At 36.1% G+C, this 72,089-nt stretch overlaps 3 protein-coding genes, 1 long non-coding RNA gene and 3 other non-coding genes across 7 annotated transcripts in view; 2 read left to right on the plus strand and 5 right to left on the minus strand.

The window, feature by feature from the left end:
• The window catches only part of mamdc2a (MAM domain containing 2a), a 23,174-nt gene extending 19,721 nt beyond the window's left edge, over positions 1-3,453 (plus strand). The window contains exons 11-14 of the mRNA XM_065284646.1: positions 2,152-2,307; positions 2,399-2,652; positions 2,741-2,825; positions 2,992-3,453. Coding sequence (XP_065140718.1) covers positions 2,152-2,307; positions 2,399-2,652; positions 2,741-2,825; positions 2,992-3,053 — 557 coding nt within the window. The 3' untranslated portion in view covers positions 3,054-3,453. The remainder of the gene's footprint in view (positions 1-2,151; positions 2,308-2,398; positions 2,653-2,740; positions 2,826-2,991) is intronic.
• Positions 3,454-5,722: 2,269 nt separating this feature from the next.
• On the plus strand, positions 5,723-12,704 carry LOC135774173 (myogenesis-regulating glycosidase). Its single transcript, XM_065284091.1, has 3 exons — positions 5,723-5,881; positions 9,236-9,645; positions 9,722-12,704. Exons 2-3 carry the CDS (start codon positions 9,365-9,367, stop codon positions 11,490-11,492), a joined length of 2,052 nt encoding a protein of 683 aa, XP_065140163.1. The 5' UTR covers positions 5,723-5,881; positions 9,236-9,364; the 3' UTR covers positions 11,493-12,704.
• trnaf-gaa (transfer RNA phenylalanine (anticodon GAA)) lies at positions 6,545-6,617 on the minus strand. The gene has a single exon. It is a non-coding gene; the product is annotated as a tRNA-Phe (tRNA).
• A 116-nt stretch (positions 12,705-12,820) lies between the features above and the next one.
• On the minus strand, positions 12,821-12,893 carry trnaf-gaa (transfer RNA phenylalanine (anticodon GAA)). The gene has a single exon. It is a non-coding gene; the product is annotated as a tRNA-Phe (tRNA).
• A 1,054-nt stretch (positions 12,894-13,947) lies between these two features.
• Positions 13,948-14,019, minus strand: trnaq-cug (transfer RNA glutamine (anticodon CUG)). Its single transcript has one exon. It is a non-coding gene; the product is annotated as a tRNA-Gln (tRNA).
• Positions 14,020-48,493: 34,474 nt separating this feature from the next.
• On the minus strand, positions 48,494-55,295 carry tbx2a (T-box transcription factor 2a). The gene is made up of 7 exons (XM_065284093.2): positions 54,446-55,295; positions 53,609-53,876; positions 53,028-53,174; positions 52,471-52,547; positions 52,202-52,368; positions 50,143-50,747; positions 48,494-49,685 (listed from the first exon to the last, which is right to left on the minus strand). Exons 1-7 carry the CDS (start codon positions 54,802-54,804, stop codon positions 49,248-49,250), a joined length of 2,061 nt encoding a protein of 686 aa, XP_065140165.1. The 5' UTR covers positions 54,805-55,295; the 3' UTR covers positions 48,494-49,247.
• A 4,707-nt stretch (positions 55,296-60,002) lies between these two features.
• Positions 60,003-61,460, minus strand: LOC135774518 (uncharacterized). Its single transcript, XR_010543717.1, has 4 exons — positions 61,439-61,460; positions 60,987-61,035; positions 60,557-60,600; positions 60,003-60,134 (listed from the first exon to the last, which is right to left on the minus strand). It is a non-coding gene; the product is annotated as an uncharacterized lncRNA (long non-coding RNA).
• Positions 61,461-72,089: the final 10,629 nt, after the last annotated feature.

The raw sequence follows: 72,089 nt of genomic DNA on the forward strand, positions 1-72,089 counted from the left end.
TTTTTTGCTCACCCCATTGGCAGATTTTTTCAGATGATTTTCTTACTTAGTATTTTTGTCTTGTTTTAAGTAAAAATATCTATACATTTTAATATCAAGATGCATTTTCTTGGTGAGCAAAATGACCTAAAAAATAAGTCTAGTTTTTAGACAAATTTAAGTGAATTTGTGCATAAATCAAGCAAAAATAAAAATCTGATAATGCACTGCGAAAATGATTTTCATGAAAAAAAAAAAGTATTTTTGTCTTGTTATCAGTAAAAATATCTAAATATTCTTAAATTGAGATGCTTCTTCTAGATGAGCAAAACGACCCAAGAAAATAAGTCTAGTTTTTAGACCAAAATATCAAATTTAAGTGATTTTGTGCATAAAACAAGCAAAAAAATCTGCCAATGGGGTAAGCAATTTTTTTTTCTTAAACACTAAATACAAGAAAAATGCAAGAAACATTTTAGGAAAATTCTGTCTTTAATGGAGAGTAACTAATAATAATTTGTTTATAGAGTAAAAGCTTTAAGAGTAAGCTTTGATTGAATAAGTATTTTCATGTACTTATGCACTTTCAGGGCGTTTTCACATTAGCACTTTTGGTGCGCACCCGGGTTCGATTGACATCAGAGTTCGGTACATTTGGATGATGTGAACGCTGTCTTCCGAACTCGGGTGCGCACCCGCGAAACGTACTCGAGTCCGCTTAAAAAGGGTGGTCTGGGGTTCGTTTCATGTGAACTCCAGATCGGTTCGCTGCTAATGTGAGCGCAATCGTACCAAATCGCGGAAGTGAACAGCTGTTAATTACGTATTATATGGAATATCCCACCAAAAAAGACGTGTGTGTTTGTGTGCGTGCACTTACCTTGACAACAAAATGCATAGAATCCTTGCTTGAGTTTTGTTCTTATTTTTTTAAACCTTTGGTTTTGTTTTCAAAGAAATAATACAGAAACGCACTTTCGTCTGTCTGCCCCAAACATACTAAAGTCGTTTCGATGACAACGGGCTGTCCGCCGATGTCAATTTTTGCGGAGGCTTTCAGAAATCATCGCTGCGTCCCAAATCGCCTACTTCCATACTATATAGTAGGCAAAGAGTACGAGAAGTAGTGCTTTTCGCCTACTATATAGTATGGAAGTATGCGGTTTGGGACCCAGCCCATCTCTTGTCCTCTTCTCGTTTACAGCGGTTACCAAGCAACATGAGAACGCGCCGGCTGCAGCTTGATGATGCAAGCGTACTGCGGTTCGGATGCAAAAATAATATGTGAACACAGTCCATGGGGGGCATGGGGAGGGGGGAGCAATCGAACTCGGGTTCGGACCAGGCAATCGCACCAAATGTGAAACCGTCCTTAAACCACAACTCTTCGTCTAGGTCCGGTCCAGCACGACCTAACGTTAATGCGTAGTGACGTAGGGAGGTCACGTGTTACATATATAAAACGCACATTTGCGGAGCATTGTAAACAATAAACTGACACAAAGACATTCATTAGTATCAGTTGACATACAACAACGTAGGAACGGTCCTCTTTCAACACACTTGTAAACACTGGGGCGTAGTTTCGCGTTCGTCCTCTGTGACCTCTTGAAGTCATGACGTATTGCGTGGGGTCACGCTGACGCATCACGACCGGATCTAGACGAGTTGTTGTGCTTTAAAAGTGCATATTTTTTATTTTTATTGTCAAAAATGACAATCGTTTCGCTAGATAAGACCCTTATGCCTTGTTTGGGATCGTTTATAGTCCTTTGAAACTGTTGGTGTCTATTAAAGTCCATTAAAATGAGAAAAATCCTGCAATGTTTTCCTCAAAAAACATAATTTCTTCTCGACTGAACAAAGAAAGACATCAACATTTTTGGATGACATGGTGGTGAGTAAATTATCTGGATTTTTCTTTTAAGAAAATGGACTATTCCTTTAAAACAATGTGGCTTAGAAAATGGGCAAGGCCCCGTCCACAGCATTGAAGAACATCTGCCTTTACAAACATAGAAATTATATGGGCTGTGCCGGTTTCGGTGGACAGAAATAGTTTCAGACATGAAACAGTGTATGGCCGAGTAACTTAACTATCCCAAAACAGGTTACCCTTCAATTATTGTTATATTTTTTTATATTTCAGTATATATTTTTTGCTCTGTGTAGGACCACTGAAGCCACCTCCTGGTCATTGCAACTTTGAAACGGGGGACTGTGGCTTCACCCAGAAAACCAAAATAAAGAAGGGACGTTGGTTACGAATTAGGGGACAGACACCTACGTCCTATACAGGTCCCAAGGGGGACCATACCTTAGGGGTAGGTGAGTCAACTCTATGTCTCGGTGTAAAAAATATTATAATTTAACTCAAAGCTGCTTTATAGACCACTAAGTCTTGTCCCCTGATTTCAAGGCAACTTCATGTACATCGAAGCGTCTCACATGATAGCCGGTCAGTCGGCTCGACTGATGTCAACTGAGCTCAGGGGTTCATTCGGACCTCAGTGTCTGACCTTTTTCTATCACATGTACGGCTCGGGCACAGGGACCCTAAAAGTGCTGCTCCATGAGGGTTACAAGGAGCGAACGCTGTGGTTGAGACGAGGAGAGCAAAGCGTGTCCTGGATGAAGGCCACAGTAGATTATGAATGTTACAGGAGACATTGGGTTAGACATATACAGTACACAACACATGCATGATCACTATGGACATCACTTTGTTTCGGCAAAGCTTTAATGCCTAATTTGGTTGCAGGTCATATTTGAAGCTATCCGAGGACCGTCATTAAGAAGTGACATCGCTATTGATGATATTGTCTTTAAAAATGGACCTTGCAAAGGTGAGCGAACAAAACTTTTAGGTAAACAACGAAACGGTGTTGCTACAATCCAATACACGGTGCACTTTCTTGCATTGAATAAATGGGTATATAAATGCCTTCTTATGTACACTGTAGTCTCGACTGATCACATCTACATAATTTATGTGCCTTTCTTTTTCTTTAGATTTTGGAGACAACATTCAATACTCAGGATTCTCTGAAAACTTTAATGAGATTGAGTACTGAGTATGAAATTTGTTTTTATTTTTGTGACGTTTATGACTGCAGGGGAGAACATTTGTTTCCTAGATTTAAGTTTTTACGGTGGATGGTACAATGTCTTTGGGTGATATTTTTGGGTTTTGTTGGAAATAGCTTGTTTTTGTGTATTTTTTGTGTGTGTGTTGTTGACATTACCCAGCATGCTGCTAGGTATTCATTTTTGACAATCTATTTGCTGATGCAAATGTTTTTCTTAGCTCATTATTTACAGGTTATTAGTTGTATACATTCTCACTCATTGTGTAACATTGTGTAATAACAATTTTTGTTTTAATTAAAAAGTCTGTGTAATTTTTTTCTTTAATTGCATATTCTGTATTAGAAAAAGCCCATCAGGACTTTCAGAAATACAACAGCAGCTATACATTCAGCAATATATATATATATATATATATATATTTATACCATGGTCTGTTTAAATACTCGATTCTGATTGGCTGGAAGGTGTGCATTAAAACCGTTTAACGCACAGGTAGTTCCAGTCAGTTTGATTAAAGTTAGAAATTAATCCACTACTATAAACATTGGTAACCATAGTAACACAGTTACACTTGCAGAGAGAGCGAGAGAGAGATTTCCAACTGTTTGATTTTTGTTTTCATTTAATTTAATCCATTTCAATAAATGTAATGTGTCCTTATATAGTAATCGTGGTTAGAGACGTCGGTTTTATTTCACACTTTACATAATTCATTTAAATAAATGATTAGTTCAAATAAAGATTGCCTTGTCACTGTCAGTGTTGGCTGTCATTCATAAATTATTTAATGAGTTTAAATAAATATGATAATTCATTTAAATAAATGCAATACAATGGCACTACTTTATTTAAAGCGGACGGAGTGCGAGCCTTAACTTAAGAAGATGACCGTCATTTTTTACCTGTCGGTTAAAATTACACTGTAAACATTAATTACAGCTTTAACTTGGCAAATAACCAAGGTATAAGCGGGATAATCCACGGCTAGCCATGCATTAAAGGGTTTTATTACACGGCTCTCTGGAATGCTTGATTCTGATTGGTCAGTTGAGACATTTGCAGGTTCGTTCTTTTCGAATAATAACCGCTCCAAAATAATAACGCATAGCCGGTACTACTTTTACGAGTAAGATCGCTCCGCGCCAATAAAGATTACTGTTTGTTTGGCGCCATCTTGTGACAAACACTGGACAACCACGACAAGACACAGAGAGCTTACTGAGACTGAACTTGACAAAATAGAGCATGACAGCTACGAAGCCAACACACAAAAGAATGGGCATTAAAACTTCTCAAAGACTGGCTAAAAGAGAAAAAAATGGAGACAGACAAGTATGAAGCAGAGGATCTTAATAAGGTATTACGATCATTTTATGCATCTGTGCAAAGTTTCGCGGAAGGATAAAAATGTTAATTTAAAACAAATATGCCAATAAAATGTTTCAAATTCATATTCATGTCCAGTTTTTTTTCTTATGTGACAAGTAGCCGTGTAATAAGCGGGATAATGTAGAGGCAGCCGGTAGTTATCGGGAAATAAGCCCCTTCAGTGTGATACAAGACCCTCCGCTTCGCGTCGGGTCCTGATCACACTGTCGGGGCTTATTTCCCGATAACTACCGGCTGCCTCTACATTATCCCTTACTTAATGCACCTCCGCTACGCGTCGGGTGGTTCTTCGCCTCTACGTCGTGCATTAAAACCCTTTAATGCATGGCTGGCCGTGGATTATCCCTTACATATATATATACACGCGCACGCACGCACGCACGCACGCACGCACGCACACACACACACACACACACACACACACACACACACACACACACACACACACACACACACACACACACACATATATATATATACATACATATATAATGCTTTAAAATATGCAAAAAATATATTTTTGAAAAAAAAAATGTAAACATATTTCAAAATATATTTCAGTACATATATTTTTGTATATTTGGTAGCTTCTGTTGTATTTCTGAAAATCCTGATTTTACACCGCATTGGAAGAAAAACTTTGCATGCTACAAACCTGTAAACATATAAGGCTTGAAAAGATTAAAATTAAATATATTTTCAACTGCAATAATATATTATATACATACTTATACATTTGATAAAAACATTTATATTTTGGTCAGTAATTTTTTTGCACATTTTAAAATATATTTCATTTAGCTTTACTTGATACAAAATGTATTTCATATATATGTAAAACATATTTGTATTATTTTTGCTGTGGGTTTCCTCTTTGTTATTAGCCTTCTTTATTTATTTAAGCGAAATTATAAAATATTAGTCTTTACGTGTATATATTAATATTATACATTGTTATTGGTGTTTCTGGCCCATTTGCACATAAGACAAGCGTACATTTAGTAAACAAAAGAAAGCAATTGTTGTATTAACTGATGTATTACTGCCATCTGGTGGATTGTGTGTGTAATGAGACACGCATCAAAATAATTATTTTTGTTGCACTAAAAATAACATCAAAATAAATAAAATTATAGTTTTTAGACGTAGTTACAGTTTACTTTGTCATCTAAGATAATAATTTGCTGTGTTAAAATAGCACTACATTACCCAAGATTCCTTCAAACAGGTCGAACGGGACTCTCTTGCTCTTCAGCAACGCAGTTGTCATACATGAGTACCAGAAGTCGTCTGTGTCTGTAAACATTTAATTTATGAAAAGTTTATTAATTTAACATAGTAACGTTAAGCCATTTCAGATCTTCGTGAACGCTATACGATACGCGACAACGTGAGATGCAAGAAATGGGCTCGCTGCGGTTATGTAAGTATTAAATGGGTTTAGTTTTTTAATATTCACTTTCACAACTCAAAACGTCAAGAAACGCTGGTTACTAACTTTTTCTTGAAAATATTGTAGAATACTTATATGTTCAGTATAGTCAACTATAGTAAATTGTTGTATACCGTAAATTATACATTAGCAATTATTACAATTTGTTAATGTATAATTACTGGTCAAACATGTGTAATATTCGTTTTTTGGAACAGATTATTTTACACAAGTTAACATTGAAATTGTAAGAAAGTTACTTGATTAAATTAATTACAACAAATGTTTTTGTATTTGAGTAAAACATTAGCCTGGATTTTGCGACAATGTTCATAAAATCGATATGTGCCTGACATCAGCCAGTATTGGATCAGACCACATGCCCAGCGATCTGTTCAATAACCCGCTTGTATGTCTTGGTCTAGTGAAATAAACATCCCAGCAGGTGCAATGTTTATAATATATACAGACTCTGTGTACATTTTAAACATCGCATGTACTCAGATTTTTTGTTATAATATGTAGACTAAGTAAGGTAAAGTGGAGGACTTGATGGTGTCTTATTTCTTTGGTGTTAAGTGTCCAAAAATGCCCACTTAGGAACTTGATTTTAGTTTGTAATCAATTGAGTCCCGTGAGTAAAGAACAAGAAAATGCCGAAACCCGGGATCGAACCAGGGACCTTTAGATCTTCAGTCTAACGCTCTCCCAACTGAGCTATTTCGGCCACGTGATCGTTTGCAGTATCATATGTGTAAGACCATCCAAAACAGGAGCAACAGGTTGAGTAAATAATTCTGGCGTGTAAATAGTACACTAAAGTTAGCGGCATCGATGTTTACATTATCCACGTGCGATAGAGACAGAGCGCCGCGCGTCATAACCTGAAAACCACGCCCACCGGGGGGGAAAACAATCCAACCGTCTCCATTGACTTTGTATTGCGAGAGGCTGCCTCCTTGTCATTTCTGGCTTATAACAAAAAACAGAATAATGCCTAAAAGCTGCTGTGTGACAATATGTACAGCTAACAAGCCAAAGAACCCAGAAATAAGTTTTTATAAGCTGTCGAGCCGTAAAACCCTGTCTTTAAGGAGAATAAAGTGGATCGCCGACTACGTTTCCCCCTATTGGATGCAGTTCTACTAATAGTATTACTATGAAAAGTTGCCTGTTTCCATTTGTGTGTCTTTAAACGCTCGTTTTTGGGGTCGACAGCTTATAAAAACATATTTACAGATTAAAATTAAAAACAGAATAATACATAAAAGCTGCTGTGTGACAAGGTGTACAGCTAAAAAGCCAAAAAACCCAGAAATAAGTTTTTTTTAAGCTGTCGACCTCATAAAACGAGCGTTTAAAGAAACAAAAGTGGAAACAGGCAACTTTTCATAGTACTTCTATTAGTAGAACTGCGTCCACTAGGGGGAAACGTAGTCGGCGATCCACTTTATTCTCCTTAAAAGCTGGGTTTTACGGCTCGACAGCTTATAAAAACTTATTTCTGGGTTCTTTGGCTTGTTAGCTGTACATATTGTCACACAGCAGCTTTTAGGCATTATTCTGTTTTTTGTTATAAGCCAGAAATGACAAGGAGGCAGCCTCTCGCAATACAAAGTCAATGGAGACGGTTGGATTGTTTTCCCCCCGGTGGGCGTGGTTTTCAAATTTGCATATCGGCGCTCTGTCTCTATGCTTTTGAGGCATCTGACAGACCGGGCCATCACACTGCATGCTCGTACACTCCCCACGGTACGCGAGCTGCGTGTAACAGTGACTTCTAGCGGCTGAACTTTGTACCGCAGACTAAATTCAAAATATTGGATACTGTTGTGTCCGAACCCGCTCACTCGTTTACTATTCCTTATGTAGAGAATGACAATTGAGTCCTAACAGTATAAACGTAAATTTGAGTTGTTTACTGTCATATCCTTCAGCTGATTCCAGTTATGCGTTTGTCTCCAGTTGTATCATGGGAAATAGTGAGTTTGCGAGTCTACGGCTGCGTCCGAAAACTCTACTACATTGCTGCTTTCTGAGGCAGGAATGCATCAAGGCATGTCTGAATTAAATGTTAGGTTTACTTCCTGTCTCCTGAGATACATATGCTTGGGCATACAACAAGAATGTGATTGGTCGAGCCTCGTCGAGTTCGAAAAAATAAAATGGCGGCCAAGGACGCGACTGGAGCACAAATTTAGTGTAAATAAAGGTAGATTTTCACTTTTAACACCTTTTAATTGCATTTCTAGCAAGAAATTTGTATTCTAGTTTTCAAATATGTGATTAGTTATTACAAAGGCGCTCTCTGTTTATATTTCAAACACACTGCCTATGAAGTATGTCTGAAAGTCTTTCTCTGAGCTGCCTTCATGCCTCTGAAGTCATTTCCTCATGCAGCCTACATCGAATGTAACCTCAAAGTCAGAGTGCATTGTGGGTAAAAAGTATTGAACGAATGTAGAGAATGAAGATGGTTCTTTCCGAAAGCTTAGGCAGCTGACTTGTTGCCTCACTGCCTCATGAGACAATGACTTCGGAGGCATAAACGCAGCTCTGAGAAACGCATTCAGACAGACTTCATAGGTAGCATGGAATTCTGTTTGAAATATAAACAGAAAGCGCCTTTGAGGTTTCTAGAAATGCAATTAAAAGGTGTATAAAATGAAAATTAAACTTTATTTACACTAAATTTGTGCTTCAGCCGTCATTTTATTTTCGACCAGACTCGACCAATCACATTCTCCGTGCACACCCATGCAAAGAATTCTGGGACAGGACAATGAAGGTATCTCAGGAGACAAGAAGTAAACCAAACATTGGATTCGGACTTGCCTTGATGCCTTCCTGCCTTTTAGAGCTTTCGGAACGCAGCCGTTGTTCACGGACATCACTACAAAATAGCGAACGCCAAATATAGTGCACTTTATAGGAGATAGGGAGCGGGTTTGGACACAGCTTTCCCTTTCGGGTTACCAGACCCATACAGGAGGGCAGCTGATGAAAGCATACGTTTATCTGCTCATTTTTACGTTTGCAATGGTTTTTTGTTACAAATTACAAACCCACTCGTGTGGATGTTTTTTAAACTCGGTCTCATTTTCGGATGTTGCATCCATCGTAGGTCACATTTAAGCAACCATGATGACTGCCAACTTTTTGCATCTGAGCTTTTTCATTTATAGATTTCATGGTGGTTAGCATAAAAATATTTAAAACACAGATAATCATCAAGTCTGAAAAATCATACAGAAAAAAGGTTTTCTGTTTTTGTTCATGATGAGAATGCTCAATGCATTGTGAGCAAATGTGTCTAAAAAGTAACCGCAAGATTTTGTCTTCTAGATGGATTAATCTGCAAAATCAAGTTGGTCCTGGCCAGCGAATGCCACAGCCAGGTGCTTGACACCTAATACAGCACTTTTTTCATAATTTTGTTTTAAAAAATACTTTTTCTGCATAAGAAGTGTTACAATGTACCAAATCGTCCCAGCAACTGTTGGAGATATTGGCATTAGTGCCATGAGCCATTATTCCACACCAAAGCGGAAGAGAGTGACCAGTCATAGCCATCCAGTAATTGCAGCGAGTGCGCTCGGATTCATCCTAGTTCTTGCTGCTATTGTATCATGGTGCTACTACTATGCTTCTCTTCAGAAAGCCAACCTCCTGACAACCGAACAACTAGACCTTAACAAACATGGTTATGTTATTCGGAATCAGGTTGGGGTTGTCATCTTCAAAATGGCATTCAGGTAGACTATTCACCTGTCTAATTTTAAGGCTTGCGTGAAGATTGCGATAAATTACAGTGCTTTTGTTTTATCTTAGGTCTGGAACCCTTGACTTGGACTCCTGTTCGAAAGAAGGTCAAATAATCAGCTGTGACAAATCCAATGCGGGGAATATAAATTTCTTCATAGAAACCCTAAAACCTAAAGACACAGTTACATGTTATCGCGTACGTTGGGACGAGCTGAAGGAGCGTGTGGTGGAGCATGTCATGTCCTGTGGTGATTCTCACTGGTACGGTGGTGCAGAGACACGGTTGCAACATTGGCCGATAACTTTGAAAGGACAACAAGCACCTGAGCCTTTTGTTACAGGTGATATCTATTCAAATCATCAAGTTTTCGGTGGCATCTTGGAGCGCTACTGGCTTTCTTCCAGTGCAACAGCCATAAAAATTAACAACTCTGTTCCTTTTCATCTTGGTTGGGATGAAACAAACCGAACTTTGCGGTTCCAGGCTCGATATGACAAGAGCCCCTATAGGTCAGACACTGGTCAATCCCATTATGTTACGCTAAGTTATCGAGTATGTGTTGGGCTTGACGTCACCTCGATACACAAGTACATGGTACGTCGATATTTCAACAAGCCTAATAAAGTTCCCTCGGAAGCTGTTTTCAGATATCCAGTCTGGTCTACTCGGTCTTTATCACAAGTCGATCAGGAAAGATTTTTAAAATATGCATCCGATATCCAAAAACATGGCTTCAACTGCAGTCACCTTGAACTGTATGATTGCTACACCGGTGACTATGGAGAGTTCGAGTTTGATAACGTAAAGTTCCCTAACACCTCGGCTATGTTTCAAAAACTACGCAAGGAGGGTTTCCACGTTACCCTATGGACTCATCCGTTTGTCAACTATAATTCTGTCAATTTTCGTGTTGGAGTAGAACGAGGTCTTTTTGTAAGAAATACTGGTGGCCAGCTTCCTGCTTTGGTGCGTTGGTGGAATGGTATCGCTGGTATTTTGGATTTCACGAACCCAGAAACTCGTGACTGGTACGCCTCAAATCTGCGTGGCCTCAAGAACAAGTATGGAGTGACATCTTTTAAGTTTGATGCTGGAGAAACAAGCTACTTACCTCGAGATTTCAGCACCTTCGTTCCACTGCACGATCCCAGTACTTTTACCCGACGTTACACTGAGATGGCGATACCCTTTAGTGACCGGGCAGAGCTGCGGTCAGGCTATCAGTCGCAAAACATCTCCTGCTTTTTTAGAATTATGGATCGTAGCTCTCTATGGGGATATGACCTAGGCATCAAATCCATAATCCCGACTGTACTCACTATAAGCATTCTCGGCTACCAGTTTATTCTTCCCGACATAATAGGTGGAAACCGCACCGATAGACCCGGCGGACTTCCAGATCGAGAACTTTACATCCGTTGGCTCGAACTCTCAGCTTTCATGCCAGCAATGCAGTTCTCACTGCCACCGTGGCTCTATGACGATGAAGTTGTGAATATTGCCAAGAAGTTCACAGCCCTCCACGAGTCTCTCGTAGCCCCTAGAGTTCTCGAACTTGCTAGTGAAGTTCTGTACACTGGTGATCCTATCATACGTCCTCTTTGGTGGATAGCTACAGATGATGAGGCGGCTTACAAAATCGACTCTCAGTTCCTAATAGGAGATGACCTTCTGGTAGCTCCTGTACTTGAACCAGGCAAGCAGGAAAGAGATATATACCTGCCTGCCGGTAGATGGAGAAGTTACAAGGGAGAGTATTTTGACAAAGGCCCCATACACCTTACTGACTACCCAGTGGATTTGGATGAGGTTGCTTACTTTGTGTGGTCCGGATAATCATAATTAGTGTAAATTTGTAGTGTAATGGTTCTTCTATGCATAAATGTAAAATACCAAGACTGAACATTTAAACTATGATATGTTGATATAGAAATATTGTACATTTTTACATTACGTTATTATTAATTATTTTGACTATATGACTATAGTTTATTCTGTATTTATAACTTTGTTTTAATTGACCCTTTGCTAAGCCCCGCCCTCCTTAGTTACTACGCCTGTCAAGCTTTAAAGTATGTCAGTCAGCCTCCATCTTTACCTTTAATTATCTTATGTTATGCATTATGAACAAAGAACCGTCATTATTTCCAAGCAATGATTAACATATGTGTTTTTGTTAATCCTGTCGACATTTTATTGTGAAAGAGGCCTTTCACACTGCTTCCGGCATTTTCCCCTTGGGTTGTAGGTTTTGGGAACAGAAAAAATTTCACCACTACAAACTTTTAGGATACTGGATATTGGATCTACACAATTCATATGCACAATGCTTAGATATGTTTCTCTCGCTTGAAAGCTTGACAGACCTCCCTGCGCCTAGTTACGGTTGCTAAACCATGATTGGTCTGTGGCGGTTTTTGTGCATGGCTTAATGAAAGGTCAATTGTGACCTGTTAGGAGGCATGCAAAACAAAGCTTTAATGCTCCCGGCCGGCGTATGTTCTCAATTGTTTCAAATGTAAACACGTGTTTTTCAAAAAAGTTAGCAGCTAGCAGTTTTTTTCTGTGCTGAAAGCCGGCGGTTGGCTTTGGAGTTGAGAAAAATTCAACTGTGGGTGAAAAGCTCAGCTCGTCAATGTCAGTTCTCACACGGCCGTCCAATCACAGTGGAGGAGGGATGGGACAAATATCACAAAAACCAACCTGCGCATTGTACACCAACTAATAAACAAAGCAGAAGTATCACAGCAAGCACCTAGCTAAAGAAAGTTGTCCGTTGGCTGAAAAAACCTTTCAGTCGGCGTCCGCCGGAAGTTTCAGCAGCCTAAAAAGCTTTGGTGTGTCCCGCCCCTAAAAATACCAACAGTGATATAAAGTAGTTGACCATTAGTCAGCTAAATAGAGCAAAATATCACAACATCTTGTGCTGTTACCTGCAATTGAATACCAGTTTTCCTGTTGTTGTATGTTTCTTTTTTTATTTATTAAAAGTTGTCTGTCTATTTATGTATTATTGACCTTCTGCTAGTAAAAAACGTATTTTGTGCATTTGTTTATTTTATTTAGAACAAAACTGCTCTGTGAAACAAGCTGATGGTATGGGGTATTACAAACATCATATGACCACAAAAGACTACCCTTTTGCCTGGAGTACCGCCTGTGTTTGCCGAAACCCGGGATCGAACCAGGGACCTTTAGATCTTCAGTCTAACGCTCTCCCAACTGAGCTATTTCGGCCACGTGAGGAATCATTTAAATTTGTGAAACAATGATAAGGCAAACAATGTGTGAGAAAAGGAGTTTGTCTGCATTGACAGAAAATATAAGAAGTCTACCAAATAAGCAATTTAGCGAACCGGCGCCACGTGCAGTAGTAGGGAGAATTAAATAAACAGCTGATATATTGAGACTCTCAGAAGTCTGACATGGGCTTATATGTCTTACTTTTCGGATTCAGATTAGACATTTTACGTAACTGTAAAGCCATTGCGGGATCCGCCGGCGGCAGCAATCGCTGCTCTTTGAGAAGTGAACGAAACTTTCACGTCAGAGTCTTAATAACGCCAGAAAAGTCGCTAGATTTGTGGCTAGTCGCTTTTTTTGAAAAATAAAAAGTTGCTAAAGATGTCTGAAAATCGCCAAGTTGGCAAAACCCAAACCATAGACAGGCAGGTATATTAAAGAAATAACTAAACCGCGCAATGTCTGCTAAATCGTACGTCAACCGCGCCGCCATATTAGGTGTGGCAACTTCTCCATTACTATCATAGCAACTGGAGGGAAAATGCACTTTAGGTGTGTTCAAACCGCTTTACCTACACCTCTAAACAACTCTCCCTGAATTACCTTCCACAAGTAAGACCGAACAATTGTTTCTGGATGTGTTTTTTGCTCATAAGGAGGCACGGGGGTGTGGGGTAGCTGTAAGAGAAGAGTTTTACACAAACGAGTGCTCTGTGTTATGTTGCAGTAAACACAAAGTTATTAAGTGTTGTTATTTTTTGTTTATATCCGCAAAAGTTGGGATAAAGATAGAAAGTTCTTCTGCAATCATTTTAAACAGTTTGCCACATCTAATATGGCGACTCCGCTGTACTGCAGGAGCATGTGCTAAAGTTTCCCCTGAGGAACTAGCTCACTCAACCATTTGAGGAAAGATCATCATGGAGGACCCCTTCCTCAAAACCCCCATCTTGAAGGTCCAAGTCATCAACTTCCTCCACAAGCCTGTTTACCTCATAACAAACTTTTGTTGGATAGGGATTTGCTTGGAAACCCCAAAAAGGTTGTCAGGTCCCACCGAGATTTGAACTCGGATCGCTGGATTCAGAGTCCAGAGTGCTAACCATTACACCATGGAACCCCACTAAATGGATGCATATACTGAACTGGGTCACTCAGCTTGTGACTGCATTTATACCAGCTATTATGGCAACCCCCTAACTGCACAAATTATGCCAGTCTTCCTTTCTGCTAAAAACAATAGAAACCATCACAGAAATCCCATTGGATTAATTGGAATTTTATTGGTTGTAATGGAAACTATAATGGTCTATGTGGGTCTCTATGGTATGTGTTGGGTTCTTATTGGTGGAGGCATTAAATCCTACTGGAATAGGTCCCGAACACACCACAAAAAGCTTTTGATGGTAAAAGCAAATGATTCCTATTGGTATTTAAATGGAAACCAGAAGAATTTTTCTGATGGTTTCTATTGTTTATTTCAGCAGGGTGGATTCTATAATAAATATTAACTAAATATTAACTCTTAACTAAGAGTTCAAAGATGACGGTGCACAATATGCTTGCATGACAGGTTCATGTTGACATTTTATGTGCTACACTACAACGAGTGAACAAGGAGACGCAGACTGTATGGTGTCAAAATGATTTCTGTAGTTAAACCATGGTAATCACAGAATAACCATAGTTAAATTATGGTTAATGTAGTAAAACCATGTGTTTGCTTATAGTAATCAATACATAAAAAAAACATAGGGTGTAATCTGGTATAGGATACAAGCTTCACAGAAATTTGGTTTACAGTCACAAATAATTTGATTTATTTATTCGTGTCCATAGCATGAAATTCAGCTTTTTTGTGCCCTGAGCACAAATGTCTATTTCGTGTCGTACAGCACGAATTTATAAAAATAATTTTTCGTGTCCGTGGCACGACTTTCTTTTCCGTGTCATTTTATTTATTGTTTTCAAAAATTGTTCCTCTATTTTTAAATCATTGTTGGTTGGGGTTAGATTTGGGATTTGGGTTAGGATGTACTTTTATGTATTGGTTTTTACGTATTTTTGTTCTGGTTTTAAAACTATTCTCGCCTGGAGTTGGGGTTTGGTTTAGGATGTCTAAAATGTAAGTGATTCTAACCCCAACCCCAAGCAACAATGATAAGAAAATAGGAAAAAAACATGAGAAAATAATACATAAAATAACACATTTTTCATGATTATAACACGACTTGCTGTGAGATCAGTCTGGAACCTATCTGTACAATTAAGCAGAATTTTTTTACATCATCCAGAGACAGCCATTATTCAAAATTATTTATTGTTTTATATTATTACTGCTGGTCATTGTTATTTACTGCTGGTTTTATGGTTTATGTATTGCCATTGATGCAATAATAGTGGCCTTTTAGCTGTGCAATATGACGCATGATTAATCTGTCTACATGCTTGTTTCTTCTGTTTTTTTGTGAGACATGTAATTTATTTATTTATCGTTTTATTGTGTGAAAATGCAGCATGCACTAAGCCAATGAAAAAATTTCCCAATGGGGACAATAACTAGATCGTGTTGTATCATATTGACACACTTTAGTACTTCATGTTTACCAGGAGAGGCCAGCAGAGACCACTGTGAATAAACACAGCTTGTCCTAAAGTAATGATAATATTTGATCCTTTATATCTTATAGATTAACGTTATCAGATAACAACAGGTGATAAAAAGTTGTGTTAGGTCTGATAAAAGAACTAAACCCTAAACAAAAAAGTGTTTTATTTTGTTAAAATATTCCTGATATTATTTAAAGCAGAACATTAATTGAGAACGTAGTTGACTAAACAGAGTGAATAAAATGTCTCATGCCACGGACACCATCCGGTATCAGGACTTTACCAATAAAAAGAGAATCCGTGTTGATGTCCTCACCCATCACACAGTTGAACGTATTGCATATTAGTAGCACAAAGGGTTACTTTAGTTACACGTTCCTGTAGACTGGCAGACTGTAACAATGGCTGCGGAGAGGCCCGGTCCCCACATCTCTGCGATAAGACAGGGGAGAGTGGGCATGATCTGGTTTCACTCCATCCTGCTGGTGCTGATTGACATCTTTTGATGCAAGGCTCCAGTTTAATTAAAGCATTTACTCAACTTCACAGAGATCTGCAAAGGGGCCTGCTGATAAATAATGACCAGAGTTCATCTGCTGGTGTCTGCCACTTGATGGGAATTGACCGGTGCTTTGTGGAATGACGGTGGATTAATATGTTTTAGTGGTATTTACTTTAGACGAGAAAAAATATTTCACGATGCACTTTATAAAACGGTTAAATGGCTAAATGTGTATGTGCAACAGGTGGGTGCTTTGAAAAAGATTTGTATGCATCCCATGTGTTATTGCATCATTTTGATGACTGAACTATTAAATTGAAATGTAATAAAATAAGTGTGACCAAACATCTACCGGCTGTTGTATATGCATGCACGGGCCCTTGAGGCGCAGTGAGCTCTGCCAACATTGTTACGGGCAGTGTGAGATTTCACACGGTCGAAACATGGCACTGACTCTCTGATGTCAGGGTGGCACTGTTAGACCAGCGAGGAGAGCGGGGTGAGATCAGCTTTATATCCACTGGGGCTGATATCAGGGTGTCAGACTACCTGTGTGGGCTCGCCGGAGTGTGATAAAGTCACTGACAATCCACCCGCTTGCTGGTGCGACCCCTAAACTTCATAGCAGAGCAGAAGCTGAATGCTCCGGGTACGGTGTAGCTTTGAAGTGATGCACTCTTACGGTCTGCTGTTTAGCTGACAAATTCGAATGCATTCCAGGGCTGACTGCTGTCCGACAACAATGTGTGCCCATACTCGGAGTAGCGGAGAAAGGGGGGTTGAGGGCAGCTTCAGGTAACAGATACTTTTCTGTCACCTGTTCTTTACACTACCACTGACAACAAGGACTCCCATTCACAACCCACCCCGCTATTCTTCCTTCATACTATGAATAAGTAATCATTCCATCCAAGAGGCAGGGAACTTGGACCGGACCATTTCATGTTGCAGCCGTGGGTAAAGCGATCCCCCCATCATGGGCAACTGGAGCCGCAGAGGGCCTCTTCTTTAGCTGGCCTGTAATCCAACCCGTGGCTCTCGCTCTTTCTGTTTACGCGGTGCATCAGGCCGGCTCTTTATTCCAGTGAGTGGCAGCTCACTTTCACCTCTGTACTATGGCACATTGTAATATTTAATGGCAAACAAGCTCAAGGGGTAGTATGGGTAACTGGACCCTGAGCTTTCTGCCACGAAATGGAGGCTTAAAAAGGCAGTTTGATCTCTTCTATTGTAGCACAACACTTGCTGAAGTTTAACATTTGTTTTGGGGGTATAGCTTTGTGGACTTGCAATAAAATAAATAAAGGGTTGATTGGAAAAGTGCATGTACTGAGGATTAACAGATGTCTGAAGTGTGAAGAATTAACATTTACTTAATAGAAATGTCAGTTGCTTTTTCTTGATGAGCAAAACACCCCAAGAAAATAAGTCTAGTTTTTAGACAAAAATATCAAATTGAAGTGATTTTGTGAATAAAACAAGCAAAAAAATCTGCCAATCATTTTTCTTAAAGGTGCAGTGTGTAACTTTTAGAAGGATCTAATGACAAAAATGCAATATAATATACATAACTATATTATCAGTGGTGTATAAAGACCTTATATTATAAACTGTATTGTTTTTATTACCTTAGAATGAGCCATTTTCATCTACATACACTGCGGGTACCCTAACATGGGAGTTGCCATTTTGTGCAGCCATTTTTAAATTTAATATTTCTGGTCTAAAAACTAGACTTATTTTCTTGGGTCGTTTTGCTCATCAAGAAAAGCATCTTAATTGAAGAATTTTTAGATATTTTTACAGATATTTTTTTCAAAAATATTTTTTTTTCTTGAAAATCATTTTTTTGCAGTGTGGCATTGCAATGCAAAAAACAACTGTCTTAGTATTTTTGTCTTGTTTTCAGTAAAAATATCTAAAATTCTTTAAATTAAGATGTATTTTCTTGATGAGCAAAATGACCTAGGAAAATAAGTCTAGTTTTTCGACAAAAAATATACAATTTAAGCAAATTCGTGCTTAAAGCAAGCAAAAAAATCTGCCAATGGAATTAGAAAAATTTTCTTGAAATAAGTCATACTTTTTTCATAAACACTTAATTCATGAAAATTTTTCTTATTCCACTGACAGATTTTTTTTGCTTGTTTTAAGCACTAATTTACTTAAAGTTTAATTTTTACGTATTTTCCTAGGTCATTTTGCTCACCATGAAAATACATCTTAATTTAAGAATTTTTAGATATTTTTACTGAAAACAAGACAAAAAAGTAATAAAGTAATTTTTTCAAGTGTGGTTTAATTGCTGATCTTTGCAGAAAAAATACAGAGAATAAAAGAAAAATGCATGGTCTAAAAAGCTTGACAATTCCTGCAATAGATCACTGAAATGTTTTTTTCTTCAAGCTTGTGTTGCCACTGCATAAATGAACTTGTTTGCACACCTTGAACTAACACAAACATTTCAATCAATGAATGGACAAAATAGGTGTGTGTTTGTGTGAATAGAAACGAAGGTTCGTGCGGAGCAATGAAGAGGCTTTGATTTTGTGATTTTAAAGGCTGTGAAAAGTGATTCTTTGATTCCCTTACAATAACGTCTGTACGGATTCTCTAAGCACAATATAAAACCATTGAGCAATTAAACTTTTTTCCCCCTCTTAACCCGTAGGTAAATATATCACACACAATGACTGCTGAATCAAAGTGGTGAATTAATGAATACAATGACACGGAAATGAACGAATGCATCATTGCATTTATAGCACTACCCACCTTCTACATATTCTGCTGGTGATGGTCATTACATCAATCCACACAATATCATAACACTATTGTTTTTCTGTGTTAAACATTTCTCACTAGAAATTGTCATGGGAGAGTTAAAGTGCATTTATATTATATTTCACATCACATGTGAAGAACAAAGTTTCTCAAACAAATGACAAACAATCACAAAACAATGCCAGCCAAAGTTTCGCTTCTGGATGCCTTACAACTTCTGCACACACTACACCTTCAGCTTCACACTAATAAATACTGCAGCCAGCAATGTTCAGCATCAATTATTTACCGTCTTTCCACATGCCAGCCTTGCAGGTCAAAATTACCTATGTAGTCAGATACTCTTTTAATTATCTTCAGGATATACATTGCAATCCACCAATATTGGCACCCTTGGTAAATATGAGCGAAAGAGGGCTATGACAAAAAGGTTTACCTTTTAATCTATTGTTTAAAATATGAACATATTACATAACACATATGGCAAATGCCCTCAGTCATTTATTACAATGGTGTGAACCAACCGGGCAAAGGAAATGTTTACTGTATACAGCGGGGAAAATAAGTATTTGACACATCAGCATTTTTATCAGTTAGGGGATTTCTAAGTGGGCTATTGACACAAAATTTCCACCAGATGTAGCCATCAAGCCAAATATTGAAATTATACAAAGAAATAAGTGGGCTAATCAGAACATTTAAGTATACAAGTTTGGTCATAATAAATAAAGTGAAATGTGCACAGGGAATAAGTATTAAACACATGAAGATAACAAGGTGCAAAATGGCATAGAAAGCCAGGCGATCACCTGAAATCTGTCAGTATTGAGACAGAAACCCTGCCCCATATTAGTACTAATATATATCAGCTGCTTTAGTCCTGATTGATGGCCTATAAAGGCCTATAAATGGCCTACAAAAAATTGACCCATTATAAGGACCCCTAAAACATTATATTATATTATACCAAATACACAAAATAAAATAATATTTCAATATAACGTTGTTTTAGCAATGAAATAGGTGCACTTTAAAAAATTACAGTGGCAAGAAAAACTTTTTTTTTGTCATAAAATGTGATCTGATCTCTGAAGTCAAGGGTAATACCAAACGTTATAAAAATAATAACACAAAAAATCTGATCCTTCATGTCTTTATTAAGAACAACCAAAAAACTCATAGTGTTTGTGGATAAAGTATCTGAACCCTTGAGTTAATGTAATGACCTCCAAACGTATTATCTTAACAAGACTCTAGGTATGCTAAAACCTTAGCTTTTTTGAGGTCAACACAAGGGTTCACATACTTTTACCACAAGCCCTATAATGTTTTTTTGGTTGTTCTCAAAACAAAACTCCATAATTTGCTTATATTTATTAAGGTTGTAAATAAAAGTAAAACCCATTTAAAGAAACGAAAACTATATTCTTTCATGCTTGTTTTTGTCGTATTATTGATTAAATACAGGTATTACTGTTTAGGATGTGCACTAGATGCATGGCTGACCTATTTTACATGCTTGTTTTGGCTCTATTTTTTCAACCATTAAACCCTCAAACAAACAATCATGTGAAGACCTCTTACTATTTTTCTCTGCTCCAACAATGGTGCCAAGCAGAGCATTCATGCACCGCCAAGAGAAGTTTTCTGCTGACTGTGAGAGGAACTTGTACTTGACCTCTTTGCCACATTTCCAAGCCAGTGAAGATGCTTTTCTGATCCTCAGTCAAAAGGAAAATCCACACCGCTTAGACAAAAGGGCAGATCGAATGAGTCCAGAGGCTTTTAGATCAATGCTTTCCACTGAGGAACTGCTGACTATTCCCATGTTAAAGCATGCCCCATGTTACAATAAAGACTTTATACCGAAGAAAGTGAGAGTTCACTCAGTAGTGTTGAACGGCGGCAGTAAGAAGGATAAAATGATTCACTCCAATGATTCATTTTCTACTAGTGTCTTGAGACTATCACCAATTGATACAACAGTAATCAAGACTATATGGTCACGTACAGTTGTTGTGCAATGTATTATTTTAACCACGTCTGCTTTATTGCCAGTAGGGCTTAAGGGAAAACACTCTCATTTTCCACTAAAGAGGATCTAAGGCAGGGCATGTTGCAGTCTATTTCCATTTGACCACTTTTTAAATGTTGCTTACCATTTTTGAAATAAGATGCAGAGGAATGTATCACAAAAAAAAAACTTGATTTGAACCCTCCACATTTACTATCAACTGTTATCTATTCTGGTTAACACAGTGAGAAATGATGAATCAAATCAAGTCTATCACATGAGGTGAACACAAATGTCCCTTGGATCATTGCTAGTGGTGAAGATGGCATTTTGCACATGTAAGCTGTCAAAATGAATCGAGTGTTGGTTTCTGATCAAATCTGGATGATGTAATCCTTTGGGCTACTGGCCTTTTCTTTTGGTCCATGCATGGGTCCCTCACACATTAAACCCCTGGTGGCTTAGATAAAAATGCCACTGTCAGGCAACTCGTGGTCTTTAACGGCCCACTGTTTGACTGCTTGAACGATCAGGATTTCTGCCTGACTGGTCGTATGGTGCCTGGTGTGCAGTAGACAGCTCCCTGTCAATCTTAATATATACCACCTGCATCTACACAACCTTCAGTACTTTGAAGGTAAATCTAGCTGTAATGACATCTGATGACACGTATACATTATGTTATGCATGTGGCATATGTATTGTGCACATAATAAGGTTGTTCGTGTCAACTTATTGTGATGTGAAGTGGAAGAATCCATACCCTCAGTGCAGTTGACCTATATTATCCCCTAATAATGAGATCCCCTACTGATTAGGTAAAAGATAATAATAGTTTATGGTCATTATTTATCTCATTAGCTATTTATATAGATGAGTGATGAGATATGAATCATATATAACCAACAAAAAATTATTTTATTGAACACACTGAGCAGCAGGTGAGTAAATATCATCGGCATAGTTCACAAGCATAGAATGGTGAATAATATTGTTCGTCTGTACCGGTATAATGTCCAGGATAAAGAGCAGATGAGACACAGCACAGTCATAACAGGAGAATTGGTAAGTATATTTCTCTAGGGGTTTACCAACCAGTGGACAGCAAAGTGAGAAACAGATAAAAAGTCTGTAGACACCAGGCAGTGAATGGATGGTGAGAGTATGATTTCAGCAGTGACATGTTTAAATCCTTTTCGTGCAGCAGCCAAGAAAGGCTTATATTTAAAAAAACCTGCAACAATCAAACAAGCAAATGTGCGTACGTCTGCTCAGAGTTTGACGTGGCGCTAAGCTATTTTCAATGTTAAAGATCGTTTTCATAAAAATTAACATTGCTGTGGACTTTTGAGTATGCGCACCCTATGATCAAATCTGTGAGTATGTACGCTTTTTAAATGAGGACCCTGGTGTATCCGTGATAGTAGAGCAAATAGACTTTCTCAAACTGAAGGCTGCATCCTCACATTCTTCATCTGGCTTCTTTTAAAGGACACATGAAGTGCATCCTTTGCGTCCTGCAACTTTAAGATAAATACATTTAATCCTAGGAGAATGTACACTGAAAACTTTTTTCACTTTAATTAGAAATTCCCAGGTAAATGTATTTAAAAATTTTAAGTAAACTTTACTCTCTTTATTTGTAATCTAAATAGCAGTAAACATCACATTTGCACCCACATTTTTATTTATCAAAACAGACCGTTATGGTGATCAGTGTTTGCTTTAGTTTGGGCTCTTGACTTTTGTCTTTAAAAGTTTCTTTCTTTAACTGTCATAATGTTTTGTTAAAATACATTTGCAAAGGAAACTCTCCAATGTATTAGTGGCGATGTGAAGTTACAAAGTTGACCACACTACTGTTCCTGAGATTGTTATGCAAGTACTGTATATAAAAATTGTCTGATCAGATGTGTGACGGTGACAATCTTAACCATTAGGACAACCAGTATCAGGAATACGTCCTAACAACTTAATAGAAAGACACTGGCGACACACAGTGACAAAGTCGCAAGTGGTTTGAATGCACCTTAAAAATGCCTGGTCAGAGCACAGCCAAAGAAAGCTGTCAACTTCCATCACTCCTCAATATTCTTTATTCCAACAAACACGTTAACTATCAATAACTGGTATCCGCAGAAACATTTTTAATGCATTAAATGAAGAGGATTTTGCCTGCCAATATTAAGATCTCGGCATTAGACTGCTAATCATCCTAGTTATAGTGCAGACAAACATAAGCTGATTTAACCAGGGTTGAACTTTCAAAGCCGTAACTTTAAGATTAATATGGGCTTGTTGCGTGATGTCAATAAATGGTTTTGTTCTGCACAGCTTACATTATTTATATTAGTGGAAACTAGATCACAAACTTTATTTCTGTACAAAAGGTGTGTATGTAACACAAATCATTACTTATTTAGAGAAACTTGATTATGTTCATAACAGTTTTGCTACGCTGTTTGAATGTCTTTGATATTAAACACTGACATTTTCTAATGCATCATTTCCCACCATTCTTCTTAATCTCAGATATGACTCTCAAAGCATATCATTTCAAGCAGGAGTTTGGTGATGTTTCAAGCTTTGTCTCTGTCTGCAACTTTTTCAGGGGCCATGCTAAATTCCTACAAGGAGCTGATCCCTCTTAAAAGCTTTAATCTAGCGGAGCAAGACTGTAAAAAACTCTGATTAGGCCAAATCCTAAAAGAAAGATAATTAGAGAAATGACCACGGTGTACTGCACCCCTATTCATTTAAGCAATCCTCTCCTGCTGAAACCGTCCTCCAAAAATAATGACTTCATACTTCACTTGTGCACCAGCTGACGTACAGTTACGTTTTAGGGCAAAACGCCCTCTAGTGGCCAGCAGCTTTTTACAACCTGTAGAAACCTTTTAAGGTTGTTTGCTAACACAAGCTGACGTAATAATAAAATCGGTCACAAGACACACAAGAGCCAATGATATTTCACAATCATAGACAATGTATCATCATCGCTTCTTTTGGTGGAAGTTTTTAAACGAGTGTACACACTCGATCTGAGATTTACAACAAATGATCACTTGTGATCATTTTACTCATATAAATTGATAATTTGTCCTCAGTATACTTAAAATATTTGTACTTTTTTATTGACTGTATTGTATGCTGTGTTTTATATGATTTAATAAATAAATAGGTTCATAGCTGAATATATAAAAAGTTTTATATTATTTTGTAAATACTGCTGTGCATTGTATTTGGGAATGGAATGGAAATGGATAATGTGCAGGAATGTTTCTGATTGTTTTCATTGTAAGTTTCACATTACAAATGAAAAATATCTCCAGTGACCATTCTACATTGTGAGATTTTGGTCTGGTTAAGTGGCAGATGAAGGTTTATTTAATCTGCCTGGTGACAGCTTTTGTCTGGATGCCAAATTTTAGAGGCTTTGACAGTACATCTGAAGCTTCATAGCAGTTTATATCAATTACACAGCATGAAAATCTTACTGTCTTTCATCTGCAAAGTTAAAGAATTTATAATTATGTTTGGTTATTCTATCTGGTATTTCAATCCTCATAGAATTGAATGATTGATGTTTCAATATATTTTTGAGTATAATGTGTAGAAGTATGATATAGTACAATTTGTCTAACCATAACAATAACAAAGCCCAAAACAATAAAACAAAATAAAATAAAAGTGTCACAATAACCTGGACAAATGCAATGTTCATCCACATCTGCAGTATGATGATGTAAATAATGCACATAAACTTAATACTATCTTATATTAAAATATTTCAAAAAGTTATTCTCACAATCAGGACAGAGTGGTGCTTGTCGATCTGGGTGGTCCTAGTAAACAGTAAGGAGCGCTGATGGTTTAATATGTCCAAACATACTCAGCAAAATTCGTTCTGAGATGAAAACAGACAGCTGTTCGTCATAACAAGCACTTCTGAGATGCTTCCTGGATAAAAAAACATTTACATTTAGTAGACATTTCATTCAATAAGATTTGTACAAGGCATTCGGATGACTGTTTATGTATCATTCATAATAAATAAATAAATCATCATTAAAAACATGTACATTTTGTTATTTAATTCCATATTGTACCAAATTTTGAAAGGTTTTATACATCCTTATATTCAAATCAATATTGTGCATCCTGTTGTTGCCTAAATCTGAATTCATGTCAATTTCCAAAATGGATTTAAATGACGCACAACCTTGACCTTCGGGATATTTGTTGTCATTGCAAATGTATTGACAATATTAGCAATTATTTCTCTGTACTATTGTGTTTGTAAGATTTTGACTATGAAACAAATTTGCATGTTGAGTTTTATCCTTGTTGACGACAAACTGTGGGATCTTCATCGTGTGAGATTTATTTCCCATGCTCTTTAAAGAAGCCTTTTATAGTCACTAAAAGTGTTGTGCTGTCCTTGCAACAAAAGAAACTCTCAGTATGACCTACCTTGTACCAACAATGACCCGCTCGGTTCACTATGATCCAACTGACAACTAGTCACAACAATGTGATAAAATAAATGCCAATCCTTTTGCTGTCCTTGGTACAAAGGCTCCAACATTACATTTAAGCGGACACATACTGTACCACTTCAATTAGCAGGAGGGAGGATAAAAGGTACTTAGGCCCTGAAAAGAGTCAAAGTTGTATGTTTTTGTATGTGACTGGATTATTCAGTCTGTGAATGAGGGGAGGGACAGTCGGAGCAGGTGGAAAACAACAATACAACCCTGCCACATCTGTAGACCTCTAGGCTCAGGGACTTATTGTGCCGTCGGATAATAGCGCCGGTCCTATGACAGCATAGGCGTACGGGAAATGAGTAAACCGCCTAGAAAATAAACACAGCTCTTCACTCTTCGCTCGTCTCCCTCTCACCGTGCTTTCACAGCGCCGCTTGTTTTGGTAGAAGAAGAGATAATGGGTGGACAATTAGCAAAGGCCTCTCGTCACTGCTGGAGCATAAAAGCGGCACTCCCTGTAAACCCACTGATCAAACACTCCTAATGCATTCTGGGTGAGGGACGCTATTTACTTCCTTTCTGGCTCATGTGCCCTCAGCAGATTGGGAGACACTTAGGAGTGTCAAGTAGGGAGGAAGAGAGACCTGTGTCTGGAAATATCAGATTATATTTAAAGTCAGGCAATATTGTTGTCAGGTTAACTCCTCTACCCTTCAGGATGGAAATGCATGCAGAGAGCAGAAAATAAATTGTAACCATCAAAGCTTAGTCTGACTTCATCTGACCAGAACCAGAAATTGACTTTTAACACCATGCCTAGATTGAGACAATCTCTCAAATGTGTGAAAGTGATGTGATTGTCAAGTATGGTACTGTATACTGGAAATGTAACCGTTGTATTTAACTTTTCCCAGTGAGTATAGTTAACTCACACACGACAAGTCACAGAGTAGTGGGCAGCCATTCACTAAAGCAATATAGTTAACTCATTCACCGCCAGCCTTTTTTTTTTTAAAGTTGCCCGGAAGCATTTTTTTGTAATTATTACAAATGTTTCACAAAATGCATTCCAGAAAAAAATCTTCTATGAATATATAAACATACAAATATATCAAATGAAAGAACAGACCCTCTGATTTCAAACAAACAACAAACAAACAAAATGGGAAAAAAAGGTTTCATCCTATTTATATTTTTCCTTTGCTTATTCTTAAATATGGGTATTTTTCTTTAAAAATATATATTTTTAAAAAGCTGAAAAAATTTCATATTTGTGAAGGAAGTTTGTAAGAGATCAGATTCAGAGCGATTATCAAAACATACACAGAGTTTAAAATTAGTAGAAAAAAAATTGCCTTGAGTATCTTATTACATTTTTAAACAGTTACCACACAATTAAACTCAAATCAATTCAATTCAATTAATTTTATTTATATAGCACTTTTCACAATTGTTTATTGTTTCAAAGCAGCTTTACAAAAATAAAAGTAGGGAAAAACATAGAAATATCAGTGAACAACAAAAGTAGGATAGTACAGCGGCTAAAATTAAACCATACTAGCGAGCGAAGTAATAATGTAATGTAAACAAGAGAGCTTTAAGTTAAACCAATGTCAGCTCGCTCCCTAGGGGTTTTAAAAATGCAAACGTAAACTAATAATAATAATAATAATAATAATAATAATGCACTGCAAAAATTGACTTACTTTCTTAGTGTTTTGTCTTGTTTTCAGTAGAAATATCTAAAAATTCTTATATTAAGATGTTTTTTCTTGATGAGCAAAATGACCCAAGAAAATAAGTCTAGTTTTTAGACAGAAACAAGCAGACATTTCTGCCAATGGGGTAAGAAAATGTTTCTTGAATTAAGCGTTTAAGAAAAAAGAAAACTTATTCACTGCAAAAAATTATTTTCAAGAAAAAAAATCTTGAACATTTTTCTTAAACACTTAATTCAAGAAAAAACTGCTTACCCCATTGTCAGATTTTTTTGCTTGTTTTATGCACAAAATCACTTAAATTTGATATTTTTGGTCTAAAAACTAGACTTATTTTATTAGTTCGTTTTGCTCATCAAGAAAAAGCATCTTAATTTTAAAATTTTTAGATATTTTTTACTGAAAACAATACAAAAATACTAATAAAATATGTTCTTGAAAATAATTTTTTGCAGTGTTGAAATACGTTTTCTTTTTTCTTCAACACTTAATTCAAGAAACATTTTCTCACCCCATTGTCAGATATTTTTGCTTGTTTTAGGCAGAAATTCACTTGAAATTGTTGTCTTAAAACTAAATTTATTTTCTTAGGTCAGTTTGTTCATCAAAAAAATACATCTTGATTTAAGAAAACTGAAAACAAGTCAAATAAAATACTAAGAAAGAAATAACTTTCGTACTTTATATTTTTGTCTTGTTTTTTAGTACAAATATTTAAACATTCTTAAATCAAGATGCATTTTCCTGATGAGCAAATTACTTAAAAAATAGACAAAAAAATTAACATTTTTAACCAATTTTAGTGAATTTGTGCTTAAAACAAGCAAAACAATCTGCAATAGGGTAAGAAATGTATTCTTTTTATTTTTTTGCTTGTTTTAAGCACAAATTCACTTCAATTTTATATACTTTTCTTAGGTCATTTTGCTCATCAAAAAAAGTCTTAATTTAAGAATCTTTATATATTTGTACTGAAAACAAGACAAACACACTTTCATGAAGTAAAATAGCTAAAAGCATTTCCTCCGCTGGAAAAATAGTCCCTGCCCTGCCTGAACTGCAACAAAATGTTTCACATGGTTATGTTGCTAAGGGTGCGTTGCATTGATACACAAAATCATTGGCTACAGCGCCCATTGCTGTTTTATAACAAATCAGAATCAAGGGCTGGAACAAACAATTGTATAAATAGTAATATATGAAAAGCAAAATAAATGCAGAATAATATATCATTTTTTATGATTGTATATATACTATCATAAGTATTTCACAGGTCTGGTGTCAGACAAATGGGCTGATCTACATCACGCACAGACACACACACAGACAAACACAAACACACTTAAGCCATTAAATCCTTCACCATATAGAGATGCACGCTGTCTACATTGTGTCTCCATGTGTTTGCTTTACTGTCTGGGTTTAAAGTCTTATCATTGGTGATCTTTTGCATCTTTTAGGTCTTCAAATTAAGCAGCAATGTCAATTAACAGAAAACCCCTTTTTGTTGCTCAGACAGAATAATTTTGTGGAAAAAGTAGTGCAAGTGCAACTTGCAGTGTCTCCCAATAATCTCTTCTTTCATGTACTTTCACATAAGTCCTTTGTTCTTCAATATATCACAACTTTATGGTTATCCCTATATTGTGGATATCAAAGATAGTAATACCAGAAATTCCTGACCCTGTGGGAACATTGTTTTTGGACCTCGTCGGGACAAGTGATTTATGTAAAAATGCATAAAGTTTTCGGTTAAGTTTATGGGTTGGTTTATGGGATAGAATATAGAGTTCGTACAGTATAAAAGTCATTATGACTATGGAAAGTCCACATAAAGCTTGTGTGTGTGTGTGTGTGTGTGTTTGTGTGTGCATATATACTGAGACTCGGCCCTCCCTATACACAAATTAAGCAGCTGCTTAGGGTCCCGCCGCCACTAGGGGGCCCCCAAACTATGGACCAACGACCACAGACCTTGACCGTGATGACCTGTAACCCTACATATGTTGGTAATGACATGTTTGCAAGCAAGGATCATGATGTTTGATCAATGGAAAACTGGCAACAATGATGGCCTACATTACATATGTAACAAAGCTCTTATATACGACCTTTCCCTTCCCTGGAATTGGAGGTATTTTAAACCACAAAAAAACGAGTCATTCAGGCATAGAGAAAAAGAATAAAGAAGAAGGATAATGATGACAAACGTAAAGTTTTTTTAGGATTTTAAGTGTTAACATCACGTTAACGTTAGGCCTAATGCTGTTTAAATGTATTTAATTTGTATTTTTTCTGATAATGGAATTCAAAAATTCTAAAATTGAAAGTACTTTAATGATGTTATGACAATCACAATACACTTATAATGCATGGTTTGTGTGTGCCATTTTTATGCCATTCCTACATCCAAACACAGTTAATAAATTGATAATATATATGTTATAACATAAATGTGTAAATAATCAAGCACTGATAGTAGTATCAATAATTGTATTGGGGGCACCATTCAGAAAGATTCTGCTTAGAACCCCATAAAGGCTTGGGCCGGCCCTGTATATACTTTATAAAGTGATAAAATGCTATATTTACCAGCTGAGGTTATTATTAGTCAATTTTACACTAACCTTACAATTCAAGCTACATAGAAAAGTGTTTTCCCAGGTATGGATTGGAACAAGCTTGTGTTATCAACAAAAGTCCAGAGGTATTCAGCTTCAGGAAATCTGAATGCAATCATCAGGGATTCACTCAGGTACAGGAGGTAGTTTGGATAATCTGATGTGATAATCTGCACGTCGACCTGTTTTACACAGGTGATTTACAGGAGCTTTAAACACACAATCAATTACAGAACAACCCTGCACTGCCAAAAATGCACATGGAAAACAATATGTAAGACCTGGGTGTTACTGTTTAGCTGTTTTAAATGCACTCACCTCACTTGCTCACATTTATGGTGGTCCGATAAAGCATTTGGGCATTTACAATGTCATTGCATTAGATTAATCAATACACTGAAAACTCGAATAAGTTGACTGAACTCATTTAATTGAGTAACTTTGTTCACTCAATTCAATTGATTAATGTGTCTACCAAAAGTTGTATGTTTAAGTTCCCTGAACTTGGTGATCATGTAGACTGTACTTAAATAGTTAAGTTCACCAAACTTAAAGTTTTTACAGTGCAATTAAATAATTAAGTTCACTTGGTGTTCATAAAGACTGAACTTAAATTGTCATTTACATTGTATAACAAAATGAAATAAAAGAAATTCATGACTGACTTTGTGTCAATGAATGAATTAACTTAATTCTCCACAGAAACACACAACATTGTTCACACAAACCTTGATTATAGTGGAGAGAAATACAACAAGTTGTACAACGGTCCAAACACCGATCCCTTAAACGGTGACTTCACAAAAAACTATAACATACAACAAAACAGCATCAATAATACTACAAAAAGTGTAAAACTGTTTATATATCCCATAAGTTGTTATTCTTTGAACAAACGGAAATAATCAAAACATTTTCAGGCGCAGAAAATGATTACTTCTGGGTATTTGAAACATGATCTCACGAATTTCCGTGGCATAGTCACTGAATTTTGTGCTCATTTTTCCGTGGCATTCTCACGGATCTCCGCATTTTTCGGTGGCCCTGCTACGGACTGTCTTTTTCCGTGGCATTCTCACGGATTGGTTACTCAACTGTTTTGTCCTATTTTCTTACCATTTTCGCTTCGGTTTAGGGTTAGATTTACATGAAATGACATCCCTACCCAAAACCCAACTCTAACCCCAACATCAGGCGGCAATTGTTTAAAGTTTAGAAAATAAAGAATAAATCAGAAAAAATAGTATAAACCAATAGTTAAAGTGACATACTAACGCAAACACCAAATCTAACCCTAAACCGAAGCGACAATGGTTTGAAAAAGCAGTTGAGTAACCAATCCGTGAGAATGCCACGGAAAAATTAGCGCAAAATTCCGTGACTATCCCACGGAACTTTGTGAGATCTCATTGCACTTAGATTTTTATTTTAAGGTTTTTGTATATTAATAATTTACATGAGCTAAGATGGTTAAGTTATGAATGCAAACTACAACTTTTTTTTACAAAGTAATGTTTAGATTTGATTACTTGACTTTTTAAAGGGCACCTATTATGGCTTTTTTACAAGAGGTAATATAAGTCTCAGGTTTGTCTGTGAAGTTTCAGCTCAAAATAGCCCACAGATCATTTATTATAGCATATCCACAATGCCCGTATTTGGGTGGGAGCAAAAATGCACTGTTTTTATGTTTTAAATGCAAATGAGCTACAGCTTCTTACTTTCTTACAAACAGATAATGAGCGCTTTTGGTTTAAATAGATCTGATTCATACAGTCTGAGACAATAGTATCTAGTGGACAGAGCACAACTCGCTGAGATAATGCAGGACTGTAAGTGGGCGGGGCATCATCAATGTGACCTCACATTGTTAAGAGAATCAAAACGGCATGTCTAATGAGACTGCTTTGGTTTAATGAGAATTATAAAACAAGGAGCTGGTGGATTTTTTTCATCGTAGGGTGGTTGTGTTCACACACTGACAACACACATTTATGTCCAAACACCTTGTAAAAGTGGATTTTGCATAATAGGTGAACACAAATGATGCTAGACATTTTCTCTGAATGGACTCTGCTTTTCTTCATGTTTGACCTCTTAAAATTTGTGTGAATAAAAAAAACTAATTGCATACAGCCATAAAGAAGATGATTGATTGATTGATGAATGATGGTGAGTCAAGGTGTACTTGCACCGACACAGGTGTTGTTTTCATCGCATTAACTATAGGGACATGCTTTACAGAAAGTCTCATACACAGTGTCCTAATAATAATACCTAATAGTGCCCGTGTTATCTTTGTTTGAAACCAAATTTATTTTTATTCAAGCTTAAATGTCCAAATACTTTTTGGAGTCCACTGTACATTCAACACACCTGCACAGAAAACAATGCCAAATAATCCCATTCTTGATAATACCCTTAAGACTAAATATCTAAGTTGCCCACCGGATAAGAATGGATTAGATCTCTTCAATGTCTTTGCAATCAGTCAGATAAGAACAAAAGGTTTAATCGCCCTCAAAAGCAAGTAAACACACCCCCAAAATGCCCCTACATTTCAGACCTTTCTAACTTTGATTGATACTCCTTCTGAGGCTAATTCGTGTTTAACTAGGCTGTTCGGTTGTATTTGGTGTGGGTGGATGGGAGTTTTCTCACTGTCAGTGTTCCCCAAACATCCATCATTGCCAAAAACGCAGCAGCTCCAGCATGTTTGTGTTTGTGTGTAAGTGCACACTGGCGTCACCTTGCAGACGCAAGAAGCTCGACAGAAAGTAAGCAAACATATTGTCTCACCTCTTATAGTCAGCAACAACTGTCACAACAAGTTAAGTAGTCCACCTTCACACCCCTCATCGTGAACGCACACAGACACACGACTCTATGTGTTTAACGGGCGTTGAGTGAAAACTTAAAACAAGGTGAGATGTCTGGGCTGTCAATCATTCGTGTCCTGCAGGGTTGCAAAGGTTATCTGATAGTCGCACACTAAACAATAAACGCTCCCATTGAACATAATTCACTTTTTTTAGTGTGACCTCACCGACGTCGCATAACTCTCAGCCCATATCTGCAAGCGTCCAGTTTAGACCGCAGCATACATCACCCAGCCTGCAACGAGAAGGCCTGCAGCAAATACTTACTGATGTATATCAACCTCTCGCTCTCTCTCTCATTCCAACGGTATGTTTGTGAGTCAGCGTACATCTGGAGCCTGTATACAGGGTCAGCAGGCCTTCTTTTATCTGGAAGGGTGATTGTGTCTTATCTTATTTAAAGAGGCTAAGAGCAGGCGCTCTATCAGTCATGAATTACGGCCGTGAAGGCAAAGCCTTGTTGCAGGGAGGATAAGTGAGCTCCAGGGGCATTTTAAAGACTCTGTTTGAGAATATCTCTGTTGAATTCACACTTTAAAATGACATCACAGAAAGTCTTAACGACAACTCTATTCTTACTCAATGCTACAATCGATTCATACTGTGCACACCAAAAAATCCACGACAAAGGCCATATTTATAAAAACTTTCTTTGACGTGTAAAAGTGCTTAGCACCAGGTCAGGGTTTGAGCAGATGTACAAACTTTTGCTCGTCCGATTGCTGAGGTTTTTTGAAAAAATAAACCATTCTTACTGCTCAAAAAAGGGTTTAAACATTGAAAATCACTCTTTTAGGCATCGTTTAAAGGTGGAAATCTGCAAATGTTCAGCTGTGCAAAATTTCAAGTTCATTTTATACACTTATAGATTTCACGTCTGAAAGTACATGCGTTTTATGAATCACATGCACGCGCTTTAAAAAAATGACTGTAAGATCTAATTTAGGACGTTTTCTATGCAGCATTTTATAAATGAGGACCCGCACTTAAGGGTAAAAAAATTTGACAAACTAAAACTAACATAGATTCTAGAAGCTGAAGTTTTGCAAACACTTTAAAGAGCACCATGATCCGATTCACGATTTTACATTTCCTTTGGGGTATGTACCTTTTGCATATCATTAATACACAGGGTTGGGGAGTAACGGATTACATGTAATAGGGTTACGTAATCAGTATACAAAAAACTAGTAACTGTAATCCGTTACAGTTACGTAAAAAACATAATAATCAGATTTCTGTAAAAATGGGAATAGTTTTATGATTACAAAGGTTTACACTGATTTTCAAGCACTGTTTGACTGTACAGTAATGTACAAACTTGCAAGTTCAGTAGTTAAAATATCATTGAAATCTTATTTGTTATCGCCTATGAAAAAAACAAGGACAAAACCTTTTTTGAACGTTTTCGTCTTTTTGTTGTTGTTGGGTCACTAATTCAATTAATTTCTGTTATTACATGGCTCTCTGGAATGCTTGATTCTGATTGGTCAGTTGAGACATTTGCAGGTTCGTTCTTTTCAAATAATAACCGCTTCAAAGTAATAACGCATAGCCGGTACTACTTGTACGAGTAAAATCGCTCCGCGCCAATAAAGATCAATAAATATTACTGTCTGTTTGGCGCCATCTTGTGACAAACACTGGACAACCACGACAAGACACAGAGAGCTTACTGAGACTGAACTTAACAAAATAGAGCATGACAGCTACGAAGCCAACACACAAAAAAATACAGAATGGGCATTAAAACTTCTCAAAGACTGGCTAAAAGAGAAAAAATGGAGACAGACAAGTATGAAGCAGAGGATCTTAATAAGGTATTACGATCATTTTATGCATCTGTGCAAAGTTTCGCGGAAGGATAAAAATGTTAATTTAAAACAAATATGCCAATAAAATGTTTCAAATTCATATTCATGTCCGGTTTTTTTCTTATGTGACACGTAGCCGTGTAATAAGCGGGATAATGTAGAGGCAGCCGGTAGTTATCGGGAAATAAGCCCCTTCAGTGTGATACAAGACCCTCCGCATTATCCTCTACATTATCCCTTACTTATAGCATGGGTCTGTTGAATGCTGTATTCTGATTGGCTGAGAAATGTTCCATGGGTATGCATTAATTTCTGATAATTTCACACCTAACTTAATGTCTTAAAAATAGACCAGAGCAATGTTTGTGGTAATGGTGTGGTATAAGAGGAATAATTGACTCCGGTCCTTTGAATTATTTGAAAATAATGCACACTCGCTTCGCATTGTGCCGCATTGCACCTTGGGTGTGCATTATTTTCTTATAATTCAATGGCCCGTCGTCAATTATTCCTTCCTTAATCACTTTTTTCCTTTTTACAATGCACTAATATGACATTAAGTCATCAACAGGCCAAATTATGGCTTCAGTCAGCATTTTAAAATAAACATTTATTTACCCGTAGATTGTGTAGACTTTGTTTAGACTTTTTAAATGTTGGTATAAACTATAATTATTTTTGATACATGTTAAGAAATAAAACAGAATATATATGTGACCTTGAAGGAATCTAAAAGTAATCAGATTACATTACTTTTATATTTTGGTGATTGGATTAAATTACTGAATGCTTTTTTATGAAGTAATTAGTAACTGTAACGTAATACATTTAAAAAGTAACCCTCCCCACACTGTTACTACACGAGTTATCATCTCCAACGTAAATCTCTTTTCTTGGACTACAACAAACACACAGATTGTAGGCAACAGTTTACTTCCTGTGATTGGAGATGTAGTAAAGAACGACATTATCATAATTCCTCCCGCTTTGACTCCCAGCATATAAATTAACTCCTATTAGCAACCGAATCTTTCAAACATGGTAAGGAGTGACACATTTCCGGCTGATGTCAGAGATATTCAGGCCAATCACAAAGTACAGATTAGCTGGCCAATCAGGGACAGTTTCAGGAAGAGAGGGAAATCAGGAGCTACAAAAATGTACGGTATGTGGAAAATAATGAGTTTTTTTAACCATAAACTATGCAAACACATTGTATTATACCAAATACACAAAATAACATTGTTTTTTGGCAGTGAAATAGGTGCACTTTAATTAAAACAATGGGTAGTTTTAGGCAGGTCTGGATCAGCGAGCTGTTCAAAATTGAGACCGAACTTTGTAACTATGCAGATCTTATATATGCACAAACAGCTAAATAACTCACTATATAAAAAAAGAAAACATGAAATCATATTATTCACAAATAAATTAGGCTAAAAATATGTGACGTCTCGGGTAATACTGGACAGTTGGCAACTTTAATTGCAATTGCAGCGCAGAAAGGTCATGGGAGTGAACCCAGGGAACATTTATGATGCGTACACACTAAACGCGAAACATTTCTCGCTCTTGATTACTTCCAGGATATAACTTCGTAATCTTGCCACACGATTAGCGCCATTCACATCACTATACTGATAAAAATGTATACCTTGTAATGAAGTCACTAAGGATAAAAGCGTATGCCCAATACATGAATGCACATGAAAAATGTAACAGAAATACATGCAAGAAGGAAATATAAAAATACAGAGTCAACCATTTTGGCAGACATATCAGTTCACGTACGGTTTTGCTACCTCATTTTGTCAACATATTTACATAGATAGTCATGGATTTGGCAGACGGTTTTATTCAAAGCGACTTACAGTGCATTAAAGGTATACATTTTTTCAGTATGTGTTTTCAAGTTAGTAATTAGATTTAAAGTTGTTTCTGTAAATTGGATAATGTGCTTATAGTTTCAGCTTCTTAAAACTATCTCTAGAGAAAGTCATATCTCTCTCAATGTCCCAAACTGTACTCAAATTTGCTAAGATATGTCTATGATAAGTCTGGAAAATAAATAAATGAATTTATTTAGTTAACTTCTGCCTTGTTATTTACTAAATAGGTTTTTGATTCAAAACTCTATAAACTCCCTGAGCTAAGAAAAAGCAACCTACAGAGATTTTCTTTCAGCAGTCATTAAGTCTACAAATATACACAAGGTTATCCAAAACACAACTATACCATAAGAACCTATAAACGGCATTGTAAAGGGACGCCGTCTGTCCTCTAAGATCTAAGACCTTGATGAGATTACACACAAAGGTTGGCTGAGATCTGTCACACATGGGAGCAGCTTGGACAAAGATGTTAGACCTTAAGCTGTGGCTCATCCCTAAGATAAGAACCTTCTTACGCCAGGGATGAGCCAATAAATCCCCTAGTTTGACTTCGTATACCAGCTTTATGGGCGATTTACATTCATCGTATTTTGTGCACGCATTTTGAACTTTTTAGAATGCCGCGTCGAAATGAAAGAGGGTAAGCAGTGCTGCCAAGCTTTCCTCACGGTTTGTAACACGCGAAATGTAAACCGCCCCTTAGGTGATCACCATGAAACTGTGTTCAGATAAGCTCAAGGAATCTGTAGAAAATACCTACCCCTGTGAGTTGCCTGTAACCAAATGACACATTGCCTTGCCATGGTATTTAAAGTCAGATATCGGTCTTCTAGCACTTATGTGACTATAGCTATGAGCAGACCAAGATGTTAATTGCTGATTTTCTGCAATTCTGGTAAAATTGCAGAAAGCATTCAAAATATATTCACAATTGAGTAAAATTTTAAATAAAGACTTGTGTGATGGAACGTGTGCAGAACTTTTTCAGTTTTGCAGTTATCTGCTGAACTTTCTGTGAAGTTCTGTATATATATATATATATAATGCTAAGTTCAGACTAAACAATATTTGTGTCAGATCATGCAGTTTTGACTCCTAAATTCTTGTCATGTCATGCCATGTCGTAAAAGAAACATTTCAGATTACAAGTTGCTGAATGATAGTTAATGATATGTGTGATGTCATTGAGGTGGAATTAGAGTTTGACATCTGGTAACAAGAGTGTAAACAAACATCATAAAGGCAGGACACCAATGCATACTGTTATTATACCCATCAACACCAATACCACCTCTGTTTGTGACCCAGGACCACAAAACAAGTCATAAGGGTCATTTTTTTTAAATGAGATTTTTACATAATATGAAAGCTAAATAATGAAGCTTTTACCATTGATTTATGATTCAACTATCCCTTTTGGAAATCTGCAAGGTCCAAAAAATGACATTTTGAGAAAATCGCCTTTACAGTTGTCCAGATGAAGCCCTTTTGCTGCAAAAAATCTTAGTATTTTTGTCTTGTTTTCAGTAAAAATATCTACAAATTCTTAAATTAAGATGCTTTTTCTTAATGAGCAAAACGGCCCAAGAAATTAAGTCTAGTTTTTAGAGCAAAAATATCAAATTTAAGTGATTTTGTGCATAAAACAAGCAAAAAAATCTGCCAATGGGGTTCATGACTGAAAGTGTGTACCCTTACTTTCAGTTGTGAATCTATAAATCGCAAATTATCTTAAAACTGTGCAAAGCAGTTTCAGACAGTTGCCTAATTAATATCATGACATATAAAAGAGCACCTGTCAATGTTTAATTCCTTTTAATCAGCAGGAATGGCTTTTACTTCCAAAAATTTACAGACAAGCAAAAGTGCATACGTCTGCTTGAACCCTGACGTGGCGTTAAGCACATAAATAACACTTTCATATGAATGTGTTAGCACGCACACTTTATAAATGAGGCGCGTCACTTCGCCGCCATATTGGCAACACCTACAAGTTGATTCTAGAGGGAACCCTCTCCCAGATGATTTTGATTGACGATTGGCTTTTTTTTATTGGAAGGCGGGACTAGAGCGGCCATTGAAATCTCCTCCCAAGCATATACCAGTGTCGCATCTTTTTAATATTAAATATCTTTTCTTTTGTCAAGTGTACTAGAACCGTCATTGGTTGTCACCTGCTATGACACACTACAAGATAAAATGATTCATTCTTGCGTCCCAACAACCACTGTCGTAAACAAAACGCTGTCATTACAAAACACTCTACCGCAAATGGATCAAAAGATTATAAAAATTATCGGGGTATGGGGTCATTTTAATGAAAGACAGAAATTAGACAGAGCTACGAGCTAAACTGTGGTTTATTTGGTTCCAAAACGAGATTACTCGTTTATCTAATAATAAACTCAAACCATGTTTATTATTATGTTATCATGTTTTATTGGGCTACTTAGCTGTTATGAAGGCTTAAATCAAAACAAACCAACTTCAGTTTGGCATTAATTGTAATGCACAATCAAAAAACAAGATAAAAAGTGATCTCGTTTTGGAACCAAACTTCTGTGTTTTCTTTTTCCTGATGCCTAATATATTTTGATACAGATGGCCTTTAATCCTTGATTCAATTTTCCTGGTCAAAGGAAACACTTGTGACACTTGATCTGCTGTTGTGCAACAAAGTGCTTCCCGGGGATACGAGTTGAGTATAGAGTTGTTTTCAGGTAATCCTAAAATTGCACCAACGTCAACATCCTCTCTAACCACACTGGACCAAAAGAGCAGCCAATCGGCCCAATACTTTTAGTGTGCCAACTTTTTCGATAGACTCCAAAGCAATTTACCCTGATATGGTATGGATGCAGTATAACTGTAACACATGCCACATACTTGTATAGCTAAAGAGAGAAAAGTCAACACCTTATTGACATCTTTTTGTAGTATCAGTTAGGTTAAATGAACTAATGCTACAAAACAGAAGTGTTAAGGCAGTAGCTGCATGGAGCAAGAGAAACTTTGGTTGACCAGCAAAGCCCTCATTGCTCATAAGGTCAAGTTAGATTTATTGTCATTTAAGACTTGGAGAATGAATAGTTAAACATCATTATAAAATGCTTATTGCTTTTGAAGTAAAGTTAACTGTTGTTTTAGATCAAATTGACTACAGATTGTGAGCATTTATACATTTAGTAGTATATGTGGTGCAATTTACAAGACTGAATGCTATATGTCGACATCACATTTTTATGTAAAACTACTAAACAACATTTTCTCCAATAAAAACCTTTTTGCAGACTAATCAACAGAGGGAATATTCAACATTTCTTTAGTAAAAAAAATATGTTGTGCCTATAAAATGAGTAAACACTATTAAATTATTTAATTCTTAAAAATTGAATTCCAAAATTTGAGTTAAAAATAACATAAAAATGTGAACAATTTGAGTTATTGTAAATGAACACATTATTGAGTAAATTCAACTTAAATTTATCATGTATAATGCACTTAAATTTGTAAGAAGGAAATTAACTTATTACTTTGCATTGAAACAACATGAATGATTTTGGTAGACATAACTAACTAGGCATTGGACTTTGCATGCTTTGCATGAGAATGCATTTCAGAGTAAAATGTGAATTTAAACGGTATTTAAACTAAAAAAAAAAGATTTGTCAGTGTTTAATGTTTATTTATCTTTGAGATTTATAGGTGTTTCTGTTTCTTGGAGTGTTGTAGTTACCATTGTTCAGAAAACAGATGCTTTTGTTTAGACTGTAGGTGACACAATGAAAACCACAATGTTTGTTAATTCACTCAATGAGCTAATGCCAGTACTGAGAGCAGTCTATTTTTACTTGCTCTCCATAATGTGGTATATAATAATAAATATGAAGAAAAAGGGTCATTTTACATGATTCAATCAGGAAGATTCCATTCAAGAAGTAAACCTTAAAAGTACTTAAAAATAGTATTGTTACTTAACAAAGTGCAAGTAAATATCACATATTTTTTAAATGCGTATAAATAGCAAGCAGAAGTGAAAAGTCGTGCAATACGTATGGCAAGTTCCAATTATGCATATGATACGCCAGTCCTTCCTGTTATATGGCGCATCTTTTTGTGTCATTTTATTTATTGGTTTCTTTTTTTTTCAGTTTTTTTTTACCATTGTCTCTTGGGTTTGGTGTTAAAGCAAGTTTTTGTTACATAAAACGACATCCTAACCCAAACCTTAATTCTAACCCCAACACCAAGTGACCATGGTTTAAAAATAGACAAAAATGAAGAAACCTATATATTAAATGACATCCTAAAGCAAATCCCAAATCTAACCCCAAACCCAAGCAACAATAAAAAAGTGAGAAAAAAAGAGAAACCAATAAATAAAACGACACATATAAGTGAACGGGAAAGACTGGCGTATCATATATGTATGCAAAATGGGAATTTGGCGTATTTATATGCACTTCATTAGAATGGATTGAATTTTACTTAACTAAGTTAAGTAGATTTACTTTACTGTACAAATTTTTTGCTGCTCTACATTGTTTTGTTGAATCAACTCAGATTTACAAGTCATTTCAACATACAATTTATTTTGACAAGAGATGAGTTGATATAACTACAGATGAGTTGTTATGTAACTTATAAAATATAGTTGAAAAAGTCAACTTTATTTATAGATGTTGTAGCAAACACAAGCACCAGTTTTCTGAACATTGGTAACTACAACACTCCAAGAAACGCCTATAAATCTCAAAGATAAATAAACATTAAACACTGACAAATCTTTCTTTTTAGTTTAAATAGCATTTAAATTCAAATTTGACTCTCAAATGCATTCCCATGCAAAGTCCACTAAGTTAGTTATGTCTACCAAAATTATTCATGTTGCATTTTTACAGTGTTCATTTCACCGAGCCCCTAAGGTGAAATGGGAGTAAAACAATCTAAAGTTTAGTTTCATGTGCTCATGTGTGACTTTCATGCGCAGAATTTTTTTTAAGTTTAGTTTCACTTGATGCGATAGTTTCATGTGCGCACGCGAAACTAAACTTTTTTTAATTTTTGCTCCATGTCCCCTTAGGGGCTCCGTACATTTACATATGCACTGTAAAAAAATGCAGTATTTTTGTCAAATCAACATATATTTGTATGTAACTTATGTAACTAAAAAATTAAGTTAACAATTTCAACTTGATTTTATAAGTTATGTCAACTTATCACATGCCAAAACAAAAAGAGTAGGTTGAATTGACTTGTAAAACCTAGTTGTTTAACTTCATGCTGCATTTTTACAGTATGTATGAAATTTACCTGAAAAATAAATGAACCAGTGCAAAATAAAAAAATGAAGTAAATTCTACTATTTTAGTGCAATAGCAGGGTTCTCCGCAGTTTCCCAGAAAGAAAAGACGAAGACTGAGTAATTGTTTTATTTATTTGTAATGCTGTTTTATGTTAAACATCACTAGTCTTTTTTAACTAGCACATGTGACTTAGGGCAAGGGATTTCTCTCTCTTCTTTCCTGTTTTCTAACCTCATAGCTATTATGGGTGCAGGCAGGGACTCCATCTGGGTCTGTTTGTGCCCTCTGTTCTCATTATTTACCCCATCATCTCTCAAGCATCCCACTAAATCTGACAGTCCATACCACTGCAGGACTAACAGAGGCTCCAGCAGCCATAGAGCTAATGAGCGGCGTCCCGATACAATGATTTCACACACTAGCTCGGAGAACAAGAGCTTACATGGGAAATAAGCTGGGGATTTCTGTTTAAAAACAGCAAGTCCACAACATCAACACAGTGATCCCGGGATTACAGTTATGATGATTAAAGCAGCGAAATATGATTTAGGAAATCTGTTTAGGAACAGACGCAGGTAAATGTCACTGGAATAAATGTCTGTGATGACAGGTCTGTTTTGAGTAAACGCAAACCCTCTTAGTCCAGTATTTCAACTCTGGCGTCGCTTTTAGCTCCCTCACTTTTCAAATATTGCATTAACATTAGCATCACAACATTGCAATAATGGATCCACATGGAGGCAGCCTCTCCCCTGTCACGCAAACAGCAGTAAGGTTCAGTGGCAGGCTATTGTGAGTCAGGTTTATTTTATATGGAACACATGTCCATTAATGACAGACACAGAGCACGCGTGGTTTGCCTGCCCACAGTATTGTGGGAATGATTACAGGGGACGGGGGGAGGGCGCTTTGACATTAGCATTGCTTTTGATCATGCCGTTCACCAAGGTGGCGCTGAGGAAACTCAGAACCGATGCTGGCAAAGGTTTAGATGCTAAAAGGTTCCCACACATGGCTGAGAGAAATGGAGGCTCTTGTGTGAACCCCCAGTAATTGGATTTGGTGGTGGGTTCCCTGGCACAGAATTAATTGTGATGGTATAATGCAAAGCAAAACGCTTGTTTTCGAGCAGCGGTGCAAAAGTGATATTGGAGGTTGGTTGCAAACTGAGATTGAGACGTAAGGTATGATTATGTTCTCATGGCAAGTTTGTTGTTGGTACAAGACAATTTTCTTTCATGCAACTTTTAATACACTAGTGGTGGTGACAATTGCATCTGAATGAACTGGTTTTGGGTGCATTCATCCAACCCATTCTTATGAAGAGCGTATAAATAGCACACAGTTGAGGAGTTGTGCAAAACCAATACTATCTCACGAGAATTCGTACATATTTTACGAGTTGGCTAATTCGTATTAATTCATATGACCACTTTTGTACGTTTTGGTACTTTTTGCCTTAACCCCTGTGATGTTGGCGTAAGGTGCAGGGTTAGGGGATCGGTTTCGTTGTAGTTGTTTTTAACATGAAAATCGCATGATTAACTTCGTACGAATTGATTCGAATTAGCCAACTTGTAAAATATGTACGATTTCTTGTGATATCAGGCTGGCAATACATACACCAAATTACAATTTTGCGTGCATATGATATTGCATGTCAGTCCTTCCCGTTCACTTAGTATAGCGCATCTTTTTGTGCCGTTTTATGTATTGGTTTCACAATTTTTTTAAACCATTGTCGCTTGGGTTTGAGGTTAGATTTGGGATTTGCTTTGGGATGTCATTAAAGCAACATGATCTCACAAAGTTCCGTGGGATAGTCACGTAATTTTTTGCTCATTTTTTTCCGTGGCATTCTCACGGATCTCCGCATATTTCCGTGGCCCTGACATGGACTTTCTTTTCCGTGGCATTCTCACGGATTGGTTACTCAACTGTTTTGTCCTATTTTCAAACCATTGTTGCTTCGGTTTAGGGTTAGATATGGTGTTTGCGTTAGTATTGGTTTATACAATGTATTCTTTTATATTTTCTAAACTTTAATCAATTGTCGTCTGGAGTTGGTTGGGGTTAGAGTTGGGTTTGGGTAGGGATGTCATTTTATGTAAATCTAACCCTAAACCGGAGCGACAATGGTAAAAAAATAGGACAAAACAGTTGAGTAACCAATCCGTGAGAATGCCACGGAAATATGCGGAGATCCGTGAGAATGCCACGGAAAAATTAGCAAAAAATTCCGTGACTATGCCACGGAAATTCGTGAGATCAGGTTGCCTTAAATAGATTTCTCCATGTTTTTGTTTCTTTTTTTAACCATGGTCCCTTGGTGTTGGGGTTAGAATTGGGGTTTTGGTTAGGATGTCATTTTATTATTGTTTTAAAAACATTTAAAAATAAAAAATAAAAATAAAACTTGTTCTTGCCTGACCTACTTCAAGTTGATGGTGCATTGTTTAAAGACATTTCCCATAAAACAAGAGTCTTTCCATGTAAAAATGCAGCATGAAGTTAAAACAACTTGATTTTGCAAGTCAATTCAACCAACTATTTTAAGTTTTGACTTAAGTTGACATAACTTATAAAAACAAGTTAACATTGTTTAACTTAATTTAAGTTAAAGTAACATAAAAATATATACTGCATTTTTTTACAGTGTGGTTTATATTGAGTCATTTCAATAAGACAAAAAGAAAGCATAACATATGTTTCAAACTTTTTTAAGACGTATTGAAAGCCGTGATTTAGACACCACTCCTTAAGAGTAGTAGTAGACAAGAAGATAAAACAGAGTTTAGTGACTCTGCTGAATGCAAACACAGTTGTCAGATCTTTTGGACTGTCTTTCACCAAGCAAAATGTTTCAAGACAGATAATCTAAAGACCCAGGCAGTGCCAACAACTTTTGATTCATTTTAAAGACGACATTGTTGATCACAGTTCACTTCCCTGAAATCTCAATGGCATCTCATGTTGATAGTGCTCCCTTTAAATCCTCTTTAAATCATCGTTCTCAAAGAGTTTGAATATAACTGTATGAATTGACTTGTACATTTGTAACCTCATATACTAAAGGACACCTTTCCCTGGATGTAAAGACAGCTGCAGGGTGCAGTAAAATGCAGGTTATCTGTTATCTCAAAACTCTTGTAATTAGTTGAAAATGGGGGTTGTGTCTTTTGTGCGACTGTTCGAGACTTTGAAAGGGAGATCTGGTCATATGATAATATAGATTTAAGAAAGTCAGAAAGGTTGATGGTCTCCGCAGATCGAGTTGACACTGTTAGAAAATAAAATAGTCCCTAGCTGTCACTGGGGCGGTACCCTTTCAAACAACACCTTTAAAAAGTTCATGTTAGTATCAAAGAGTGTATATTAGGGTGTTTTCACATACAGTTCATTTTAAAAGAACCAAGTGAACCAGAAAAAAACTAGCTGAATGCGAACTCAGTCTTTCTGGTGTTCACAATGTAGTGGACTTAAAAAAGGACCTAGTTCTTTTTTTGATCCTTTTAAGAACTGAAGTGATCTCAGACCCTTTCTTGTTCACATCTTCATAAGTACTCAGACCCCAGCTTTCTGTGCAGCAGTCAATTTTGATACATGTCAAAACAACATACGAAACTTTCAAATGTCAAAAATAAATTGAACCAAATGTGAACCATATTCAGCCATTGGTCTTATTATGGTTCACTTTGGGTCCTTTTAGAAGGGTCTGAGATCAATTGGTTTGTTCTCGCAGAAAGTTGTGTTATAGTCACGAAAAATTTGATTAATTTATTCGTGTCCATGGCATGAAAATCAGCTTTTTTTGCTTTGAGCACAAATGTCTCTTTCACGAATTTCTATAATTAGTTTTTGTGTCCATGGCACGACTTTCTTTTTCATGGCATTTTATGTATTGTTTTCTCATTTCTTCCCCCCTATTTTTAAATTATTCTTGCCTGGAGTTGGGGTTTGTGTTAGGATGTCAAATTTAACAGAAAATTATTCTAACACCAAGCAACAATGGTAAGAAAATAGGAAAAAACAATGAGAAAGCAATACATAAAATGAAATGAAAAAGAAAGTCATGCCATGGACACGAAAAACTATTTATAGAAATACGAAACAGAAAATCGTGTTCAAGGCAGGAAAAAAGCTCAATTTCGTGCCATAGACAAAAATAAATTAGTCAAATTTTTTGTGACACGACTTTCCGTAAGATCAATCTGGTTCATATATATATTTGGGACCTCAAATTAACTAGGTGTGAAAACCTCAAAGAAACATATTGGTACCAAATGTATACATATCTGTACCCAAATTGGTAAATATTAGGACATTTTAAAGAATACTGCCCCAGTGACCGCTTGGGACCATTTTTAAAGAAACATAAATAACATAAATAACATAATAACATAAAATAACAAAACCTTTCGCTGGCTGTTAATATCTGGTTGTAACCAATGCTGCTTTATAATGTCATTTTGTATAAGTATAATATAAGCCATTGTGTTAGGTGCTCCTCTTGTAATTTCAAGAAAATGACAATAAACCAACTTGATCACCAGTTAAGTGTCAGTCATAGATCACTGTGATTATTAATTAATCTAACTCAATTGTTATATAGTAGCGTTGAACTCTGAGACGAAATAAAATCAATAATATTTTGAATTTATTACACACATTTCAAATATTCAAGATGAAAGACAAAAACACTAACCCATTTTCCAGCAGAGGGCGATGTCAACAAACAGTTATACCGAGTGCCAAACGAGACGTGCGTCCAAGTTTTAACCACAACGATTTGCACCCATCAAAGGTTTCTTGCATGCTTCTTCAAATTATATACATACAGACCCATAATGTATGAAATATAGAGAGTAACAGCCACAAACTGTATTAAATGTCATCTCACACAAACAGACTGTTGACGAGAAGAGATTATGATGTCATATTAAAAGTTTATTAATAATGATAACAATGTTGTGGTCTGCGCCCCTTGATAAACGCAGTTGGGATTCACAGTTTTAAAAATGCGAGGGGTATGAACTCTTGAGTTGTTTGGGGCTCTGTGAGACGACTGTTGGAGCCAAGTGATCAGTCATCGACTAATTGTTTCAGACAAACATTTTTTCTCCATGAGAGTGCAAGGTCGAGAATTTGGCTCTGTTAATTGGAAGTAACAGAATTTAACAATAGGCTCCCAAAATGAGTTTTGTGCTTACGGTTTTAGAGAGAGAAGAGGGGGCACTCTAATTATCAGCCAGGACTTTGGAGATCCCGTTAGCCATTGTGCGCGGTTGTGCAGAGGCCGTGTGGCCGGCCGGCAGGCGACTGGCGCCGGATTCTGGACAAAGGACTGTCTGCTACTGCAGTGCGCTTAACCCTTCCACTAAGACAGTGACATTTCTACATTCTTAATACCCCCCCCCCATAAATATACACATATACACAAAGTTTTTTTTTACATTTTTCACTTTAAGGGAAAAATTCAAGCTGAAAATTTTTAAATATTGTGGTGGTTACCAATTTAAGTATTTTTTAAGTTGATCCAACTTTTACTTTTTACAGTGTATATATATATATATATATATATATATATATATATATATATATATATATATATATATATATATATGTGTGTGTGTGTGTATATATATATTTTTTTGTCATTTTGTTTTTATATTTTTAACCTGGTGAGAGCAAGCAAGATCAACATATTAATAGCGTTAAAAGAATTCAATGCGCAAGTGCGCAGAACAAATAAACACACTATTAGCAAACAACCAACAAGTACACTGCAAAAAGTGAAAAGTTGGATCAACTTTTGGATTAAAAAAGCTTCAATTGGTAACACCTAATAAATTTAAGTTATTTCAAACATAAAGTGTTTTTCACTTTCACATTTTTGTTACCAAATGAAATATTTTTACAGTGTACACGTTTTTGGAAAGCTGAAATAACAAATGAACAAATGCAGGTATATGTTCTTAGTGCTGAAGGCCAAATTATGGTGTTGGGTAATCAAAGAAATGAAAACTTTTTAGTAAGCTATGTGCTGCATAAACATTTGTCCTATTTTTTGCAGGTTTATATCAGTACATAGTATCGTAACGTCATTATTAATTATTGCTGTCAAGTTTTAAATTATTCATTTTTTATACTTCGGATCACATTAAAGAGGAACAAGTCTTTTTCAAAACTACATGCAAGTGATCAACAGATGGCGCAGCTACACAAGCTTTAGCTGTAGGATATGTTGTGCAGAAGCCAGCTAAACCAATTCAGCAATCTACACGCATGCATTGCGTTTTAGTAAGCGACACTGCAGATATGGATTTGATTTAAAGCACACGAATTTCTTAAGAAAGGGTTAAATCACAAGTAATGCCAATCATACATGCCAGAAAACGGAAAATTCATTCATATTATAACTTCACAATGGCAAAAAGCTTAATATGGACGAATGAATTATACGTGTTTAGAAAATATCACATTTTGTACACTGTAAAAAAATAGCTGTAATTATGCAGCTGGTTGCCAGTAACTTACTGTAGAAGATAAAGATAAAGTTTAATGTTCATTTAACTTTGACCAAATTGTTGCCAGTAATTAAAAGAAATGTAAAATCTACAGTAAGTTACTGGCAGCTAGTTGCCAGTAATACCCAGAAATACTGTAATTAATAAAAAAAAAATGTACAGTGATGTGGCTTTTTCTTACATTTTAACAGGCCATATAGATGTTGTTCAGAATTTTACATAAAGAAACGATTTTACGATTATTTACCAATTGCGTAAAATAATCGGATTTAAAATAAAAAGAAATGTATATATGCATACGGTGTTCTGGAAAACACATTCACCACTTCAGCTGTACAATCCATAGGTTATTCTTTCATGTGATTCGCCCATATAGATTAAACATAGTATCTAAGATCTGCGAGTATGAAAAACAGAAAGAAATTTATTGAAACGACTAAATGAACACTTTCGTTTTATTTAAATTGAGAATGCAACAAAATTGTTCATTTACCCGAGAATCCAGCACCGATATGTTTAAATACATAGCTCAAACTTTCTCAATGCAAGATTACAAAGAAACCTGAGTTTTCCATGCTTACGGACCATCGTTGTGTTAAAATGATCAACACATGAAATAGACTTCAAATCTGTCATCAGATATTTTGATTTACAGTGGCATATTTCCTTCACGTATCTGAATATCACAAACATCCAAACACTTTCGGTTTCCTGTTATCAAACGCTAGATTATATTCATATTTGTAAATGGGGAAAATAGATATAAATGTAACAAATTGAGACTTAGTAGTATTTACACACAAATATACAGTTTTAAATAAATTAAAATCCTTCGATCCATCTACTGTATTTACAAAACGTGTTTTACTTTTTAAATAATTAGAAAAAAAATGTCCCAGATACTTAAACGTCGTCCATCCTCAGGAATACAGTTAAATGTCTTTTTTAGAAATATAAGCTCAGGGTTGTTTTGGAAACATGATATAACAAATGGTGAACAGGCAGTCCATATAGAGATGTAAATTTAGTCCATAAATTCGTCGCGAAATGAAACACGTTTGAAAGTCAGCCATCCGGAAAATGCTAATAATTTTTCTCGAAATCCAAACATGTGGGCTCTGATACACTTGAAAATAGATGTCGCAATGCATGAGGCATAATTTTTCAAAAGTCAAGAGGTGTGTCATGTGGTCACTTTGGTGAATCTCCACCGGGGGACATGTCTCTGCGTTTTTCCAATCCACTGACCAGTCTTTGTATATTCTGCAGTTCGTTAATGCAGTCCTTTCCTGAAGATTTGGGAGATCCTGCATTCTGGCTGCTTCCAGTTTTATGACTTTGGTGCTCAGAAATCGGACTGCTCTCCCTGCTGCCTGATTTTGACGACCCTGACTCCGTATTCAGAGTACTTGATAAACCGGTGGTTAGCAAACCGGAGCTCTGGGAAACTGATACTGGGATCTGATAGGGGTTGAAACGCAACCTTGGTCGGGTGCTGCTGAGAAAGGGGTTCCGGCCGAGGGAGGACGCGGCACTGCCGGCTGGGAGGGCCGAGGCTGCTGCAGCTGCAGCCGCCATGTATGTGTACGGGTAGGGTAGCAGTCCCCCGAATGGTGGCATAGAGATACCCTAAATGTAAAACAATAAGCAATAATTTTAAAACATGTTCAGACCAACGTGGATAAACAAATGTTGTTTAATAAAATATGACAGTTATAGTGAAATATTATTGCGTAAAAGGTTGTATCCATTAAAATAGACGACCAAGCGCAGTAGGAAAACTTTCTTTTGATACGATAATTCATACAATTATTTTTTTCTTTTCTGTCATTGTCCAAACATATACCTTTTCTCTTTGATGACATGATGTAGCTAAAATACAAATTAGTTTTGTAATTCACTGAAGGTGCACGTGTAAAAAACGCATCATGAAGTTAAAACAAGTCAATTCAACCTACTATTTTCAGTTTTGACATAACTTAGAAAAACAAGTTGAAATGGTAAAAAGTAACTTAAAAAGATATGTTGATTTGACAAAAATTATGCATATGTTTACATAAAAAAGGACTTATAATGCTAATCATACCTGAGATGCAAGCATATGCTGTGATAAGTGGAATGGGAAAGGGTTGGATGAACTGGTACTTTGAGAGGAGAGACTGCCATTCTCTAGTCCACTTGCTCCAGACATAGAGGCTAACAAATGTCCCATGCCCATGGTAGAGAAAGCACTAGGAGCCATAGCAAACTGCCCAGGGTGAAATAAAAGTGGTTGTCCCGTGCTCAGTGGGTTAAAGAAATGTTGATTGTGTAAACCAGAGAGAGCTAGACTTTGTAAATGACCGGCACTAAAATGTGATGGGCTCTCTGTTTGAACCATCAGAGGTGAGAATCCTTCTTTGACCGTGTTCAGGCCCATACAGTCTCCATCTTTTTTTGAGGTATCTGATTCTTTCAAAGTTCTGCCATCCAGCTTGTCCTTCTCCAGGTTTCTGCCACTGAATATAGAGTCATTTTCCTTCCTTGAATCGGAGCAGTCTTCCTTTATTTCTGGGTTAGATTTGTCCTTGACTTTGTCTTCACAATGTGGGCTGAATGGTGATGGTGGTCCCTGGCCTGGACTACTAACTCTGATTGACATATCATCTTGTTCATCCTGTTCGTGATCACTTTCATTACAGTTTTTGTCACCTGGAAAATAGAAATATATTGAGCACATACAGCTTATAGAAAAAAAATAAGGAAAAAGTTTACATAATTATTTTCTCTCCTTGATATGTGTCACATCAGCTTATAACTGTTCAACCACTTGTTTTGATTAAACTGAAATGAAAGAAATGTGTTTTCCATATAAACTGCTTTCTTTCTTTGTGACAAATTTCGTCTGTGGCACAATAACCGGGACTTTTGTTTTATTAAATGGGATTTACAAAGCAACAAACAACGTCTAGACAGCCACCTTTTACAAAGTTACACCATAACAATTATTTATATATTTTACATTTAATATCTGCAAATATATTACATTAGCTGGATTATACTGGTTTGCGCCATGCATATAAAAGCTGCCATGCTGTTAAAAATGGAAAATTGTGATACTGAAACACTGAAATATATTAGACAGGAATTACTTACAGAATACTTAAATGCAAACATCTTATAAGAACAGATAATAAATCTGTTAAAATGTGTTTTATACAATTTAAAAATTAATGTCCCCATTATTAATTTTTAGAATAGTTGACATCTGTAAATTATAGTCTCAATATGTCCAATTTTTTACCTATATTAAAAGTAAAATAATAATAAAATAAATAATGTTAGTAAAGTTTGCACCTAAACGAAATTGAGGCTAGATCTCTGCCTTTAAAATGTTAAACGCAATATCTATCAATACATATTCGTTTTTCTTTATTGGGTTCACCTTTCCTATCACAGCCGATGCAGGGAAACGCCAGTATAGCAAAATGCATGATGAAAATAATAATAAAGGCTAAATCTATTTCAATTTTTCATGAATAGTATAGAAATGGCCTTTTTGTTTATTCAGACTAAGCCAGCAATTTGTAAAGAGTTAGACATGGCAACTATGACGAATGACCAATGATTCAGCAAAGCTACATTTATGCATATTATGTAACTGAAAAACTAAATTATTTCTTTACTATGTCAACATAGTAGCAAGCGAAACACATTATATTTTTACATTTTTGTGCAAGCTATTTGTATCATTTTAATTTTAATTTAGTTGAAACACGCACCCTTTACCATTGCTTAGGTATGCCAGGTGCTGCAACATTCTTGCAACGTGGTGAATGCAAAGCATTTTGATCCTAACTTAACACGTAACAGTAACTTCACAACTAACACGCGACTCACTTAACAAAGCAAGCGAGTTCAAGCTAAACATATTCAACACTTCACGAACTTTAGTTGCTCTTTCAGCAGCAACATACATCTAATAAAAATGCCGCACCGGAGAATAGCTTCTGGCTTATAATTCAAAGCAAGCAAAAAGATAAAGAATATAAACACATTCATAATAAATGTTCACTTGCAAAACACCCCCACATTCAGACAAATGATAAACATGAGAAACTTTGCACTATAAAGATTCATATTAAATTATGATGCATTTGTTTTACCTGTGGATCTGTTGAACTTAAGTGGACTTGCTGCTGTTCCAGTCGGCGAGTGAACTGAATCTCTTCCTGCATTTTGGTCGCAGGATGAGGCGTCTGAATCTCCTCCATCTCGATCTGCTTTGCACTGATCATCATAAATGCGCATTGATGGCAGGCCTAATTGTTTTCTACAACACAATAAAAATGCTTTACTGTCATCACCACCATAATAAATAAATATTTCGTTCTGCAAATTCACTCATTTAAATTATACAACAGTCCAACAATACCTTTTCTCTCTCCTTCCATTCCCCGTATCCCTAAATCCTTTTGCGAATGGATTATTGTCGATTTTCAGTTGTGTGATCTAGTTGAGAAGTAAAATTACATTTATTACATTTAAGTCAATACAAATACATTTTGTAAAACTGTAAAAAAAATTGCTAATGTAAAAACAAGAAACTATAATTTAACTTGTTAAAGATATAGTTATTACTTCGTTAGTTAAATAAGAAAATAGGCTACTTTGTAATTTCAGGTACATTGCCCTTTTTTTTTTTTTTATAAAAAAGTGACCAAATCGTTAAGTATATAGCATTGCTTAACCCTTTTGGATCTCAAGTTATAAATGCCAGTAACCATTTTAGAATAATATGGCAAAAAATGCACGGCCTACTGCAATCCCAAATTACAAACGAAAATATCAAGCAAACCCCAACCATTTCTCTCTCGAATAATGCCTAACAATAATAACATAACGACGGAAAGTCGACCAATAAAAAATATTTAAACAAACAAGTAAATCAATACATAAAAAGTCGATAAATATTAAAAATAATAAACTTACCTTGTCATTCTGATATGCAGTGACGGCTATAAAATCAGTCTCAGGAAATACATAAGTCCTAAAAGTGCTATATGGGAGTTTCAAAATATCGTTGGCTCTAACGATATGAAACCTTGGCTGGTATTTGTGCATAGAATTCAAAATGGTCTGAAAAAAATAGAAAACAAGCTGTAATTTTCCATTAATCAATAAAAATATTAATGGCAGAATGCTGTAGTTAAAATAGATTATTACATCAGGATAACATCCCTTGCCTTGCCTTGTCATGCTTCATTTAGGCAACACTTTCCTCCATTTTACCTTAAAACCATTTTCCTTCAACCATTACCCTTCAATCTCTCTCTCTCTCTCAAAACGAGGCAGATGCCAAGAATATTTTGACACAATCTTTTATTTCCTTAATCAGATCAATAACTGTATCTACTAAAGTCAAAACATATTTTCATTTTATAATCTGGTACCACCGGATAGGGAAACACACAACACATCGTTTGGCAGCAGCAATCCCCTCTATTAGACTAATTTCTGCAACAAAACTACACACAAATATGCAAATATAAATAGTACACAATGTTACTTACAAATCCATGTTTATCCGATATATTATTAGTCAGTTTGAGTTTATGGAATGCAACAGGCTTTGCCATCCACTGTTCCCCCGTGGCCGGGCTATCCGGGTGAATGTACATTCGTTTAGGCATCTCCGGATCGGCCTTCCCTGCGACCATCCATCGAGAATTGTGAAATTTGTACCGACAGTCGTCTGCCGCAACAATATCCATCAAAAGTATATACTTTGCTTTTTTGTCCAGGCCGTTCACGCGCACTTTAAATGGAGGAAACATTCTCCTGTGGACGGAACAAATAGATATAGAAATATAAGTCTAAAGTCAAACAGCTAACTTTATCAGAATAGCCTATTTTTACATTATAAATAAAATGAAATAACAATTAACATATAGGCTAGTTCTGTTGAAGTTTCGGTCATTTGTCCACAGGTACATTCCTGTTTATCTCACTCGACACATATTTAAAGTGCAGGGGTAGTTACACTCTATTCGTTATATTCGCATGGCAATCTTTTATTTTATTTATTTTCAAGAGGAGTAAACAAACGCCATTTTAGCGAGATTTTAAGCGCATTAAAATAACTAATGCACTTATTTGCACAGACATTTATTACTTTATTATAGTCTCAGTAATAGAGGAAATGTGAATGTTGTTGTTGTAAATCGGATATTTCATATATGCAAACAGACTCAGTGTATTCAGTGTAATTTAATATCTAAAATATAATTCTTAAAATAACATTATAAACTCTACAATAAAATTGATATTATTACATGTTTATATTATTTTCTTTTTTGCCTTCATTAAGTTACCTCATCGCGAAGATAATATCCTTAAAATTGCATTACCTTCCAGATTTCGTAATGACCATTTCTGTTCCAATTTTGTGGAATTGATCCCAAAGCTCTTTCGCATCTAATGTTACTTTGGGATCGTCTTCAACATCTTCCTCTGGCTCTAAGCTTTTGAAGGAGCGGAGATGAGCCGCCTGGTGGTGATGACCCAGCGCCGCGTGTAAGCCAGCCTCAGCCGCGCCAGAGAGCGCGTGATCCGCCAGAGGTTTACTGAGACCCGGCGGTAAAGTGAGAGCTGGGAAAAACGAGGGATGAGCCGCAGCAAGGAAAGCTGACATGGGGAAGTCGGCCGGCCTGTGCGCGTGAAAAGGGTGATAAGCCATAGCGTTCGCTGTAAAAACTGGATCTCTCATCGGTGCATCCAAAGAGCCAGATGAAATGATTATATTCTAAAACAACTCACTTAAGTCCGACTGACTGTCGCCGCTGATAGATAGCGCGCTGCTTTCGCAGCAGTAGAAGACTAGTGGGTTAATGTCACTCCCGCTGAGGATGCTCCAATTCCAGCACAATGGTAATATCCTTCAAAAGAGCAGCACTGACACTTCTGTGCAGACATGCACTTTTCCAAGTGTCCAAGTCACTATAGAAAGTAAAACACCTCCGGATGAGGAAAGTCGTGAGAACTGATGAGGAATTGCAAGGTCCTTTCCTGACCAGTGTGTAACTGTGTCTGTCTTACATGTCCCTCCTTACTGGATCCTCGCACTAATGAACCAAGCCGTCTTGATTGCAGATTTTACGCATTCTGGACCAATTGTGGAGCTCCATAGGCGTGGTTTTGACAGGTCCAGCCAAGATGGTGAAAGGGGGGTTGGCTAGAAGGTGTCGGAAGCATTTGCAGTAAGAAAACATGTCAACAGAATAAAATATTAACCAATGACAGAGTAGAGAACTGTAGATCCCACCCCCAAACGCATAACCTAACACAGGACCGGCTAATGGAGAGAGAGAGAGAGAGAGAGAGAGAGAGAGAGAGAGAGAGAGAGAGAGAGAGAGAGAGAGCTTTTCCCAGCTTTCGTCAGTTTTAAACCGCGTGATTTCTTTAAGCTTTCATTTTAAACTTGCAGATCTATAAAAACCTAAAAACGTAACACTTTAAACATTGAAAATTGTAGTCATGTTGCGACCATTGCGAAATAGTTACCACTATTCGAACGTTTTTAAGTTGAATAACTACCCATACACCAAGCAAATGCTGACGGCATTTACGTCAATAATAAATGTAATTTATTATAACAAAGCCAATATATGTGCCATTTTTCCAAAGCTTACACGGTTTACTTGAGTTTTATTTTTGCAACTCAGCAGGCTATGCTGGTAACACCAAATACAATGGTCGCGTAATAGCGGAGCGTATTTTAAACCAAAGTGAAAGGACGATAAGACGGTCGTGGCTTTCTGTTCAGTTTACGGGTTGCCTGTGCCTACTGGACAGAATAACGAGATACTGATCAAACAATTGGGGATTGTTTTATCATTTAACCAACATAACACACTCTAGGAAAAGATATGACCACAAAACTGTATATTTAATGTATGCCGACATGTTTTATTCGATAATTCACAGATCTGTTCACGAATAGGTTAACTCAAATCGACCGACAGGGTACAGCAGAGTTACAATCTGAGCTTTAAAGCTCTATAAGCAGCCGTGTACCTTTAAGGGGCTCGTCAACAGATCCTTGATTAAGAGGGACTCCGTTTGTTAAAGAGCGCTTGGCGCCAGTCGGCTGGAGTCCCACAATAAGAACCTACTCCTGTCAAGTCATATTTGGCCCCAAATTCTCAAACAGTGTGCACCCATGCACTCAATGCATTCAACAACATACAAGTCGAGAACAATATTAGAAATGATTTTACTTGAGCCAGCATTTCCGCATATAACAATTAATGCAATTCAGTGAATGTATACTGATTAAATGGTTACCTCGTTTTGAATATATGTCTATGCACTTTGCATAATAATAATAAAAAAATTACAAAACAATAGACGATTACACTCATTTTTATTTTTGTTTAATAATCCAAACAACAGTGCATTGTGAAGAGGAACTGGATTTTATGTCTCTCTATCAATCAACTCTTTTCATACTGATATCATGAATGTTGTTGTCCTCGGAAATGCCTTCTTACACAAGAGCACAAAACAGGACTGTCCTGGGAGGGAGACATAGGTTGCTGCTGACTTAATACCGTCAGAGATGAAGCGGGCTTGAAGTTATGACAGTTCAAGCAACTCGAGGTCTATTTGAATTCATGCTCCCCAGAGGTGAATCTCCAGGATTTTCAGTCGAGGGTGTATGGAAAGATATCTCACAACAGAAAAGAAGACATCAACTTATTGTGTTGGATAATCCTGTATTGGTATAAACAACCCACGTTTTTCTTTGGTAAGAACTCTGGCTTACTTTATTTTTTTGGCGTTGTTTTAAGTTAGCGTAATCATGAACGGCAGGTGGAATTTAAATTGTTTAAACAATATGTAAAATACAATTTTAGCAACAGATTCCAACATTTATTTTTGCTTGTCTATATAAAGCATTAAAATCTTATTTTTTTCGGGCCTAAACGGATTTATTATTCTTTATTGTTAAGTGTGTCTATATAAATATGAGTAAATGGTTGGTAAATATGCAGGTACCTGAGAATTTGGGAAATTTCTAATGCTTGGTTATTCGATTGCTGTTTCATGTTTAAATAATTATGAACGGTTTTAAAATGTATGTTTTTGTGTTTAAATATGCCTGAACTAATTAAATTTTACAATATGACATTAGCAACGACACTAAATGAAATACACGAATTACCTACATAAAATGCATATTGAGTACCAGGTCAAAGTATGCCAGCAGAAGTTTAAGAACATGAGTAAATCATTCACAAAATGGAAAGTGTTGACACCATAAATCAGCAATAACCACTGCTATATAGACTACAACAGAAAGAAAGCTTCTGGAGAGAGAGCTTGTTAACCGCACATGACGTAAGATAATGATTTTACCACGTATATATTCATCAAGGTAATTATGTAAACAAAGATCCATATAGTGTTCTAACTCATTTATTTGTTCTGGAATATTTACGTTCAAATCCATTCTACCACAAACTGCAGTGCCGTTTTATGCAGGTGTTTGATTTTTAATTCAGACGTTTTCTACATTTTCTGTTCTCCAAAACATTAAGAATAAAGGTCAGTATACACCGTTTAGGCTTTATGTTATTTAAATGCGAAAACAATAAAATTATAGGAAGTTATTTATCATCAATTCCCCAGACTATTCAGTTCAAAAGCTTGTTTAAGCCAAAGTAATCAACATTTCATAAAATGTTGTATTTATCCCGTGGATCAAGTTCTTGGCGCCAGGCCGTTTAAGACTTGTCAAAGTCCTTCATATTTCTTCAGTCCAACAGCATCCCAGAAGAATCCCACATTTATTCACTTTCATCTGTTTTCCTGTAGAGCTTTCCTTGTTATAGGTGCTTCTATCAGAAGCAAAATATGTACATGTAAATGTAATTTATTTACAAAATTTTGCGAAATGTCTCAAGGCCGAATTGGACGTTTATTTTAAACGGAATTAGTTTATTCATGCTTTAAAAAAAGTCCTGGGCTGTTTTTACAAGAAGATCTTTTCCTAAACAATAATCGTAACAGCTTGACTGAGCAAGATGTACAATAGTCGGGGGCGCCACAACAGGTCACACTGCTAAATCACCTTATGAACTTTTAAACTTTCGGGCACTTGAGTTTCAAACGTACATGCACGGGTCACTATGCCATAAATCTGTCTCACTAACGCGACAGGTGAGATTAATTAATACAACTATCAAACCAGTATCATGCTTTTTAGACAATCGAATACAAAATACATTTAAGATAACATTTTTGATACATTTGCTTGTAGTTTGCGGGAATAATGTGTGACGATTTCTTGTAAATTTCTCCTTTGTATACAAACACCCAACATTCAAATATCCAATCTAAACAGTCAGACGCAGATGTAGAGACACAGAGATAATGCAGATATTCCACACACAACTATTCTGAATAAACTTATGTTTGCAGTTAAAAGTATTTTAAGATAATCTTTATTTGTGAGCATTTCAACAATTTGCTTTTATTATTGAAATCTTTTCAGCAGTTTTCCTAATTTTCTACACCAAAAGCTCATTAATCGCTAGACTTACCTTGTGGTAACACAGTGCAATAAGAATAACATTAGGTGACTCTTTTAGATGACGCATATTAATGTGCAAAGTATAGTAGTTTTTTTTTTTTTTTTTTGAAGAATTGATGCAAAAAAAATGTCATATTGGAGAGCTTTTGGATAAAGTAGAGAAGCTACTCGGTACAATTTTCTTTTTACAAGGATTTACATGAATCTATGTCTTAATTTGTTTTTTAAATTGTTTAATCAACTATTTATTAAATATATTCGAATTACTTAATAATTTCGTATAAGAAGTGACATAATCGATTATAAATTGAGGACGAGTGTTTAATATATTGAAATCACACAAATAAAATAAATAACAGTTTCTAAATAAAGAAAGGGTCTGATGAATAGTTTGTGTGGGTCTTATTACAGTCATCCATATCTTCCAGATTATTCCTTAAATAAATTGAAAATGTTTCAAACAGAATCTACTGTATTTTTATTATTTAACATCTATAAAAGGCGTCTGAAATGTTTCTAAAACGTGTTTATCAGGTTCAGGGACAATATTCAAGCACATAAGAAATGCGTCTACATTAAACACAATAATTATTAATAGATAAATATTATAAAAAGCGCATCCAAATGTTGAAAAGCACTAGACCCTGTTAGATATTAAACCAGTTAGCTTGGTGTTCTCGCCTACCCTGGTGAAAAAATAGTATGCTAAATATATTTAATTTTGATATACTTAAGTATACTTGCAGTCACACTAATGACCAGTATACTTAAAGTGTGCTATTGATTAGTTTATTTAAAGAGTGCTATTTTGGAACAACTAATTTTGTACTTAATATATTTTAGTTGTATATTAATTGTAACAAAGTACAACTTTAAGTGTATTTAGTGTACTTTTGTGTGCTAAAGTGGAACAACTTTAAGTGTATTTAGTACAATTTAAGTACATGACTGTTTTTGTGCTAAATTCATGCTTGATAAGTGGATTTAGAGTGTGTTTTATTTATGTTAGGAGTACATTACAAATGTATTATGAGTGTCTTGCAAACATACAATCAGTATATCTTAAATAGACTGTTTGCGTACATTCTATATATTTTTGGCCAATCCAAAATTCTAAAAACTGCCCTGGTGAAAAATGAATATGCCAAGTACATTACATTTTGTATACTTTTACATACCTGCAGCTAGATTAGTAATGAGTATACTTCAAGTGCGTTAATAATTAGTTAACTTAAAGAGTGCTATTTTGGGAATAGATTACTTAGCTGGTAACATAACCAAAATAATTTTTTACAAATAAATAAAAGCTGATTAAAACAGTCAAAAACAATTCATTTTAAATATATTTAAAATATAGTTTTATTCACAGCATTCAAAGTGTACAGTATTTGCCTAAAATTGAACAATTACTCATTGAAGAATGTCAAGATGATTGAGTTTACAACGTCTTTCTCTCCCAAATCAACTTTAGTCTGGCAGGTTTTGGTTCAGCCTAAGGAAATCTGAAAAAGAGAGACAATAAGCTCAATTAAAAAGTGTTTAATATTAAAACATTACATTTATTTAAGACTTACTGTATTAAATCTATAGTTTACTGGCAGAGATTGTATAGCAGATATATTTTTACCTAAACTAGAGCTTGACTTAAATGTCATCATATATATTAAGGGGCGGTTTCCCAGACAGGAATTAGACTAGTCCTAGACTAAAATAAATGTAAGAGCTGTCCAAACTGAAAACAACTTGCTCTGACATATCTTAAAATACATCAGTGCCCATTGTTTTACATCGTTATGCACATAAGTAATGTTTTTAGTAAGGCATGTTTGTTAAAACTATCCTAATTAAACTAAGGTCTAGTCCTGGATAAAGCTAATCCCTGTCCGGGAAACCACCCCTAAGAGTTTTCATTATAATGACTTGCCTATATGGGCTGCAAAATCCTCCTTACATAAAATACTTCAGCTCCTAAAGAAAGATTTTATTGTATTACATTTAAATGTAAAAAAAAGAAAATGCAACAAGCAGACAATTGGGTGTTTCCTGGAAAGGGATTATCTTAAAACAGGACTAGGCCTTAGTTTAATTAAGAAATATAACCAGTTTCAAAAAACATGCCTTAATAAAAACATTACCTGTGTGCATTTTGAGGCAAAACAAAGGACACTGGTGTATTTTAAGATATGTCAGTGCAAGTTGTTTTCAGTTTGGACAGCTCTTACATTTATTTTAGTCTAGGACTAGTCTAATCCCTGTCCGGGAAACCGCCTCAATATGTATAACGTTATCTAAACTGAAGCTTGATTTACTACTACGAATGAATTATTATATCTTAAGAGTTTAAAATGACTTACCATTAGCTGCAAAGTCCTCCCTACAAATGTCTTTGAAAAACTTTAGCTTCTGAGGAAAGAATGCAGCATCATTAATACTAAATACAGTTAGGTAAAAGCCTTACAAACTCTAAACAGTCAATAAATGGTTAACTTTCACGCTAACGTTACATTTAAAAAACAGATTTTCTGACGCTACCTTTTTTCATTAACATATACATACACACCAATACATATATTTAACAAAACAATCGGGTGTACTAATTCGATATAACAGGCTGACAGTGCTATCTTTCAAACCTTTAACATTAGCTATAAGCTAAGCTAAGCTACACAGCAGCTAATCAGTAATAGCGAGTTAGACACCGCGTTATTGACAACATTTCGCATTCGAAATATGATAGTCTACTGATAAACTTCAGAATGGTCAAACGATAATCAAATATAATTAATTTTAAGATATTTTAACGTACCTTGGGACTGAATCCGTCCGCATTGAACGACTGGTAAAAATCAAAATACGTGCGTCGTGACGTCATCACACACACGTCAGATGCATTATTCAAATCTCAGAATTCACTTTTCTCTGAAATGCATTTACGAAAACTGTTTAAGTTTTGTACAGCTAAAAGCGGTATGCAATTGACTGAAAAACTACAAAAAAACAAACACTCATATTCCCCTTACGAAAATGAATGTTTTTTTTTTGTGGTAAAAGTTTAGTAACCATGTTTTTTTGGTGTATTGATTATTATTAGCAAAACCACGGTTATTTTGTGGTAAAACACAGTTAATTGGTTTATCCAATGCTTGACTATAGTGAAGTTAAAGTGTACCTTATGTTAATAGTATATTACAAATGTATACATCTACAATATAAAATGTAACTGAACATACTGCTCTCTCGTAATTTTAAGCCCACGTTATTTCTCCATAAAAGAATATACATTTGTACACCCCATATACTTTCAAAATGTACTTAAAATATACTGTTTCTAAAGAATACTAAATAATGTATTTTAGAAATATACTGTCAGTGCATTATTATAATGATAACTTTAAGCATACCGATAAAGTATACCTAAAATACATTTTAAAATAAGTTTAAATTTAGTATACTTTAAAAATTGCACAAAACTTTAACTTTAAGTATATTTTTCTAAAGTATACTTTTAGAAAATATACTAAAGTATAATAATTTTGAAGTATGTTAAAAGTTTAATTGTAAAAAATACGCGCAAATATGTTGTAAGCATACTTTAAATATGTTTAAAGAAAGTACATTCCTTTGTAAGTATATTTGTAATGTACTATTGCAAAGTTAAATATACTTGAAATACAATAAAGTATATTTGTTTTTCACCTGGGTATTTAAACAAAAATCTAATAGCTGGCTTACATTCACTCAAACCTGTTGATCTGCAAATTCTCATTATGTAGCCTAATTTGTGTACACCAAAATATATCGTTATCTATTTGCTTTTAAATCTGCAAAATAGCATCAAAGCGCATGCAAGCCTGCAGAAAGGCCTAGGCAGTATTTTAAAATATAATCAGTTTTAAAGTATAGTGATGTAACTTATGAAGGTATTAAATATTGATTTAATTTTAATTATATATAGTCAAATATTTTTAATTCACCTAACATCAACAGCACTCAAAAAAATCTCATAATTTCCTGCTTATTAAAAAAACTACAGAGCTATAAACAATATAAACTCATTATCTTTGAGTCATTCAAACATTTCAGCCATAGTGCATCAAGATCATTGGTATTACATTAACAATTTCAGATCGTTTTAATCTGTGCATCATGTTTACATCATGATAATAACAGAATGAAACTATGTGCTTTTTGCTAATTTGTAGCCATTTCTGCCCATGATAAAATTTCCTTTATCTTTTTGGGTCTTTATAAGTTGGCAAGAGGCAAAAATATTTGGGATACCTTATAAAGGCCATTCTTGCAGCCAGGCTCTGGGATGAGATTCACAGCTGATCAAAGGCTGGTGGGAGTGTGGGAGAGAGACAGGTCTCTTCTGGGTTGGATTGTATAGTGAATGAATTAACTTCACAGGTCAGTCTCTCCCCACACCTCTCACAGGAATGTTGCAGGGCTAATAATTTTTTACAAATATCTGAAACGCTGGCTGGGTAATACAAACACAGGTATCTTAGCTTGGCTGTTCAAATGGAGACTTGCTGGAAGTGGTTTTGTGGTATCAACGAATCTTACACTTTGGGAACTATTAGCTTATTTTGCATCCTATTGAATTTAATGTACACACATACACATGAGCCATCTCTGTGCATAGACTGCATGCGTATGACAGTACACTTCTCAGCGAGGAAGTGATCTCAGAGGTCCCACACAAGAGGAACGGCTCCCTGGATACTGGGAGTAATAACTCGTAATTAAAGCCATACGATGAGTTGAGGGGTGGGGAGGACAGGTTATGGGACATTACTTGCACCTCTTCTCTTCCATGGCAAGTAAGACTATTTGTTTTGTTTTACAGCTCAACACCAGCAAATAACTCTTCTCCTTCCGGACTCCTCTTAATAAACTGTACAGTGACTGTTTAAAGACACAGCGAGGAAAACAGACAAAGGAAATCTAAGATAAGCCCACAAAAAAAGGATGTTAGATGTGTTCTGTATTTCTTCTGGCCCTATACACCCAGCCATACCATCAACCCCTAAATGACCAGCTTCATCTCCAGCAACATCAGAGAAGCGAGCAGACAGGAAGGGAACCATCAATCTCGGCCGCTTTCACCTCTCCGGTCACAGTCCACACCTGGGACGCATTCGACAATATGTTAGGTCACCCTTGGCTCTGATGGAGTCATTGCAAGGTCAAAACTGTAAAGTAGAAATCCCATTCAAACACTTAGTGAGCTTTAAAATAAACTTTATTTCTCACATAAAGGCAGCTCGGATTGCACAAAGGATTGGTCTGACATGATGAGCAGTTAACTTGTAAAGTGATTGCAGGATAAATGTTACACAGGCTGAGGAGGCCTTTACGATTGGCCAGAGATGAGAAAAATGGGATCAAGTACAGTTTACAACATCAGTTCTGTCAAGCCAAGACAAGGTTTCAACAAAGTAAGACACATTTGCAAACTGTACTTGCTGCACTGAATTAAGCAAATTTATACTGAAAAATAAAGGTCTCGAATCTGTAAATATGTGTTTTATTTCCTTCATTCATGTTTCTTCCCCCACAAAACATGTTTCTTGAAACACAAATGAAAAGCATCAAATTACATTCACAAAACCTCAGACTCCACTGGTGAAATCGCAGCAAAACCACGACAATACTTCAGATCATACACACAGCCAGTCATATATAAATACTACAGCTATTCATTAGACGCATCCAAACATAAAAAACACATTTAGTTGCAATATATGTTTATTGTATATAATAAAACATATTTTGCAATTACTGCAAAAAGTATAGTAATCCCACATTAGATTAGTGCAGGGGTCTCCAACCTGTTTCTAGCAAGGGCTACCACAATGGATAAACAATATGAAAGGCTACCTTTTGATAAAGTCTACTCAAAACTTTGTTTATTAGCCAAGCTAATATAAAAATATGTAATAAATAACTATTAAAATTAAGGCTATTAATAAATTATGCTTTGGCGGGCAACTTACAGACTCTGTGCGGGTAACCTGGTGCCCAAGGGTACCATGTTGGAGACCACTGGGTTAGTAAATGTAAGAAAAGGAATACAGTTTTGAATGTTTGTATATTCAGCATTCACATAATGTAAAAATACACCACACCATAGTCAAAGCTACGCTTTGCCAGGCAATGGAAGCAAAACCCTCTGGTTTGCTCCATCCAGCCATGACAACACTCATTACCTCTATAGTTTGTGCTTCCTCGTACTCTTCCTCCCGTCTCTCAGATTGTTTCCATCCATGAAAATGTGTTTAGATTTTGGTAAAAGGAATGGAAATGGTATCTATTTACCTGAACTTGTTTTTGCCAAAAGAGTGATTGATTCCACAAATGGGTTTAGGCTACTGAGCATCTGGTAATTCAGAAAAACTTTATTTCTTAATGCTTACATACACTCACCTAAAGGATTATTAGGAACACCTGTTCAATTTCTCATTAATGCAATGGTGTAATGATGTGGGGGATGTTTTCTTGGCACACTTTAGGCACACTTGGCATGCATCGTTTAAATCCCACAGCCTACCTGAGCATTGTTTCTGACCATGTCCATCCCTGTATGACCATCATGTACCCATCCTCTGGTCACTTCCAGCAGGATAATGCACCATGTCACAAAGCTCGAACATTTCCAATTGGTTTCTTGAATATGACAATGAGTTCACTGTACTAAAATGGCCCCCACAGTCACCAGATCTCAACCCAATAGAGCATCTTTGGGATGTGGTGGAACGGGAGCTTGGTGCCCTGGATGTGCATCCCACAAATCTCCATCAACTGCAAGATGCACCTATCAATATGGGTCAACATTTCTAAAGAATGCTTTCAGCACCTTGTTGAATCAATGCCACGTAGAATTAAGGCAGTTTTGAAAGCGTAAGGGGGTCAAACACTGTATGGTGTTCCTAATAATCCTTTAGGAGAGTGTATATAAAAACATGCCATATATTCTGCAATGATATCACTTTCTCAGCCAAAGATCAGGCCCAGTACCACCCTGAGACCCAGCTCTTCCAGGAATGTAAGTGTGGTTCATTACTTTGAAGAACTTAAGCTGATGAACACCATAAAAGACCTAAAATCCTCACTTGTGTGGCCTAAATTGAGAGACTTGAAGTTATTTGCTTTTCTTCTTTACCTGAATTTTCATTGGGTAGAGCAGCCTTTCAACAAGAACTCATTTTGTTAATTCACAAAATAATTGCGTACAAACAGCTGTTGGGAATCCAAACATGCAAACGACTTTTAGGCAGCACAAATGTGCAATGCAATTTGCCTAATTTCATCCTTGTGCGGTTCATTGAAATGTGTCTTGGTAAATAGACACAGAAACCACATTGTGAACAATGCTACGCTAGACTGCACAGATAAGGTCTGGCTTCAGAGCGTTCTGGTGAATAGCTATAATCCTCTTACATTTTCTGGTCTCACTTTCGACCCAGTACATGCAGATATAAATCCATCAGCTTTCACGTGATATCCAAATGACTTTGTTGTTTGCGAAGCCGAGACCTCTGTAGCGTAGACCACACCATCCAGATCTCAGTATACTGTTGATGCGAAAATAAACCATATCTTCTACTCGCCTTAGGAAAACAAGTCAATCTGGTCTCGGATCGGATCTGTACCATTCACGTATGATTCAGAACACATTGCCTCATTTAAAGGCGCCGCAGTGACAGAGATACATGAAGGGCAACGTTCGGCTGAAAAAGTTTGCCTGAGATCAAAGGGAAACACAGGAGGCTCTTAATCAGCGAGTTGTGTGCCAGTGTCAAATGTGAGTGAGAGAGACTCAGGGCCGACTCTTGACTTACCCCAGCTCAACTTGGGTCATCTTCAGCAACAACTCACATCCACACGGCCCTCCGTTTCCTCCGCCCCTCCTTTTTTCTCTGATTTGTCATGTTGTTTAAAGTATAATCCCACCGTGGTGCCCCAGCTGTCTCTGGTTAACGCTTGCACATCAAAATACCCCTCTGTGGATCACGGCAAAGGAAGATGAATCGAGCACAAGCGCTCCATCTCCATATTTTCCAATCAAGCTCCATTAGACAGGGCAAATCTATGAGACATCCTCACCTCCAGTGCCCTACAGCCAGATCAGTGACTTGTAGGATGGGGTTATATTACATGCTCATTATATAGACTAGAAAATTTCCATCTGTCACATTAGTATTGGACCATGCGGGCAGTGTGAAATAAATCTGCTTCAGTCCCTTCGCTTACAGATTTTACCCATGAATCTGTTGATCTTCTAATAATACGTATTATAGTGAATAATGTAGACGTATTAGCAACATTTAATCGTAGCATTATTATTTTTTTTACAGCTATACAAAAGTAAAACATTTATCTTTCATATCATAAACATTGCCAGACTGATCTCTCGGAAAGTCGTGTTATAGTCACGAAAAATTTGATTAATTTATTTGTGTCCATGGCACGAAATTCAGCTTTTTTACATGCCTTGAGCACGAATGTCTTTGTCGTGTTGTGTCACGAATTTCTATAAATAGTTTTTTTGTGGCCGTGGCACGACTTTCTTTTTCGTTTCATTTTTTGTATTGTTTTCTCATTGTTTTCCTATTTTCTTGCCATTGTCACTTGGGGTTTGGGTTAGAATCACTTTCTGTTTTTTAGACATCCTAACCCAAACCCCAACTTTAACCCCAACTCCAGAAAAGAATAGTTTTAAAAGTGGAAGAAAAACACGTAGAAACCAATACATAAAAGTACATCTAACCCCAAGCGAGAATAATTAAAAAAATGAGAAAACAATACATAAAATGACACGAAAAAGAAAGTAGTGCCATGGCTACGAAAAACTATGTATAGGAATTCGTGCGAGTGACACGACAAAGAAAAAAATGCTGAATTTCGTGCCATGGACACAAATAAATTAATCTAATTTTTTGTGACTATAACACGACTTTCGGTGAGAACATGTTTGCCAATGTTTTTTGTCAAAAATGTTAACACCCTAACCCTACCCCAAACCTTACCCTAAACCCAAACCCTTTATATACAAACATTTAAAAAATATTGTATCCTTTTAATTATGCAACATAACAGACAGAAAGGTGTAAAGTAATGTTGGTAACCATACAGCATTTAAAATATATGTTATGCCACTAATACTTTCCTAAACCTTACCAAAACAGTTTATTAAAAATCATGTACTGTTAGAAATAAAAAAACATAACGGAAGTGTAAGCACAATAATTTATTTATTGCGAATTGTCGAGTTTATGAAGTACAGAAATATTAAAGTTATTAACCCATAAAAATTTTAATCTAGTTTTTCTCCATCAAGACGTGCATTTCAATTTTCAAACGTAAATAGTCTGAAAGACGGAAATGTTGCAAATCTGTGATGTAGCACGCAAGATGTACGGCAAAATTTAATGCCGTAAAGCAATGTGTCGTAAAGCTTCTTAAGGCGAAATATTTAAAACTCAAATTCATAACGAATGCGAGATTTGACGTTTATGGTCACTGATGAGAACTGGGATCAAGATCGCTGGATAAAGAGCTGAATTTGGATCCGTTTCTCGCAATCGCATGAATTTTAAAGATTTCATCGAATTAATAAAATGTAAATTTTTTGTCAATTTATGTTGTGTTTTGGTGTAATAATTGTTGCATAGAAGAAAACACCTTTTTTGTGTCATAACAAACTAAATATTACAAAATCGTGGAGTCATGAACAAAAAAGTATGAAATAAATAAAAAGTAAACAAAATTCTTCTGAAAACATGTAATTAATATGAGTAAGAAATGCCAATGCCCACGATTATGTTTGAATTTATGAATAGGAATACATACAAATTTGGTACAAAAATACACACGTATTCTCATGAGATCAAGTGTACAGTGTAATTTCTGTTCCACTAGCTTTGCTAAAAACACAAAATTTATTGACAAACTTATAACACAATAAATAATTTCATTAGTTTTCTCTCATATTGATTTAAAAAAGCGTTAAACATAAAAATAAACACCTAATCCTTAAGTAGTACATTTATAACCGTCACTGCTAGAAACTAAACAGAATCCAATCTAGAAGTTAAACCAGTAGAGGGGGTCTTGGCCTGAGCTGTTATAAATAAAGTTTGACATCTATCCACATTTACTCCTCCCTGTCTGCAATGATTGGCCACATTTGAGAACTATTTCCTTGATCATGTGGGCATAGCGTTACCATCAGGCACCAATCACAAACCAAAAACAGATACACCTCATCGTCTTTGTTGGGAAGATGAGAATCATTAATGAGGCTGGTGGCATGGGGCATTGTTATCATTAAATATAAACTCCCAGACATTGCAGGTGGAAGCGGAGGAAGTCCAGAGTACAGAACTAGAGCCGCTTTCAATTACGCCTTAATGAAAACCCAGCTACAGCGCGGCTGAAGCCTGGGGCGGGGGAGCCCTGCGTTGCTTAGCTTTGATTTAAGCCAGAGAGCCTGGCTAAATATCTTGTTTCCAAATCAGCCCATGAGCTCAGTAGGACTGAACTGAGATCAGATCAGATATGTTACATATCTGGCTGTCAAAGTTCACATGCATGAAATGTAATGCTATTCTGCTGGGGAGGCGTGTGTGTGTGTGTGTGCATCATGCGCTGTTAAATCGAACATGATTCATCCAAATACTCTGGGCTGGTCTCTCAATGGCCCCAAGATGGATCAGAATTTGGGCAGATGGAAGGAAATGTATTTACACAGAAATATGCACACGCACATTTTATTGCCTCATTTAATTCGATATAGAAAACAGGCATTTGAAACATTACTTGCACAAACACACACTCGTTGCAACTTTTCCAGTAAAACGTTTTACTTTTTTTTTTAGTTAAATTGCCATCGTTTTAGTTTCAAGCGAAAATCTAATATAATTTTGTAGATATAAGTAGATCAAATATAATATTATAATAAAATAATAATCATGTTCAAATATATTAGAAAATAAACAAATTTTTTCTATAATTCTGTTTGGCAGTAAATATCCCATTTATTTTAAATTGAGATGATGACAAACACAAACCCTTATGTATTGGCCACAGTAGTCTACAACCGTTGGATTGGACCCAGAAAACAGAGGCTGAATGTTACTGTTAAAAAACAGCACACCCGTTCCAGATGGGTGGTTGGATATGGCAGTCAGAAAAAGGCCCGGGTCCAGATAACATTATGTTAGTGTGACATGGCGCTCAAGCCGAATCAGGATTTGATTAAGCGAGCGGGCGCAGAAAGCCCTGAGCGCGGGGCCATGCACTCAGCCGTGGCATGGCCGCAGCAGAGATGCATATCTATGTCGGGACACGCCAATGCAGCGCCGCATTCAATGCTATAATCAACCCAACCTTGCGCTGGGGCAATGTGAACAGATATGTTTCCAATGCAAACAGCCTGTGCTGCAAAAACCTTACTTCATCGTTATTAGACATTGCACAAAACAAAGGAGGGTTTCATTGCGTGCCCTGCCAACCTCGTCTTGAAATTTCTAAGGCCCAGTTACATTTCAAAACCAAGCCATAATTGTGCTCTGACCTTGTGCTTTACTAAAAAACCCTGAATTTCGGATTTCGGGAGAAATGAGAGGTTCTTTAATGCTAAAAAATATTGCTATAAATAATCCACAAGGCTTTAATTCATTTGACACTTCTCATACAATTTAAGAAAATGTTAATTACATCAATACCTTTTTTTCAATTGTTGAACGTTATATAATTATGTGAATTCATACGTTATGATCAGTATTGGGGAAAGTTACTTTTAAAAGTAATGCATTACAATATTAAGTTAATCCACAAAAAAAGTAACTAATTGCGTTACTTAGTTACTTTTCATGGAAAATAATGCTTACATTACTTTTAAGTTACTTTTGCATTACTTTTTCTTACTTGGCTGAGGCTTGATCTCTTAGGCCTTGGAGGTGTTTTTTATGATCGCAAAAATGTCAAGTGCATAATTGTACGTTAGAGCAACACTATGTAGTTTCCATGTAAAAATGACTTACAACTCCCCCATGTGGTTGAAAAGCGCAACAGTGCCTGGTATCAGACACTCTTCTGCAGGCAGGGGAAGGGGCGGGGCTGTGTTTCTTACCCTCCACCACCACTTTCAGAGTGTGCTTGTAGCAGCTAGGAGGCTGCTCAGGTTGCAGCAACAGTACAATTTGTCCAGTTAAAAGTTGTTCTATCACTGAAATAATTTTAGAGACATTATTTAAAGGTAAAAAAACTACATAGTGTTGCTTTAATATGTTAGTTTAGTTTAATTCAGTACATAATTTTATTTTAAATTGAATTAATTAAACTGAAAAATAACTTGCATTACTTTTTTAAAAAGTAACTCAAATATTAATGTGTATATTTATAAAGTAATGCATTACTTTACTCGTTACTTCAGAAAAGTAATATTATTACATAATGCGTGTTACTTGTAATGGGTTACCCTCAACACTGGTTATGAGAATGTATATCAGGGGTTCTCATTAAACCATTCGTTTAGTTTTTTTCTTTTTAAATTTGAGAATATTCCTGGTCCGAAAATAAAACGAGTTATTTAAGAATTTCCTGTGTGATGCTGTAGCCATCACACCCAGATATTATGCACAGCTACTTCATGTACTACGGCTTTTGATCAGTAAGTCCTTATCAATCTGAAATCACTGTTGGTTTGAGTCGTTTAAAACATGCATTTGAAAAAGCAACACTCGTCAAACATAATCATTATACATATTCTTTATTATCATGAAAATACCTGAAAAGGTTTGAAGAACAGCAATATAAATATATCCTTAAGACATTTCCTGGAGCTGCGTGTTTCTGGTTCTTCGTGTGCAGCGCATATTAAGTTTCTGCCCGAGAGCGCCCCCTGGCTTTTGGATGTAGCGGCATTTCACCGTACTTCATTGAGAAGCATTCCAACCATCATCAGCCAATTTATAGGTGCACCCCTAATTTTGGTCAGTGTCTCTGCCTACCAACCACACCTTTTTTTTTGCCATGGTTTATGCATCTGATAGAGAACAAACTGTGCCATTTCTCTAATTAGGTTGCTCTGTATTTTGCACCTGGTTACTTTTGGCATATTTCTTGTGTTTATGTTTAAAAAAATTTTTTTACTATAAATGCAAAATACACTTACGTTTTTCCCAAACTATTTGTGTTGATTTGTTATATAAACAAATGATTTACATAAAGTTTTTTCCGGACCTATGAAAATGATGAGAATTCAGATTTGGACCTTTGAATGTAAACTTTGAGAACCCCTGATGTATATGGATGCATTTAAATGTTTGGTATTTTTTGAGAAGTGATAAGCATCCTGCATATAAAAATCGACACAAATCAGTTTGTGAAAATATGGTTGAATGGCAAACCATATTTGCAGTAATTTATTTAATCATAAGCCATTA

This window comes from Paramisgurnus dabryanus, chromosome 5 (assembly GCF_030506205.2).
Source record: "Paramisgurnus dabryanus chromosome 5, PD_genome_1.1, whole genome shotgun sequence".
In the NCBI taxonomy this organism is placed as follows: Eukaryota; Metazoa; Chordata; class Actinopteri; order Cypriniformes; family Cobitidae; genus Paramisgurnus; species Paramisgurnus dabryanus.

Bases quoted from the DNA above. Each gene is read 5' to 3' on its own strand.
- tbx2a (XM_065284093.2), bottom strand. From the start codon at position 54,804: ATGAGAGATCCAGTTTTTACAGCGAACGCTATGGCTTATCACCCTTTT. The intron at 53,877-54,445 runs GTAATGCAATTT...TTCCGTCCACAG, and splicing joins GTCATTACGAAATCTGGAAG to GAGAATGTTTCCTCCATTTA. The intron at 50,748-52,201 runs GTAAAACAAATG...TCTATTTTCCAG, and splicing joins TAAGTTCAACAGATCCACAG to GTGACAAAAACTGTAATGAA.
- LOC135774173 (XM_065284091.1), top strand. From the start codon at position 9,365: ATGTACCAAATCGTCCCAGCAACTGTTGGAGATATTGGCATTAGTGCC. The intron at 9,646-9,721 runs GTAGACTATTCA...GTTTTATCTTAG, and splicing joins ATCTTCAAAATGGCATTCAG to GTCTGGAACCCTTGACTTGG.